The sequence below is a fragment of the Neomonachus schauinslandi genome, chromosome 5, assembly GCF_002201575.2.
Source record: "Neomonachus schauinslandi chromosome 5, ASM220157v2, whole genome shotgun sequence".
Classification (NCBI taxonomy): Eukaryota; Metazoa; Chordata; class Mammalia; order Carnivora; family Phocidae; genus Neomonachus; species Neomonachus schauinslandi.
In genome coordinates, this window is record NC_058407.1 from 94,586,527 (window position 1) to 94,658,615 (window position 72,089).

Sequence of the window (72,089 nt, forward strand, 5' to 3'; positions counted from 1 at the left end):
GCAAGGATGATTTAAAGGATTAGTGCTATTTATGGATTTCTTTAAATAAAATGTCTAAAATCAAAGAAACTTGCAAAAGTATGATTTTGTATCAGGCAAGGTAATCAAAACCACATTGTAATTTGAAGAGGGAAAGTTTAATATAAAGTATTATAGACAAAAACAGGAGATTGGGATGATGAGAGATATTTATTTATTTATTTATTTATTTATTTATTTATTTATTTAAAAATAAATCACAACCTGAGTCGAAGGCAGACGCTTTACCAACTGAGCCACCCAGGCTCCCATGAGAGATTATTTAATACAGAATAAAAAGAACTCTAAAAAATATAAGAATAGCAGGACTATGAAGTAGACACTATCCACCGGCTGAAATAGTGCACCAAGGAAAAGACAGATCTGAAGTACATCCAAAGAAAGAACTCCTCAATGCTGAGTACTGAACTTTGTTGGAGAGGAAGAAACCCTGGCTCACTGGATGATAGAGAAGTTCACTCAGGCTTTGAAATCAGGTGACAAGGGAAGGTGCTGGGCTGGTGGCACTCTTGTTGGGAAGCACCTCAGAAGGTGTTGGGGAAAATCATCCACAAGAAGTTGCCAAGTGCTGCTAGCTATTGGGCACCATAGAAGCCTACCAGTGCAGAAGCACATGCACTGCTGAAGACGGGTGCTTAACAGATCATGCAAACTGCAGAAATCAGGCACCGGAGGAGCCCAGGACTGCGGAAACCACATCTGCTGAAAGAGATTACCTAGAGGAGCACCTTAGAACCAAGAAGAGAAATTTGTTCCTTCTCCAACGTTCCTCCAGAACTCTTTATTAGAAAAGCTTAACATCCTGGCAAAGGATAAAAATTCATAGACACCAGCTCCACAAGGCAAAATAGCCAATGAAGGATAGATTTGGAAGGTATTGAATTGGTAACCAGCACAAACCTCAGTAACTCATTACTCAAAAATATATATATATATATATATATGGGAAGGGGGATAGATGTAGGAGAGGCTAAATGTATATAAGAAATTTCTGAAGTACCTGCCTTATTAGATGGAAGATGTGGGAAGTCTAAGCTATCACAGGAATAAATAAACATGAGTATGTCTTAGGTTAAAGCAACAATCATAAGACAAAACAGAATGTATATATTTTAAATCAGATGAATAAAACTTTCAGAAATTACAATAATTGTAAATGCATTAAACTTAACAAATGAGAGGAACTGTTAAACTAGCTGATAAAAAAGGAAAAAATCTAGCAATGTGTTGTCTACACTTAAAGAAAAAGTTTGAAAAAAGAAAATTTGAAATGAGATATAGCTTGAGATGAGATAAAGCAATAAATATGAACCAAAGAAAAGCTCCCCGCAAGTAGCAATTTTATATCTATCAAAATTAGATTTAAGGAAAAATAAAATCAGAAGGTACTGTGAGGGACATTATATATTTTAAAAGAAATATAAAGCAGGAAGATATGCCCATTGTCAATACATAGTCATTAAAATTATACAAACAAAAGTGGAAATAAATTACAATGCTAAATAAATATTAACTGACAGATGTTGCAGAGGAAAACAAAACAAGAATATCAAACACTTGTACAATGAAATGAGTAAGCTCAAATTACATGTATGCGGCAGGGGGTGGGGGTGTGGAGGGGTCAGGTGTGGAGGGGCCAGGTGGGATACTGGTGCAAGAATGAACAGAAGACACAAACGATGAATCATGGAACACTTCATCTAAAACTAATGATGTAATGTATGGGGATTAACATAAGAATAAAAATAAAATTAAAAAAAAAAGAATGAACAGAAGACCACTGGTAGGAAACAAAGAGTTCAGAGATGGAACAATGTATATATGAGACTTTAACAGACCATATAAGTGGCACCACATATCAAGGGGTTTAAAAAGATTGTTAGTGGAAGGGGCTAAGAAAATTAAAGTTTAAAAAAAACACAAAACTTGAATCTGTAAGGAAAACTACATGCAAAATTAGAATACAGATAGTTTGCTGATACACTTATAAAAGGTCAAACTATAAAATTAACAGAAGAATCAAATTTGGGCTTGGAAGAAATATCTTAAAGCAAACTGCAAAAGCATAAATCACAAGGAAAAGAAGTTGAAGTTTATCAGTGCAACATTAAGAAATAAAGGATACTATGGACAGAGTTATAGATGAGATAATGAAAGAAAATATTTATAATGTCTAAAACTGGTAAGGAACTGTGTCTAGGTTTATACAAAAAAAGTCCAAGAAATCAACAAGACTAGGATAGCAACTATAATTTTAAAAAATGAGAAAGGGGGGTGCCTGGGTGGCACAGTTGTTAAGCGTCTGCCTTCGGCTCAGGTCATGATCCCAGAGTCCTGGGATCGAGCCCCAAATCCGGCTCCCTGCTCTATGGGAAGCCTGCTTCTCCCTCTCCCACTCCCCCTGCTTGTGTTCCCTCTCTCGCTGTCTCTCTCTCTCTGTCAAATAAATAAAATCTTTAAAAAAAAAAAATGAGAAAAGGAAATGAACAAGCAATTTACAAACTAAAGGCATACTAAAAAAACCTTGAAGTCATTGATAGTGAGACAGATACAAATTGAAACAATGATATAATATAACTTCATACCCATTTGTTTGGCAAAATGTAAAGACCCGCTGTCGGCAGAAATTTGAGGATATGCACTATCTGGTGGAATCATAGTGTGTTACAACCATTCTGGGAGAGTAATCTGGCAGTATTTAGTCAGTTAAGTACATGCCTCAGATCCAGCAATCCCACCTCTGTGTATGTGTCTAAGGAAACATGTTAAAAAGATATTTATCAAAGCATTATTTGTGGTATCAGGGAGGCAGAGGCAATCTTGATTCTATCACTGGGAGAGTGGACATACAAAATTTGGTTGATGATGACCAAGAAGTGTGCTACTGTAATAAAATACAACTGATTTAATCTATACATAATAACATGGATGAATCTCTTATACGGAGCTGTTCACCAGGAGCTTTGCTGTCAAAGTAAAAGAAAGTTCATTCTAATTAAAATATGAATTTTAGGGGCGCCTGGGTGGCTCAGTTGGTTGAGCAACTGCCTTCGGCTCAGGTCATGATCCTGGAGTCCCGGGATCGAGTCCCGCATTGGGCTCCCTGCTCGGCGGGGAGTCTGCTTCTCCCTCTGACCCTTCCCCTCTCATGCTCTCTGTCTCCCATTCTCTCTCTCAGATAAATAAATAAAATCTTTAAAAAAAAATAAAAAATAAAAAAATAAAATAAAATAAAATATGAATTTTATCCTCTGGAAATGCCTCAGAGCCTGTCAGAGGTTAGCCTTGAGGGTAATGAGGCAATCACTGAGAGCAATGACCTTTTCAGGGAAGCTCTGCCCAACTCTGAGCTCCCTTTGGAGGCCTTGGGGTGGAGCTTGTTTGCAAATAGCAGCCACATAAAACCTGGTAAATTTAAGACATCTCAGGGACCAGGCTGAAGGCAGGGAGTTGGGCACAATACAGTGGCTGAGATTTGTCCCTCACTATGGAGAAAGGCAGACTTCCCCATTCATGTTTCATGCTACTTCTCCTTGTCCTGCTTTCTACCGATGCTTCAGACCCTGCAGAACGGTCTCTCTTAAAGTCCCCTCCTCAAAGTCTGTGCTTTATCTCCATCTCTTCTTTATATCTTTGCTTTAACTTTCCCATTAAATGCTACCCTTCCTGTTTCTTAAGATACCTTCCAATCTTAAGAGACGAATTATAAGCTATTTTTTCTTTCACTTTTTTCTACATTTTCTCTTTTTTTCATTGCATCATCATAATCATAAATAGAATAAGTAGTCACTAGAAGGTGTGATTTGATTAGACACTGAAACCTCAATCCCACCTTCACGGAATCTTTCTTTAGGATGGAAAGCATTGACTATAAAAATAGTTACAGCGCATAGTGGGGTGCAGTTTAATTCATATTGTAGATCACACATATAGAAGTATATAGCTCCTTTGTTTTTCAATAACTTACTGAGTCTTCAGCAAGAGACCCCAGTAACGGGCCAGTTGGGCAGGGGTGCAGGGAGTAATTGAAAACTATTCAGTTAAAGTTGGTAAAATCCAATAATCGTAAGATTTCTCTTCCACCTCTCCCCAGTTCCTCCCCAAGAGAGGACCTAGAAGGTTGTGATCTCCATTCCTTCCTAGTGGAGAAAAAGGCTCAGAGTCTTTGGTCTGAGAATTCTTCGTCTTCCTTGGCCATTGTTAATCTGGCTTCTTCTCACCTGCCAGCCTTCATCATTTGAATCTTCAGCCATCTGGTTTGTCTCAGCTCGGTCCCTTGATCAACAGTCCCAGAAGCCCTCTCTGGCTGACTCCGATTCACCTCAGCTCTTTTTTATCCTATAGAGCTCCCAACTTGCCACAGCATCCTGCCTCCAATCCTGCGACTATTCTAATACAAACTGTATTGCAGAGTCACCTTTCCCCCTTTGTAGTTCAGACCCCTACCCACTGTGCACTCCTGCCTTGAATGTAGCTACATTCCAGATTGATACAGGCAGCCTCGAGAGTCCTAAATGTGCAGAGGGATTAAAGGATCCTTTTCTCTTTGTGTGAGCTTAATCCACTTAATACAATTGGGCCTCTCCACGACAGAGTGCAGGAAGCAGAAATCAGAACTGTGACCAACTCGCTTTCCTTTCTTCTTCAAATTTCTTCAATGCACAATTTCCCAGTAATCAGTAGGGATACATTTTTCTGCCATCATTCCTCTATCTCATGTACAACTGTGGATGGTAGCACCTCCCATTGCATTCCACCCAAAGAGCATCTGGAAATATGTAGGGGCTGTTCAGATTTCTGAAGGCTGAATGGATGAAGCAAGCAGCATTCATTGGAGTTGGAAATGTTAAGCAGTCTGTGTTTTCAGTTCAACACAACATACGATCATTCTGCCCACTGAAAACATTATTTTACATCGCATCCAACATCTGTTAAAGAACAATAAACTTCATGGCCTAGTTGTCATGAACAGAAGAGGTATCTTCTCACTATGCAGAAAACATCCCCTATCCCTCCAGCATTATCAGCCTTTGATGTGATAAATGAGATATATTGCCCAAAAGACCCAGTAACTGTCCTCCTCTGCCTTCAGAGAGAGGGAGGTGGGAGGGGAACATGAAAAAGAGAAAATTAAGAGTCATCTGTTTAATATTTGCTAACTTTAGTCACTCCTACAAAAGCAAATATTTAAAATGCAAACATCCATGGTTAAGTAATATTTTAATAGTTTAATTGCTCACTTACAGACGAAATCTTGAGCAAATTACTCAACCTTAATGGGTTCCAATTTCAATATCTATTAAATGATACTAACCAAACCTTTATGAAATAACTGTTTGAAACATCTAATATACATGGAATTAATTTTTAAATTATGACATCAATTAAGCTTATAACTAATAAGAATAAAAATAGTATATTGAATAAAATTATAATACACTGATGAAGATCAAAGAACTAGAGGGAAAAAAGTATGGATGGGGAGGTGAAAAATGATAATTTTTATCACTTACCATATTTTTTTTTTAAAGATTTTATTTATTTATTTGAGACAGAGAGAATGAGATACAGAGAGCATGAGAGGGAGGAGGGTCAGAGGGAGAAGCAGACTCCCTGCCGAGCAGGGAGCCTGATGCGGGACTCGATCCCGGGACTCCAGGATCATGACCTGAGCCGAAGGCAGTCGCTTAACCAACTGAGCCACCCAGGCGCCCCTACCATATTTTTGAAAGAGTAGATGATTCAGATAAAAAATATCCAGATGCCAGAAAGGGATTAAATGAGAGGTACTACCTGAATGATTATGGGTAGATTATTTAAATACTCTGAGCTTCTCTGCTTTAGAACAAAACCTTAGCATTTATGCAATTTAAAAATCTGAGATTTTAACTTCTGAAGGGTGGATCTAAAGATTCATGGCATATAGTTTTGCTAAGGAACAACTTAAAACACATACAACATGATGAATGGGCTGCAGCAGACCACTTGGAGAATGAGAGAACCAAACTTGACTTCCAGTTTCCACAACTAAACTGTCTCTGTTACTCTCTTCTCCTAGTCTCATACCTATTAACTTTGAAAAGTAATAAAATAGTTTTTCATGGGTCAAATTGCCTGCTTTTTTTTAAGTGTAAGAGCCCATGTTGGAAGTAGAAGGGAAAGGATAGTAAAACAATATAAGAAAATAATAACTCTCTTTTTCTTAATTGTAAATTAACTCTATAAATAAATGACAAACCTGCAGCTATTGAATCATTAAAGTTTTGAGGAGTCACATTTTATGTGTGATCTACTGATTTAGTGAGTAGGCAGGGATTTTATCTTACTGTTGTATATTCGAATTTGGAGACTGGCGAGGACCTCATGTTTTAGCTGTCATGAACATGAAGAATATGATGTATGTATCATATAGGATTGCTAGGAGGATTAATACAGAGACTGCTTAACACATTTCCTTGCAAGTAGTAAATATGTAGGAAACACACATTCTCTTTCAGCCCATAGGGATTCAGAGTATAGAGAGATTATACTGAGTTGACTGCTTCAGGAAAGTTTTTGTGTCAAAGGGGTCACTTGGGATGGTTCCCAAAGAATGGGTAGAATTCTGTTTGGAAATATGCGGGGGTGGGGAGTAGGATATGCAAGAATATAATAGATAAAGGAAACTTATCAACCAAGTCAAGAAAGTAAACTCACAGGGGCACCTGGCTGGCTCAGCTGGTAGAGCATGCGACTTTTGATCTTGAGGTTGTAAGTTCAAGTCCCACATTGGGTGCAGAGATTACATAAAGCTAAAATCTTTAAAAAAAAGAAAGAAAGAAAACTCACGCAAAAGATTGTCCATACCTCTGAATAATTAAATATATTCAATAATTGGAATAAAAATGACTTTGCAAAATAATATATTTTATGTGAACTTGTTTTTTTAGTAAGTGAAGATAATTTATCCACCCGTATAGGTTTGACACAAGCATATATTTTTGAACATAGAAGTATTAATATTAATATTGATTACCTCAAGAGGGTGAGAATGAAGGAGAATGTTAATCAAATGCACTGTGTACTTGTGTGTGCTTGCAAATTATTGACAGAAATAAAAACTTGTTAAAAAAATTATTGATTTTGGCTAAGGCATATCTGAGAAACCTTAGAGAAAGAGCAAATATATTGTTTTCAGTGTTGCTGTTATAAAGAAAATTATTTTACAATATAGATATGAGTTATTTTATGTAATGGATATATGTTCACTGAAGTTTTTTCAGTTGAATTTATATAAATTCAGTTGTGGTGTCCATGTACCAGTGATGTTTATTTAGACAGATTTTAATGTAAATCTTTTTATAAAGTGAATAGTCACCAGCAATTTATTATATATGTGCACTTTTATGGATATATATTCAGGAAGTCAGATATTAATGCTCTATAACACAAAGAATGCCTATGAAATTGTTAACAGCCTTGAAGCCAACTTCCGGCAGACTGACTGTGTGGGTGAGGCACTACTCAGGAGTAAAAAATATAATTCTTAGGCCGGGCAGTGATAGAACTTCCATCTTAATGTTCTTAGTCCATTGACATTTGCTGTAGAACCAAATGTAGCAAGAAATACATATTGTTATGAAAAGCACATTTATGGTTGAAAATGCTTGCTATCCTCCATTTTTCTCTGATTTAGCCTTCTTCTCTTCCCAGGCAGTATGTGGTGCTTGTCCCCTCCCTGTTGTACACTGGGACCCCTGAGAAGGGCTGCCTCCTTCTGAGCTACCTGAATGAGACAGTGACTGTAAGTGCTTCCTTGGAGTCCCTCAGGGGAAACCAGAGCCTCTTCACTGACCTGGTGGTGCAGAAGGACTTATTCCATTGCGTCTCCTTCACTGTGAGTACTATCTGCCTGTCCTTGTTTGATACATTGTATTGAGTCATGGTGATGGGGAACTGGTGTTGAATCCCAAAGAATGACTTTAATGTTAGTGAGGACTTCATAAAGTACTAAAGAGAGTGGGTTTTCAGCTATGAAGGAACAAAGCATGGATTTTCCACCAACATAGGAGAGAAATATTTTACTATGTGCTAAAATCCAATTTAAGTTCTTTAAAAAAAATCCTATTAGCCATAGAAAACATATGAGCTAGATTTTCTAGCTTTGATATGTAACCATCTCTTTCAGGCCAGAGTAGGACAGTGCCTAGAAAGAGATTATACAAAAATCTCATGGAAGGACAGCATGTAGCAGAATTTTTCTCCTGTGGTGAGACGTTAGGCGTCTTTGTCCTCTGAATGTGTAAATGGTGCAAGATACTCAAAGCAAACATCCAGTACCTCTTTGAGGTTGCCCAGCTTGGGACACTCAGCTATCATGTTCTCCCACGTTTTTACAGATAGACTTCTTTCCATTCCTTCACAATATATATACTCTGTTAAAAGGAGAATGATTTAAGAACTAGAGATCCTGGTAAGCTATATGGAGATTTGGGTCCCACTGACGGTTGCTCTCACTGATATTTTTCTCCTATGTCTTACATTATTATCTTCACTCATATCTAGAGAAATATTTATACTTACCTAGTTCTTTGTGAAGCTGAAAGAGAGATAGGAAACAGTAGTGGATGAAAGATTGGGAGGGAGAAGATTGTGTGGCTCCTCAGCAGTGTTCTTTGTTCCTTAGCTCCCAAGGATCTCGTCCTCTTCAGAGGTGGCATTCCTTACTGTCCAGATAAAGGGACCAACACAAGACTTTAGGAAGAAGAACACAGTGCTGGTAAAGAATGCTCAAAGTCTGGTCTTTGTCCAGACAGACAAACCCATCTATAAACCAGGACAGACAGGTATGTCGGGAAATTCCTCTATTTCCCTCAGTGGGGGCAGTACTGAGAAGGAGAGGGCACCCTTCAGCAGGTTTTGCAGAGTAAACTTGCAAAATCCCCATCTCTTAGCTTCCTGACTTAGCACACACATTCCCTGCTTTATCATGTCTGAGTCTTACCAGGGAATCTCTTTTTCAGTAAAATTCCGTATTGTCTCTGTGGATGAGAATTTTCACCCCTTGAATGAACTGGTAGGTATCTCGAGAGTTATGATTTTGGTGGGGGGTGGTAATACTCACCCTAGTGGGAGCAGGAAAGTCCAGGAAAAGCAAGAAGATGAAAAACATTCCTTTTGGAAACTGGGCTCCAGCAGCACCACAGATCTAGAGTCTTATGTAAGGCATAATTGAAGGGTGAGAGATGAGGAAGCTATTTCTCTTATAATAGTAATTAATCATTCGACAATAGCTAGATTTATTGCTGTGAACACAATACATTAAACATGAAGAGACACAATAAAAAAGTTAGGAGCTATCCATACCCATACTTCCAAGGAGTTTATGATTAATTAAACCACGAAGAGTTTCATTGATTCTGAATATATCTAGCCATCTATCTATATAGTAGAAAAATTGCAATATGGTAATAAATACATATATGTATATTTTATATACATATAATCTATAATATATATTAATATATAACATAGATATAATATAGAATATATATTATATACAAAGATTTTGTTTTTGCTGATTGAGTGTCCCTTCCTCTAACTAGCGTTTAACAAGGCAAAGAAATAAAGCTACTTTAAAAATGCAATTTTTAAATTAGAAAAAATATTCTTGGTTAACTATTAACCAAATCATTCTGACAACTCTATTGCTATTTGGTCTAAATTATAATAACATATCATTCTATTAATATCCATTTTCTGGGGTGGCTGGGTGGCTCAGTCAGTTAAGTGGCTGCCTTCAGCTCAGGTCATGATCCCCGAGTCCTGGGCTCAAGCCCCCCATCGGGCTCCCTGCTCAGTGGGGGGCCTGCTTCTCCCTCTCCCTCTGCTGTTCCCTCTGCTTGTGCTCTCTCTCTCTCTGTCAAATAAATAAATAAATAAATCTTTTTAAAAAATAATCCATTTCCTAATATATGCAAGTAAAGAGTATAGTCATATTCTTTATTAAGAAGACTTCAGTACCTACATATTAGTGGTAAATAATATTAATAAATTAGTAAATATTAATAAAACTTATTCACCAATAATATTTCTCGGGGAAATGGCAACACAATGATTGTTGTGGAAATATTTATGCTTTTCTTAGAACTATTTACCAGTTTCCCTAAGTAATTCTAGTTCTTTAATGTTTCAGGTTAAATTTTGTTATATCTTACTACAGATACTATTTTTCCTGAATAAACTATTGGATCATAAGTCTGAAATCACAGCCTTTGGTGAAATTCTAATCACATCTCTTCTTTCCTTTTTTCATATAGATTCCACTGGTATACCTTGAGGTAAGCAACAGAAAGAGCCTTACAGAAGGAAATCAGCACATTTAAGGTTAGAAGTTCTGATAGTCCTTACAGATGAATTACTATTAAAAAAAAAAAACCTTTCAGATCTAAAATTTCCTACTCCCAGGTATCAGGTTTATTCTGTTTTCTCTCTTCTGCATTTATCTCTTCGGAAGGCAAGAACCAGTTACCAACCCCAAAGTCATTTGTTTGGTTCAAGGACTATCATGGCTACATAATTATTCCCCCATGCTCCTTGTTTACCTCTAGGACCCAAAAAGAAATCGAGTTGGACAATGGCAGAGTCTCAGGTTGGAGAGTGGCCTCCAACAGCTGGCCTTTCCCCTCTCGTCTGAGCCCATTCAGGGTTCTTACAAGGTGGTGGTACAGAAGGAATTGGGCAAAAGGATAGAACACCCCTTCACTGTAGAAGAATTTGGTATGGCTTCTGAAAAATGAAAAGGACATAACTTTTTGTTTCACTCCGTGCACTCACTTAGGCTTTCTGAATCTCCCATTGGTATGTTGAACTTGGATTAGAATCAGTTTGAGCTGTTTGTAAAGTCATCACAATTCTGTGCTCCAGAAGCTCACAAGAGTTTGATTTTCAGTAGCAAGTTACACTTTGCCGAGTATCAAAATTCTTATTTCAGTGGAGCCATCATCCTTTGTTAGTGTCATTGAGATCTGCTGTGATCACAAAGGCAATTAAATTTTGTGTGAATTGTTAAAACTTATCATCTTAAAGCTGGCACTTGAAAAATGGATCTAGCTTTTCAGGGTATTATTTTGGGAAAAGTTATAAACATGAAATATTTGTATTTCCATTAAATGTTCACCAGCCTCCCTATTTCCATTATCTCTATCAACAGTGCTTCCCAAGTTTGAGGTCAAAGTTCAGGTGCCAAAGATAATCAGTATCCTGGATGAAAAAGTGAACGTATCAGTATGTGGGATGTGAGTTAAATTGCTTTTGTCTGAAATTTCATATTTTGCCTCAATTTTGAGTCATTATTTGGCTAGGTACATAATCATAAATTAATTTTCCACAGAATTAAAAAATTACTTCAATGACTTATTTCAATCACTTATTATTAAAATTTTCAAATATACAAAAGAATAGAGGACACCCATAATCATGATTTTAACAATTGACATCTTTCTATATTTGCTACATCATTTTTTTTTTTGCTTTAACATTTCAGGATAAATTACAAAGATCATGACATTTTACCCTAGATGCAGTACTATGTACCTCTAAAAATTACTGACATTTTCCTACGTAGTCATGATGCCATTATGACACTTTACAAAATTAAAAGTAATTTTCCAATACTAATTCTTATTTTACACTCAAATTCCCTCGATTTTTCTAAAAATGCTGTTTACTCATTGCTTTTGATTATTATGACTCACATGTACCCTTTTTTTCCAACTCTCTACAATGGAAATTTTCAATTGAATGCAAAAGTTAACAAAATAGTAAAATGAAAATCCATGTACCCATCAACCATGACAAAAATTTTGAAATTTTGCCAATTTTGTTCCATTTATTCTCCCCCCTTCCAATTTTTTTCTCCAATATTTTTTAACAAGCCATGGGAATCCATAAATACCTTAAAGTTTTAAAAGTCTTTAGCCTCCTTTTCTCCCTGTGATGTTAACTTATTAAAGAGCATAGGTCAGTTGGCCTGCAAATGTCCCATTTGCTGGATTTGCCTGATTACTTCCTAATGGTACATTGAATTGATTAATTTTAATTTCTCCTCTGGCCAATTTTAAGAGGATACCTGGAGTATTTTGCATAGATAGATCATAGATCCTCTTGGTGCAGTGTAAGAACAGATTTTTAAAACCTGAAATAATCTCTATTTTTAATTTTTTGAGAAACCTCCATGCTGTCTTTCATAGTGTCTGCACCATTTTACATTTCCATCAACAACATGCATAATGACCAGTATCATAAAGCTTTCCCCCTATATTTTTGATAGAAATTTTATAATTTCAGGTCTTACATTTAAGTCTTTAATCTATTTTGAGTCGATTTTTGTGTATGGTATAATATAAAGGTTCAATTTCATTCTTTTGCGTATAGATATCCAGTTTTCCCAACATCTTTCCCAAAAACAGTATCTTCTTTGTTGAAGATACTATCCTTTCCTCACAGTGTATTCTTGGCACCCTTGTCAAAGACAATATATAAAAATGAATTTATTTCTGGGCTTTGTTCCATTGATATACATATCCATCTTCATGCCAAGGCCATATTATATAAACCAGGGAGTGTGATGGCTCCAGCTTTTCCTTTTTTCTCAAGATTGTTTTGAGTATTTAGTGTCCTTTGTTGTTCCATATGAATTTTAAGATTATTTTTTCTATTCCTGTAAAGAATGCCATTAGGATTTTGATAGGGATTGCACTGAATCTGGAGATTGCTTTGGGTAGTATGGATATTTTAATATTGTCTTCCAATCCATGAACATAGGGTGTCTTTCCATTTATTTGTGACTACTTTCTTTCATTGACGTTTTGTAGTTTTCAGCGTACAAGTCTTTCACCTCCTTGGCTAAGTGTATTACTAAGTCTTTTATTCTTTTTGTTGTTATTGTACATAGGATTGTTTTCTTCATTTATTTTTCATACAGTTCATTGTTAGTGTACAGAAACACAGCTGGGTTTGTATGTTGATTTTTTGTCCTGCAACTTTATGGGATTGGTTTATTAGTTCTAATAGATTTGTGTGTGTGTGTGAAGTCATTAGAAGGGTTTCTATATATAATATTATGTCCTATGCAAATAGTGATAGTTTTACTTCTTTTCTGACTTGGGTGACTTATTTTTTGGTATGCGTTCCTTTTTTTATTTAAGTATAGGTGACACATAATGTGACATTAGTTTCAGGTGTACAACATAGAGATTCAACAAGTTTATATGTTATGCTGTGCTCAGTCCAAGTGTAGCTACCATCTGTCACCATATAACACAATTACAATGTTTTTGACTATATTCCTTATGCTGTACCTTTTATTCCCATGACTTATTCATTCCATAACTGGAAGCCTGTGTCTCCCATTTCCTTTCACCCATTTTATCCATCCCCTCTGAAAATCATCACTTTGTTCTCTGCATTTATAAGTCTGATTCTGCCTGTTTGTTTATTCATTTTTTGTTTTTCAGATTCCATATATAAGTGAAATTATACAGTATCTGTCTTTCTCTGTCTGATTTATTTCATTTAGCATAATACCCTCTAGGTTCAACCATGTTGTCGCAAATGGCAAGACCTCATCTTTTTTATGGTTCAGTCATATCCCACTGTATATATATATGCCACATCTTCTTTATTCATCTATCGATGGATACTTGGGTTGCTTCCATACCTTGGTTATTGTAAAAAATGCTGCAATAAACATGGTGGTGCATATATCTTTTCAAATTAGTATTATCATTTTCTTTGGATAAATATTCAGTAGTGGAATTATTGGGTCATATGGTAATTCCATTTTTAATTTTTTGAAAAACCTCCATAGTTTTCCACAGTGGCTGTACCAATTTACATTCCCACCAACAGTGCACAAGGATTCCTTTTCCTCCACATCTTTGCTGACACTGGGGTATAATATTCTATATATGCCTCTTAAGTCCATGCAGTCTTTAAGGTTGTTCAGTCTGTTTCCTTATTGAATTTCTGTCTGGATATTCTATCTATTATTGACAGTGGGGTACTGAAATCTCCTGCTATTATTGTGTTGTTGTCTGTTTCTCCTTTCTGTTCCATCAGTGTTTGTTTCATATATTTAGGTGCTTTGATGCTAGGTGCATATGTATTTATAATTGCTATATCTTCTTGGTGAATTGACCCTTTTATCATTATATAATTTCTTCTTTGCCTCTTGTGACAGTTCTTGACTTAAAGTCAATTTTGTGTGATGTTAGTATAACCACCCCTGATCTTTTTTGCTAACCATTTTTATTTTTTCTATCTCTTCACTTTCGGACTATATGTGTCTTTATTTTTTTTTTAATTTTGTTTTATTATATTGTGTTTGTCACCATACAATACATCATTAATTTTTGATGTGGTGATCCATGATTCATTGTTTTCATATAACACCCAGTGGTCCATGCAGGACGTGCCCTCCTTGATACCCATCACCAGGTTAAGCCATCCCCCAACCACCTTCCCCTCTAAAACTCTTAGTTTGCTTCTTTATTTTTTTTTGTTTCTTTATTTATTTAATTATGTTATGTTAATCACCATACATTACATCATTAGTTTTTGATGTGGTGATCCATGATTCATTGTTTGCGTATAACACCCAGTGCTCCATGCAGTACGTGCCCTCTTTAATACCCATCACCAGGCTAACCCATCCTCCCACCCGCCTCCCCTCTGGAACCCTCAGTTTGTTTCTCAGAGTCCATGGTCTCTCATGGTTCGTCTCCCCCTCTGATTTCCCCCCCTTCATTTTTCCCTTCCTGCTATCTTCTTTTTTTTTTTTAACATATAATGTATTATTTGTTTCAGAGGTACCTCTGAAATGCAGCAATTCAGCAGTCTTACACAATTCACAGCACTCACGATAACACATACCCTCCCCAATGTCTATCACCCAGTCACCCCATCCCTCCCACCCCATCTTAGTTTGTTTCTCAGAGTCCATAGTCTCTCATGGTTCATCTCTCCCTCCAATTCCCGCCCTCTTCATTTTGCCCTTCCTTCTCCTAATGTCCTCCATGCTATTCCTCACGTACCACAAATAAGTGAAACCATAATTGACTTTCTCTGCTTGACTTATTTCACTTAGCATAATCTCCTCCAGTCCCATCCATGTTGATGTAAAAGTTGGGTATTCATCTTTTCTGATGGCTGAGTAATACTCCATTGCATATATGGACCACATCGTCTTTATCCATTCATCTGTTGTAGGGCATCTTGGCTCTTTCCACAGTTTGGTTATTGCAGACATTGCTGCTATGAACATTGGGGTGCATATGGCCCTTCTTTTCACTAAATCTGTGTCTTTGGAGTAAATACCCAGGAGTGCAATTGCTGGGTCATAGGGTAGCTCTATTTTTAATTTTTTGAGGCACCTCCACACTGTTTTCCAAAGTGGCTGTACCAACTTCCATTCCCACCAACAGTGTAAGAGGGTTCCCCTTTCTCCACCACCTCTCCAACATTTGTTGTTTCTTGCCCTGTCCATTTTTGCCATTCTAACTGGTGTAAGGTGGTAGGTATATCAATGTGTTTTTGATTTGAATTTCCCTGATGGCTAATGATGATGAACATTTTTTCATGTGTCTATTAGCCATTTCTGTCTTCTTCAGAGAAGTGTCTGTTCATGTCTTCTGCCCATTCTTTGACTTGATTATTTGTTTTTGGGGTGTTGAATTTGAGAAATTCTTTATAGATCTTGGATACCAGCCCTTTATCTGTAGTGTCATTTGCAAATATCTTCTCCCATTCTGTGGGTTGCCTCTTTGTTTTGTTGACTGTTTCCTTTGCTGTGCAGAAACTTTTTATGTTAATAAGAGGAGAGAGAAGAAACATATGGTCCTCTCAATTGATGCAGAAAAAGCATTTGACAAAATACAGCATCCTTTCCTGATTAAAACTCTTCAGCGTATAGGGATAGAAGGAACATTCCTCAAGTTCATAAAATCCATCTATGAAAAACCCACAGCGAATACCATCCTCAATGGGGAAAAGCTGAGTGTCTTTCCCTTAAGATCAGGAACATGTCAAGGATGCCTACTCTCACCACTATTGTTCAACATAGTACTAGAAGTCCTAGCAACAGCAATCAGACAACAAAAAGAAATAAAAGGTCTTCAAATTGGCAAAGAAGAAGTCAAACTCTCTCTTTTCGCAGATGACATGATACTTTATGTGGAAGACCCAAAAGACTCCACCCCCAAATTACTAGAATTCATACAGCAATTCAGCAATGTGGCAGGATACAAAATCAATGCCCAGAAATCAGTTGCTTTCTTATACACTAACAATGCAACAGTAGAAAGAGAAATTAGAGAAACGATTCCATTTACAATAGCACCAAAAACCATAAGATACCTCGGAATAAACCTAACCAAAGAGTAAAGGTTTATACTCTAGGAACTACAGAACACTCATGAAAGAAATTGAAGAAGACACAAAAAGATGGAAAAATATTCCATGCTCATGGATCGGAAGAATAAACATTGTTAAATTGTCTATCCTATCCAGAGCAATCTATACCTTCAATGCCATCCTGATCAAAATTGCAATGACATTTTTCAAAGTGCTGGAACAAACAATCCTAAAATTTGTATGGAATCAGAAAAGACCCTGAATCACCAAGGAGATGTTGAAAAAGAAAAACAAAGCTGGGGGCATCATGTTGCCCGATTTCAAGCTATATTACAAAGCAGTGATCACCAAGACAGCATGGTACTGGCACAAAAACAGACATATAGACCAATGGAGCAGAATAGAGAGCCCAGATATGGACCCTCAACTCTATGGTCAACTAATCTTCGACAAAGCAGGAAAGAATAGCCAATGGAAAAAAGGCAGTCTCTTCAATAAATGGTGCTGGGAAAATTGGACAGCCACATGCAGAAGAATGAAACTCGACCATTCTCTAACACCATACACAAAGATAAACTCAAAGTGGATGAAAGACCTCAGTGTGAGACAGGAATCCATCCAAATCCTAGAGGAGAGCATAGGCAATAACCTCTTTGACATCAGCCACAGCAACTTCTTTCAAGATACATCTCCAAAAGCTAGTGAAACAAAAGCAAAAATGAACTTTTGGGACTTCATCAAGATAAAAAGCTATATGTGTCTTTAAATATAAAGTGTGTCTCTTGTATATAGCATATAGTTGGATCTTGTATTTTTATCCATTTGTCCCCTTTGTTTTTATTGGATAATTTAATCTGTTTACATTTAAAGTAATTATTGATAGTGAAGGACTTACTAATGTTATTTTTGAAATTTTTTTCTGTCTTGTAGGGTTCCTTTCTTCTTTAATCTTTTGCAATTACAAACAACTCTTACAGTTCATTTCAACCTTGAGAATTAAAACTCATTTCCTACAAATCATCAGTAGCAGAGGGAGCATGCATGGTAAAAGGAAAAAACAAACATACTATATACTGGAAGCATCAAAGCATCTGGACCTCTGCCTCAATTCTGTCTTGGAGTCATCACCAAGGAATTATTTGTTTAATTCAACGGCATCTTGGACTGATATCTGTATCTTGAAAAGGGGTTTCAGAATAAGTTGCTCTGATTACATTTTTTATTTGAAGTGATATTTGAGACATTTACAAATAGGAAAGAAAACTAATGCCCAAAGCAAACCGATTACTAATTATTCCATTTTTATTAAGGGAAAACTAATAGAAATATAGAGTGCACACACAAACAATTTTTTTTTATAAGCCTCATGTTGTTAGGTTTTATCAGGGCTCTTTCTCCCTCTCCATCTGTGTGTGTGTGTGTGTGTGTGTGTATGCATGTTATGATGGGTTTATTATTTCCATTATTTATTTATTTATTTGTGTTCTATTAATTACCTAAGTTTTCTCATTTGGTATAAACAACAAGTTTTGATTTTACAATGACAGAATAAAAAGAATGATAAAAAATAAATAGGCTAAAAGGAAGAAATTTTTTAAATCCTGAAGGAAACTTGATTGTACATTGCAGCAAAATTTCAAATGTTTTAATGAGTAGTACCTCTTGATAAAGATGTTTTCCAGGCATATTTCAATTGCTATGAGCCCAAAATGATAAAGAAGTGCAAGGAACTACAGAGAGTAATTGTTTGACCTGTGATGGGTTGGTGGTGGAAAATGTAGAAACCTTTCTTCAGTTCCTGATGTATTTCTTATGTGACAGATACACCTACGGGAAACCTGTCCCAGGACTTGCAACTGTAAGCATGTGCAGAAAATTATTTCATCCCACTTATTGTCAGAAGCCAGAGTTCTGTGAGAAATTCACTCAACAGGTTAGTTTACAGTTTTCTCTCTAGAGGCTATCATTGTTGACAGCCATTGAGCTACCCCATTTTACTCACTGGAAAGAGGACATTGGAGTAAACTTATCCCAAAATATTTACCACCAAAAAGGAAAAATAATTTCTATTCCTGGTCAATAAAATTCTCATTTTGATGTCTAACCCTTAGAGAATATAAAACACATGTGAATATTAAATTCCTGAAGGTCAGTTAACATGTTTAACCCAAAGAAGTTGTGTTGGCATCGGAAGGAAAATAATAGATTTAGTGACTATTGTCTTAGTATGGCATTTATCAATTTTTTTTATTTCTCTCAGCTCAACAGCAATGGCTGCATCACCCAAGAAGTAAAATCAAATGTACTCCAGATTAAAAATATGGGTTATAAAATGCAACTTAAAGTGGAAGCCAAGATCAGAAAAGAGGGAACAGGTTTGCACTCTAAGTTAATACAGGCAGTGAAACAATAAAAATTGGTTTGTTTTCCATAACAAAATAAGGGTCATAGGAAAGTGGAAGGAAATGAATTTTGGTACTAGTAACTTCCAAGAGTACTTACTCTTCTCTACATATTTTTAGACCTAGTATTTACTGGAAATGGGACCAGTGAAATCACAAACATTGTAACCAGACTCAAGTTTGTGAAAGTGGATTCACACTTTAGACGAGGAATCCCCTTCTTTGGACAGGTAGAGTATATTGCAATTCACAAGTAATGAAGTATCCAGTTGTACCTATCTTCAGGGCACAATGATGTAGCCTATAACTAGTTAATGATATCAGTTAATTAACATGACCCAAACCATGAAGCCAAGCAAAACTACTTTCCTTTGAAAATATCACTGATACAATGTGCAATCACATACTATAGTATTTTGAGAATCAGAGGTATTATTTTTAGAACATACAGCTAATGAAGATGCTTAATGTGATATGAGTTAATTATTATGGCAAACCTTTCTACCACCCATTTGACAATAAATATATTTCTACCGATATCCAGCCAGCTTCAGAATTTTAAGAGAATTTCTCACAAATGATTCTCAATTTATGGCTACCAGTATCCTCCTTTATACCTGCTGTTCTATTTAGAAAAAAATAAGTGGTTTTGTTTTTATTTTTTTCTTTTTCAAATTTTTATTTAAATTTTAGTTAATTAACATATAGTGTAATATTGGTTTCAGGAATAGAATTTTGTTCATATAACTCTCAGTGCTCATCAAAGTGCCCTCCGTAACCCATCACCCATCTAGCCCATCCCCCACCCACTATCCTCCATCAACCCTCAGTTTGTTCTCTATCGTTAAGACTTGTCTTATGGTTTGTTTCCCTCTCTCTCTTTTTTCTTTTTCTTCCCATATGTCTAGACTGGATATGTGTAATTTTATTTCTAGACATAGGAACTATAATTGTGTACATTTTATGGCCATTATTATTAAATTATTTTCATACTTGGGCTTGTATTGCATGGAGCACTGGATATTATACGCAAACAATGAATCATGGAACACTACATCAAAAACTAATGATGTACTGTATGGTAACTAACATAACATAATAAAATTTTTTTTAAAGGTATACCTTTTAATTTTAACTAATAATTTTACCCCTTTTATAAGTATTTATAATTATTTATCCATTCCATAATTATTTCTTTAAAATTACTTATAATTTTTCTCAAAAAGAAACACTTTTCGTGGGACAGTTTATGTGGTTTGTTTCAGGAGATGCAAAAGACCTGAGGATCAAAAAAAAAAAAGGAGAAAAGGTGAAAGACATGCGGATACAAATAGGAAAAAAAATAAATTTTGTAGTAAATATAGAAGGGTTGTTTTCTGGATTTGCTTTTGCTTTTCTTTCAGTTATGGTAGCAAAGGAATTTGTTTCCATGAGTTCTGCCTTCTCTGAATATTATCCACATAACTTATCAAATTCTTTTCTTCTTTAGGTGCTTCTGGTGGATGGGAAAGATGTGCCCATCCCCAATAAACTTGTCTTTATCTCTGCAAATGAAGCAAATTATCTTTACAATGCAACTACCAATGACCAGGGTCTTGTTCAGTTTTCAATCAATACTACTAATATTTTGGCTAACAAAATTTCTGTCATGGTAAGTATGAAAGGAAAAAAAAAACTGAGGACAAAGAGAAACCTTAGTATAACAATCATTTATTCAGAAGTGAAGAAGCACACATATTGTATTTGAGAGAGAGAACTAAGAAGCTGTCTAACTTAGGGATAAACTTAGGAATTAAAAATTTAATTAAAAACAACAAAAATGGTAGAAGAGATACTGTCAGAGTGTCTGATCAATTCATTAGCATTATCTTTAAAATTTTATGTATTATGCAAAAAAAAATCTTATAGGATTTGGTTCTGAACCATATCAGTTCTTCAATGGGTAAGTAATTCATGTAATTTGTTTAATGTTGTTTTTTCTTTGTCCACTCAGATAATTTGAAGAGTGATCAGAACCCCCACACACACTTAATATATATTGCCTAATGATGATGATCAAAAGATTTCTACAACCAAAAAGATTTTATGCTTGTAATTTCCAACAAAGAATTGGTGAAAGACAATGATTTATTGATTCCACCTTAGATAAACAGCATTTAAATTATTTCCATTTCCCAAAGTTCAAATGTTAATTCAATTTAAAATATGGAATGATGCTTAATGTTTTCTGTGTAATAGATACCTGCTCTTCCCTAAGATTGAAAAGATAAGTGGAGTGTCCTTATATTTGAAACTCTATAATGATAGAGTTAACAGAGCTGTAAATTATTAGTATTATATACTTAAAAGCAATAATAAAAAAAAAACAGGAACTTTATCATGAGAGCAAATAGAAAGGTCCCCAAAATAAACCTAGTAAATCCAGAAAAAGAAAATAAGTGTATCCATAAAATAGCTAAAGAGCAACCACTGCAGGGGAAATAAATGGAATTATCTGCTAAACAACATCGGTAAGGCTTAAAGGTCCAGAAACTACAAGGCCTTGAAAATCAAGTCATAATAATGATAAGAAGCATAGATGATAATTTGCTGGGATTATTTATAAACAATTTTGAAGCCCTTATAGTTTAAAATATTACATTAATGTATATAACATAATTTTAATTAAACCAACTTACATGGGACTTCTATTATCTAAAGATTTCCTTTTCTGCTTACTATGATTATTTACCACTCTCACTGGGACATCATTGTTCCTCTGGCCTTGAGCCACAGAAGAAAAGATAAATCAGTGATGATTTAGCAGAATCAGGGCAAAGGAGATTAATGGGTAGATTATTTCCCTTTAATCACTGCAATTTGGGAAGGTGATCATTTGTTTCTTTGGTGGTCAACAGGGGTGAGGATGATGCATAGTATATGTTAGAAGGGAAGACACAAAATTTTAACTCTTCATTTTGATGGGAAGCTAAAATGAAGAATTTCAAGATGATATTGATTCTTTGTTTTTCTGTTTTACCAGGCCTACCATACACAACCTGACTTGTGTTTTAACTCTGTATGGCTACGAGAGGAACACCAGGCAGCTCAGCACATTGCAAAGCATGCTTTCTCCTTACATGGGAATTATGTTCACCTGGAACGTGTGGCTGGTACCCTGCCCTGTGGCCAAACTCAGATTATCAAGGCATACTATATACTCAATGGGAAGGCCACTGGGGAGCCAAAGGAGCTCATTTTTTATTACCTGGTAAGAATAAGGACAAGAAATATATTTGGAGTTTATCAGTAGACAAAAGTGGTTAACGGACCAGGAAAAGTGGTTCGCCAGTGCCCCACCATCTTCCTTTCTCATGCATGTTCCCCTTGATTCTTTCATTTTTATGCAGTTCATTCTCTCTAGCAGAGATTCAAGAACCCAAAGCAGGTCATGTGGGGAGTAAGAAGTTGAGAAGTGTGTTAGGCTCAGAAAGGTTGCTTTTTGTTGATTTTTCATTTCAGATCATGACTAAGGGGAACATCGTCAGATCAGGGACACATGCTGTGCCTATACAGCTAAGAGACAGTGAGTATCCTTAAGTTTGCTCCCCCATATCCTTCCCAACACATCTAGCTTCACATGTCAGTGACAGTTCACAAATGGGATGTTATTCCCATTATCCCTTTATAACAAGGACACAAAAGATGCTCTCCTTATGAACTCTAACTTTTTTTATTCAACACAGTCAACAGATAAATTGGATTGCCTCCTAAGGCACACTTTTTTTCACTTCAGTGTGTTTCTTCTATCTGACATTTAAATTAGAAACTTCTGCAAATCTAAGCTTCATTCTGTTTTTTAACCCTAACAATAAATGTGAAGTGGTCGTCTTTAATCTTAGTATTGCAGAGAAGAGAGTTAAGTATCATGGAGACCAGCGAGGAAAAAGATGATGGACTGGTTTTTTTTCCTATGCCGGACTCTGCACTAGGCTTTCTTCCCTCAGGAAAGGCTCTCTCCCTTCGACACTTAACGAGGATGCTTACTGTGTGTGCTGCAGGCATGAAACTGTGAACTCACACATGATTTTGAGCGCACTTCATGAATAAGTTGGGGGAAAGGAAACAGGATTATTTTCTATCTTAATTAAATCATGTCAGGATTTAAATCACTGGAAAAAGAACCCATGAGCATTCTTGTAATTAACTGAAATTAAGGCAAATACTTCACCAAACTCCACCTCGACCCAGAGCTAAACTTAACAATGGTTGGGATTTGCTCCATAACTATGATTTTTTTTAAAGATTTTATATATTTATTTGAGAGAGAGAGAAATTGACAGAATGAGTTGGAGGAGGGGCAGAGGAAGAAGCAGACTCCCTGCAGAGCAAGGAGCCCTAAGCAGAACTTGATCCCAGGACCGTGGGATCATGACCTGAGCCAAAGGCAGACGCTTAACTGAGCCACCCAGGCACCCCATGATTTTTTTTTTAATAGTTCCTTTCTCTATCAGGCTGGAAAAGTAAAACATCAATTATATTTTTGTTTTTCCATATTGAAACTATACTGGAAGAGGTTTAATTAATTTATTTTTTATTAACATATAATGTATTATTTGTTTCAGGGATACAGGTCTTTAATTCATCAGTCTTACACAATTCACAGGGCTCACCATAGCACATACCCTCCCCAATGTCCATCACCCAGCCACCCCATCCCTCCCACCCCCCTCTACTCCAGCAACCCTCAGTTTGTTTCCTGAGATTAAGAGTCTCTTATAGTTTGTCTCCCTCTCTGGTCTTGTCTTGTTTCATTTTTCCCTCCCTTCCCCTATGATCCTCTGTCTTGTTTCTCAAATTCCTCATATCAGTGAGATCATATGATACTTGTCTTTCTCTGATTGACTTATTTCGCTTAGCATAATACCCTCTAGTTTCATCCACGTCATTGCAAATGGCAATATTTCAATTTTTGATGGCTGCATAATATTCCATTGTGTATATATACCACATCTTCTTTATCCATTCATCTGTTGATGGACATCTGGGCTCTTTCCACAGTTTGGCTATTGTGGACATTGCTGCTATAAACATTGGGGTGCATGTGCCCCTTCAGATCACTACATTTGTATGTTTGGGGTAAATACCCAGTAGTGCATTTGCTGGGTCAAAGGGTAACTCTATTTTCAACTTTTTGAGGAACCTCCATACTGATTTATTCATTTGAGAGAGAGAGAGAGCACGAGTAGGGGGGCGAGGCAGAGGGAGAAGCAGACTCCCCGCTGAGCTGGAAGCCAGAAGTGGGGCTTGATCCCAGGACCTGGAGATCATGACCTGAGCCGAAGGCAGACGCTTACCTACCTGCACCAGCTTGCATTCCCACCAACAGTGTAGGAGGGTTCCCCTTTCTGGAGGAGGTTTAATTTGAAAGAAGGTACTAATTAGTACTCTCAACAATTAACTATTGTGGGGGCTCCTGGGTGGCTCATTTGGTTAAGCATCTGCCTTCAGCTCAGGTCATGATCTCCAGGTCCTGGGATCGAGCCCCACTTCTGGCTTCCAGTTCAACAGAGAATCTGCTTCTCCCTCTGCCTCTCCCCCCTGCTTGTGCTCTCTCTTTCTCTCTCTCAAATGAATACATAGAATCTTTATAAAAAAATAACAATTGTTTGAATTAAATGTTAAAGAGTGCTGCCAACTTCAAATATCATTTATCCCAATATTTATATAGGGATAGTTTGATACAGAGAATGGACCGACGTGTGCATTATTTCCCTTCAACACATCATATAGCCTGTTTTTCTATTTTCTTACAATAATGGAACATATAACACCTTTATAGAAATGGATGAGTGTCTTAAAACATTATATGTTTATCTGATTTTTCTTTCCTGATATTTTAATTTGTGCATCATTTGGAAAAGGATCTCTACATAATAATATAAGGAAGACATCACAAAAAAGGTAATGCAAGTAACTCAGCCAATAATTGAAAAGAATTTATTTACTTCATGAAGACATCACAAAAAAGGTAATGCAAGTAACTCAGCCAATAATTGAAAAGAATTTCTTTATATACTCAATGAATTCACAAGTATTTATAATAAAACTATTTTAACCATACATTGTAGTTATGTTATTAATTACCAGTTTGTTCTTCATAAAGATGTATGGAAAATCCTTAACTCTATTAGTTAAAAGAACCAACTCTGTTCACAATTTGTCTAAATTCAACCTTTTTCATAGCTTGCTCATCTTGTTCTTTTCTTATACTATCCTGCAGTTTTAACCTCATGGTGCAAATTACTAATTTCAGAAGTATTTCTGAGTCTGTTTTAAATTCAGAATTCAGATTTTAAATGACAAAGCCTTCACAAATTTCATTACTAAAAGGTTACTTTCCTTCCAATATTCTCTGGGAAAAAAAATCTGCCATGACTTCTCTATTTTTATGATGCTTCAATCTATTCTGAACTACTATTGCTCACGCCCAGACATGGCGATACAAGGATTTAAACTACTCTCCTATTAGAGAGAAGCTTATTTCCTTTCAGGGGCCTAAGTTGAACTTGATCCCTCCAATGGAACAAAAATATGAATGCCCTGACACTGCCTTAGTCATTCCCAAGGGTGGGGGAGGAAGGAGAGTTGTTTTTAAATGAGCATAGTTTCAGATTTGCAACATGAGAAAGTTCTGGAGATCTGTTTCACAACAACGTGAATATACTTAACACTACTGAACTATACACTTTAAAATGGTTAAGATGGTGAATTTTATGTGTTTTTTCACCACAATAAAAAAGACATATATTTGAAAAAAAAAGTGTACTCTATGATTATATCTTATAAATTATAGTTCTGAATTTAAATTGAGGATCACCTCTGGCCTGCAGTCTAAGTGAAATGGTTTTCATTCATCATATAGATATATGAGATATATACTCATTATATATATGACATATATAAGAAGTTCCTTATTCTATAATTTTTTTTAATTTTATTATGTTATGTTAGTCACCATATAATACATCATCGGTTTTTGATGTGGTGATCCACGATCCATTGTTTTCACTGTTTCACAGACACATTTTAAGATGTGGAAACTAAGAGAATGTTTGAGAGATTTGTGCAAGATTACCAGAAGTAAATGACATAGCTGAGCTTCTGAAACTGCCCACAAGCTTTGATCTCTTCCCTGACATAACTTCTTTTTCTCTAGAGAATCAAATCTAAATCTCAGTTACTCATGCTTCACAATGATATTAATGAAAGCTACGTGTTTTAAGATTCACCACTTATGTGATGCTCTTATTTAAAAAAGAATTAAAAATGGGGCACCTGGGGGCTCAGTCAGTTAAGCGTCTGCCTTCGGCTCAGATCATGATCCCAGGTCCTGGGATTGAGCCCGGATCCAGCTCCTTGCTCAGCAAGGAGCCTGCTTCTCCCTCTCCCTTTGGCCTACCCCCTGTTTGGGCTCTCTTTTGCTCTCTCTCTCTCTCAAATAGATAAAGAAAATCCTTTAAAAATAAAGAAAAAAGAAAAAGTTCCCAAAGTATTAGATAATATAGATCATACCTAAAAAAATCATTTTTGGTCAATTGACTAAGTTAGCTTTTTATAAAAATTGATATTTACAAGCATAAGTCATGTACCTCCCAGCAGATCTAACTATTTTTATTTCTAGAGTTCTTGTGGTCTATGAAATTGAAAGTGATTCACAAATTATTTTCAACTTAAAAAAAAAATTACCTACAACATCTCTATCAGCTTTGATGAATCACAGACTAACTAAAATTTTAAGTCTCTTCTTTTTTTTTTCTAGAATTGTATTAATTCATAGTGGTAATATTTGGTGTATCATGTTGATCTTTATTTTCTTCATCATAACTTGCCTATTTGGGAGTTATTATTACTTATCAATATTGGAGGATAAATCAGTAATATGAAGTTCCTTCTGGTTTTGTTCTAGTATCTACTCAAAATTCATTTATATGTATTATATTTTTTTAAAGATTTGTTTATTCATCTTGAGAGAAAGAGAGAGAGAGAGAGAACATGCTCACACACAACTGCGAGGGGCAGAGGGAGAAGGAGAGAGAGAATCTCAAGCAGACTCCCTGCTAAGCATTGAGCCCAACACGGGGCTCTATCTCACAATCCTGAGATCATGACCTGAGCCAAAACCAAGAGAAGGATGTTTAACCAACCGCACCACCCAGGAGCCCGATATGTATTAAATTTTAAAACTGTAAGATAAATATATCAAGAATCACTATCCTCTTTCCAATCATCAAAATTAACATTCTTCAGAATGGAGGGTATAATCAAAATTTTTCTCAAACTTGTCTTTTATGACAGGTCAAAATATCTCCTCTTGGCATAATAATTATTACATAAAAGACATATTTCTCTGACTAGAGTTCTCTATTTGAATTAGAAGATGGCATGAGGAAGTTAACCTGAAAAGTAGGGAATTTTCTCCTGGGTGCTTTCTTTGGATTATTTATTTAAGAGAGGGAGCAGGGGGAGGGGCAGAGGGAGAGAATTTCAAGTAGACTTAGCACTGAGCACAGAGCCCCACACAGGGCCTGATCTCAGGACCCTGAAATCATGACCTGAGATGAAATCAAGAGCCTAACCAACTGAGCCACCCAGGCGCCCTTATTTTTTTCTTATACTCTGTATTTATGGTAGTCTATTCTAAGCTGTTTTTCAGCTTGTGCTGAAGGAATTCAGTCTACTTTTCAATATTTTTATGTCTATCCTATTTTGTGTCATTATATAAATTTAATAGTTGCTTCAGTTGCATTACACAGCTTTGAATATTATAGAGGTAAGAAAGGATTATGAACATAACGAGATTTGGGTTCTTAAAATTTTTTAAATCTTTAAATCACTTGCTTTGACAATAACCTGAAAAATAGTCATTCACCCAATATAGAGGATGCATGCTCATTTATGTGACCATTTGGTTCTCCTACTCAAGAACAAAGTAAATAGATAAAGTTTGAAGGGTGTTTGTGGTTAGTTATCTACTGCTGTATAACAATCTTCCCCAAACTTAGTGGTTTAAAACAATAAACAATTATTATCATATGCACTTTCTGTGGATTAGGAATCCTGAAGTGACTTATCTGGGTGGTACTGGCTTGTGATGTCTCATGTCAGTCCACATGTCAACGTGTTAGCTAGGGCTTCAGTCATCTGAAGACTTGACTGAGGTTGGAAGTCTACTTCTGAGATGTGTTACTCATATAGTTATTGTCAGGAGGCCTTAATTCCTCACCACACTGACTCTTCCATAGGGCTGCCTGGGTGTCCCCACAACATGGCAGGTGATTTCCTCCAGAGCAAGTGATCTGAGAGAGAAGCTAAAGCTGCAGTACATTTTATGACCTGGGCTTGGACTTTATACACTATCACTTCCACAAAATCTTATTAGTTATAGATGTCAACCCTATTCATTATAGGAGAAACTACACAAGAGCATGAATACCAGGAAGTAGAGATTACTGGGGGCAATTTTGGAGGTTGTCTTCACAGCCTGTCCTCTAACTCCCAATGATTTATGACCCTCCCACAGATAAAATACACTCACTTTCCTTCCAAACTCCTAAATGTCTCATTCCCCAATAGCAACAGCTCAAAGGTTGAACTTCATCATTTAAATTAGGTCCAGGGGCAGATGATGTTTCTTGGGTGTAGTTCCTCAAGTACAATTCCTCTAGATATGAAGACCTTGAACTAAAGTGTACTTAAGTTATTTACCTCCACACATCCAGCGTACAATGGTGGAACTAGCATACTAACACTCCTGTTCAAAAGGGGAAACAAAGTCACATGGGAGTTATTGGTCCATGGCAATTCTGAGATCCAGCCAAAGGTTCAAAGTCCTTTAATTAGGACTTGTCTTACTCCAGCTTAGGAAATAAATATCCAGGCCTCTTGGCTCCACTCTATGGATTCTTGGTTCTTTAAGTCATCCTTGTTCAAAAAAAAGTGACCTGTGTTTGCAATCGTGTAGACATTGTTCTATTGAATATAGATGATATATATTCATTTACGTACCTATGTGGTTCTTCTATACAAGAACAAAGCCGGGGCACCTGAGTGGCTCAGTCAGTTAAACGTCTGCCTTCAGCTCAGGTCATGATCCCAGGGCCCTGGGATGGAGCCCTGCATCGGGCTCCCTGCTCAGCGGAGGCCTGCTTCTCCCTCTGCCTGCCACTCTGCCTATCTGTGCTATCTCTCTATCTCTCTGTCAAAGAAAGAAAGAAAGAAAGAAAGAAAGAAAGAAAGAAAGAACAAAGCCATATAGAAATAGAAGGTTAATAGATTGCAATAATCCTACCTAAATTTGTCGGAGTATTAAGTATTCATCAAACACAGAGACAATTTAGATCTCCTTCCTATATTTGGTCTAGTTTTACCTCTAGAGTGAAATTTTCATTAATCCTTGTTAATTTCAGTTTTTATTATTCCTTGGAAACATTTTCCCAGATAGGTTTTATATCATTAGAACAAAAAAAAACACTGTTAAAAATAAACAAACAACAATTTTAACTTTTCTCTAAGGTACCAACTACTTGAAGGTACTCAAGAAAGGATTGGTGATGGGGGCACCCGGGTGGCACAGTCAGTTAAGCATCCAGCTCTTGGTTTTGGCTCAGGTCATGTTCTCAGGATCGTAAGATCCAGCCCCACATTGGGCTCTGCACTTAACATGGAGTCTGCTTGGGATTCTCTCTCCCTCTCCCTCTGCCTTTCCCGCTCCTATGTGCACTCTCTCTCTCTCAGATAAATAAATCTTAAAAAAAAAGAAAAGAAAAGAAAGGATTGATGATTATCATATTTCTCTCAGTTCCCTGGATATTTCAAAAGAAAAACAGGTTAAAGTTCTGTCTTTAATCTCTCCACTGTTACAGGTATATAATCTGCTAACTATGAAGGATTTTACTGATTTCCCTGAAAATATGGACCAGCAGGAAGAAGAACAAGCAAGTTGTAGCCATCCTTATGTCATTCATAAAGGAGCCATCTATATACCCTTACCAACTTATGATGAAGACGATATGTATCACTTCCTAAAGGTAAAGTCCTTATTACTTATTAATGTACCAGCTTATGAATGTTTTAATGTTAGTAAAAAAAAAAAAAAAATATATATATATATATATACATATAGTTTAGAATTGTTTAGCCTAACAGTTGATAAGTCAGAGCCAGGGCTAGACCTAACCTCTGCCATTTCATTGAAATAATTTTGTTATATTTGGTTTATTTGCAAAAGGCCATAAGTAATAAAATCTTAATAAGCCATAACGTTTATTATTTTACCACTCTATTTATATTTATTGAGTTTGGGTATCTCCATGAAACTAATATAACATTAAGGCTATTGGGGTTACTTAGGGACATTACTAAGGAAAATATATTTTATATAGTCTATTCAAGTTTACAAACCTATTGAGTCACCATTTTTACAGGGTATGGGATTAAAGGTGCTCACCAACTCTAAAATTCGAAAACCACAGTCATGTTCAATGATCCACCCACCTGTAGGAAGAGAAGGGCAACCATTGATGGCAGGTAAAATAACAAGTTATTTTTAATTTTCTATTACATCCAACAATATCACTTTGCAAAAAAAAAGGTAAAATGAGATAGATAGTGTAACCATTTTATACATAGAGAAACCAAGATTCAGATAAGATGTTTCTTGCTGAGATCATTTAGCTGGTAAATGGCGTAACCAGAACTGACCAGAGTGTTTTAAATTTGAGTTGGATACTTTAAGTTACAAAGGAAGAAGTTCAAGTTTAAACTATGAAAATTGGGGGGAGAAGGAAATTTTCTGGAATTTAATAAGGATAGAATTGTAGGCATATGATATAACTCAAAAAAAACTTATAAAAATGTATAGATATAAATAGCTGAAAATTGAAATAAATAGATATAATGAATAATAAATGGGTAGATATAACTGAATCAAGTATATGATACAATGGAAGAGCTACAAAAACTAGAATGTTTTGTGAAAGTTCTTGAAAGTAATTTAAATAACATAAAACCCATTCCCATGTCTGTTTGGGAAGCCATCATACAACCTCAGACGGTTTGATGACATAGAACAATATACATGGAGAATAAAACTTTAATAATGTCCCTCGCACGAGAGAGAGAGAGAGAGAATGGTTCATCTAAAAAAGGGATTAAAATCATGTTAGACAATGATAGAAATGATTAGGGCCTGAAACTGCAAAAATCAAGAAGTCATAAAAATTGGAGTTATTATTCATGCATGTGTTCCATGAATATTCACTGAACACTTACTTACCTATTTTCTGGACATAACAAATATTGAGAACAAAAATCTTCACCTTAGGTTATGTCCTAATGGACACAGAAAGAATGTAAACAAAATAAGCAAGTATATTAAATAGTCTATTAAAAGATGACAAAAGCTATGGGAAAAATTAAAAGAGAGAATGGAATATCGAGACTAAAGGAGTTGCAAGTTTCAATAAGGTGTTCAGTGAATATCCTACCAAGAGAGTGAAATTTGAGCAAAGACTTGAAGGAAGAGAACAAAATAAGAGACTATCTGGAAGGAGAGTATTTCATTCATAGAAAGCAACACCAATAATAGAAAATACCTGTAGAGTGCTTACTCTGTTTTAGAAGACCAATGAGAGGGAGATAGAATATAGATGGCTTTATTGAGATGTAACTGACATATAATATTATATATAAGTTTAAGGTGTACAGTGTGCTTATCTGATGCTCTTATTTTTTAGAGGGGCAGGGCAGAGGGAGAGGGAGAGAGAGAATCTCAAGTAGGCTCCCTGCTGAGCGCTGAGCGCTGAGCCCCAAGCAGGGCTCAATCTCATGACCCTGAGGTCATGGCCTGAGCCAAAACCAAGAGTCAGACACTTAACCACTGAGCCACCTAGGCACCCCTTGATGAACTTATATATTGCAAAATGATTATCACCACAGCATCAACTAAAATTTCCATGACCTCATAATTTCCATTTCTTTCTTTTAAGTTTTTATTTTAATTCGTTAGTTAACATACAGTGTTATATTAGTTTCAGGTGTAGAATTTATTGATTTCCTCACTTCCATACATCATCTGGTGCTAATCATAACAAGTGCCTTCCTTACTCCCCATCACTTATTTCACTCATCTCCCCAACCACCTCCCCTCTGGTAACCATCAGTTTGTTCTCTATAGTTAAGAGTCTGTTTCTTGGTTTGTCTGTCTCTCTCTTATTTTTTTCCCTTTGCTTGTTTGTTTTGTTTCTTAAATTCCACATATGAGTGAAATCATATAGTATTTGTCTTTCTCTGACTGCCTTAGGAATATTATTCATCCATTTTAAAAAATGAAATCTTGGGATGCCTGGGTGGCTCAGTCGTTAAGCATCTGCCTTCCACTCAGGTCATGATCCCAGGGTCCTGGGATCGAGTCCCACATTGGGCTCCCTGCTCAGCAGGAGGCCTGCTTCTCCCTCTGCCTGCAGCTTCCCCCTGCTGGTACTCTCACACTCTCTCACTTTCTCTCTCTCTCTCTCTCTCTGACAAATAAATAAAAAAATATTTTTAAAAAATGAAATCTTGCCATTTGCAACAACATGGATGGAGCTAGAGAGTATAGTGCTAAGTGAAATAAGTCGGTCCATTTCTTTTTTATGGTTTTCACCAATTTTTAAATGGAAAAGCTGAACCTGGAAAGACTAAGTAACTCAACCCATTAAGATGCCACAGCCAGTTTAGATATGGAATGGGGATGGATTCAAATCTGGCTGTTTGACTCCAGATCCATGTTTTTTAACCTCTACACTATTCTGTCTATCAAAGGCTCTAAGGTGAGAGCTTGTCTGGAACATTCTAAAAGTAAGGAAACCATTGTGGTCAGAACAGAGTGAGTCAAGGGAGAGTGAGATCAGTGGAATAATTGAGGCCAAATTGTATAGGGCCTTGTAGGTCATTGTAAGAATTTGACAGTTTACTCTGCATGAGATGGAAAGATTTTCAGAAGGGGTGGGTAAAGTGATCTAATATGTTTCTTATATAGATCACCTAAATACTACATTTAGGAGAAAATTAAGTTTTGAGTTTTTATACCTTTTTGCTTGAAAGTAGCAAAGGTCAAAAATGAATACAAGTATTACTTAGCTAGATTGAGTGGCCCTTTAACAGCTATGAACAGAATGTCCAGGAGAAAGTATTTTGTGATCAGCAGTGAAATAAAATATAAGTGGGTGTGTCCAGGGATCAACACATTTTGATGAAATCAGATGGGAAAAAGAAGCAAAATAATAATAATAATATTTTGTCTTGGGAAATTAAAGGCATTTCAGTAGAGTTTATGAGTTGTGACATAAGGAAGAATAGAATTTTAATGTAAACACTGTGAAAGAATCAGTAGAGAGTCAAGCTGACGTTGAGAATGAGATGATAAGGAAAATATCGTCATCATCCAGTAAATAGAGTTAAAATAACACATTAAGCCATTGTTCGTTAACTGCAACAGCTGGAGAAGTTGAGGGGTCTTTGACATCTGGAGCAGGAAAGGGAAGATAGTTTATTTAGATGCATCATCCATTTAGATAAACTTGAATACTAATAATCCGTTTACATATTCGATGTAAGAGTAAAGATAAAGACAACAGAGCAACATCAGTGAGAAACCGAAGGCAGAGATAGAGATGGCTACCACTTGGAAGGACATGAGGGAAAGAAGATGTATGATATTTATTTAAAGAAATTACTATTGATGCTTTTTACAGTTGAGAGAAATATTGAGGGGAAATGTCTGGACAATGTTTTTCCTCATAAATATTCTTTCACAAAGGCAATTCTGAAATATCAGATGGAGTACTTGAATGGAGAGCCTCACTCAAATTCAATTAAGCATGATTTCAGGTACAACATAGAACCAGAAAGCCTTCATGTTTAGTTCTCTACCCCCCCTCACTTTTGTAAATAATTTCTGTCTCCATTATAGCGCTATACCAAATGGAACTGTCTCTCTTTGGCATCTTGAATTTTTCATTTCTCCTTCCCAAGAGATAAAGAGAATAAAATCTAATGCTCTAGCCTTGTTATCAAGAGAACAATGAGTTTACAAGCTTCAATATAGTATAAAGAGTTGATATTATTAAATTCTGTTCACCCCACTGGTAATTCAAACAATTGAACACATTTTGTCTAAAGAGAGTTTGGCATATTCCGCTCAACCCTTCTTATGGAGGAAACAATACTCTGTGACCTTGAGAACTCACTATTTCTCCCACAAACCATAAATGCATCTCCAAGTTATCTTGTCCTACAAGCCTCCACTCAATATAGAATTATGCTATCTCTAAGATACATGGAATTTCTACCTTTAATGAAGACTCCTGTATGCTCAAAGAATAAGGGCTCAACAAGTTATTTCCAAAGTTCTACAACTCTTAGGAGACAATCTGAGCAGGAATATTAAGACTTTGCTCTTCTAAGTCTCACACTTGTACCATGAAATGAATGGATGCTTTTTCTTTAACTAGATTGTAATTTTCCCTTATTTTTGATAGCAGGTATAAGAGCAAGTTCATATAGTCCTCAATTTCACTCATATAATATCATGTCCGCAAATAATATGCAAAGTCCAGAGCCAATCTCTGAAACAGTACGGACTTATTTCCCTGAGACCTGGATCTGGGATTTGGTAGTGGTGGAGTAAGTACCTTCATTCTCCTCCATTTGCTGTGGGTGAGGGAACATGGGTCCTCCAGCATTTTCAACTCTAAGATAATCTTTCTGAGAAGTTCTAAATAATCATATTAACCTCTCATCCGTTCAGGATGGGCCTAAGAAAATGCTTTTATTATTTGGATTCATTAGTAAAATTGTCTCAGAGATGAGCAATTCTAAAAGAATTATTCCTGAGACTGCCAGAAAACAGACATGGGTACTAAAAGTATCCAAATGCTAGATTGCCTAATGCCATTGGGGGAGCCTTCCATAAACAAGATTTGAACATGCACATAAACACATCAAGCTATGTAAATGTAATGGTTTGCTTTTTGGATCATGATTCTTAAGTATGCTGATTTATGAGATCACACAACAGTGAGGGGAATTTAAGGACCAAACTGAATTACATTCAAATATTTTTCTTTAAGGTACAGACATGCTGATAAGGGAAAGAGGCAGCATTTAGTACCTTTTGTTTTCCCAACTCAGTTTCCCAATACATAACCTAGTGTACACATGTGCACATATTGATTCTCACTTAAGAAGAGATGTTTCACCTGCTCACTTTCTGTTCTTCACATCTCTATCTTCCCCAGCTCCTCAGGAGTGGCTGAAGTGGGAGTAACAGTTCCTGATACCATCACGGAGTGGAAGGCAGGGGCCCTCTGCCTGTCCAATGACACTGGACTTGGTCTCTCTCTTTCCGCCTCCCTCCGAGCCTTCCAGCCCTTCTTTGTGGAGCTCACAATGCCCTACCGAGGAGAGGCCTTCACACTCAAGGCCACCGTCCTCAACTACCTTCCCAAATGTATCCGGGTAAGGAAAATGAAGGTAGATTGAAAGGGTGGATAGAATCAAAGACTTCTTCGGTCCCTCAGCTCCTGATTCTGTTCCCAAGACTGTGGATAATTCTGGGAATTATGCAGTAGCATTGTTTGTGCTAAGCAAGCAGGACATGATCAGAAAGGTAACACAACAACATTTGAGCTACAGGTACTGAAATCATGGATCTCCAAATCACATGCATTTTTAAATTTTTTATTGGTATGTTAATCACCATACATTACATTAGTTTTTGATGTAGTGTTCCATGATTCAATGTTTGCGTATAACACCCAGTGCTCCATGCAGAACGTGCCCTCTTTAATACCCATCACCAGGGTAACCCATCCTCCCATCCCCCTCCCCTCTAGAACCCTCAGTTTGTTTTTCAGAGTCCATCATCTCTCATGGTTCGTCTCCCCCTCCGATTTCCCCCCCCTTCATTCTTCCCTTCCTGCTATCTTCTTCTTCTTTTTTTTAACATATATTGTATTATTTGGGTGGCTCAGTGGGTTAAGTGTCTCCCTTCGGCTCAGGTCATGATCCCAGGGCCCTGGGATTGAGCCCCATGTGGGGCTCTCTGCTCAGGGGAGAACCTGCTTCTCCCTCTCTCTCTGCCGCTCCCCCTGCTTGTGCTCTCTCTCTCTCTCTGTCAAATGAATAAATAAAATCACATGCATTTTTTAAAAATTTCCTGAATCTTACAGCATCCTCTACCAGGGGATAGGCTTTTTGCCAAGAAAATTCTTGATGCTGACACAAAACTCAGTTTTATTAATCCCATGAGTGTCATTCTTTAAAGACTCCCAACTCTAAACTCCCACAATATGCTTGTAACTTCTCTGACAGCACATATTTCTTTGTAAACTTTGTCACAGTTGTGCATATAGATTATCCCCTTCATAACACAGTATCTTCGAGGCCAGGAACTTCTTACATACTCTTCATAATTTGCTATGCCTTGTACATAGTAGACATGTGATGAATGTTGCAGGAAGTGGGAAAAGGTAAGAAAGAAGGGAGTCAGGGAAAAAATCTACATGAGAGGTAGGAACCAACAAGCAGAAACCAGTAGGTAGTGCTCCCATGGGCAATATACCACTGCTGCTTTTCCCTCCTACCCACTGCTTCCACATCTGTAGATTTCTCCAATTTACCCTAATGCAAAGGCCAGATCCTCCTAGTAAGTAATCATCCTTAAGTTATATAATTGCCATTCTCATACTTCTCAAAGCATGAATGAGCTTACATGACATCATTTTTTCCAAGTTACAATTTAGAGCAACATCTCATATGTGGCCCCAATTCTGTGCATTCATTGTCTCTCCATATTCTGATAATTTCTCTCCCTCTGCCTCCCTTGCAAATGATAGGTCAGTGTGGAACTGAAAGCTTCTCCAGCCTTCCTACAATCCCAAAATGAGAAGGGAAAAGAATCCTATTGCATCTGTGCAAATGAGCGGCAAACCCTGTCTTGGACAATAACTCCTAAAACTCTGGGTGAGTGACATTCCCCCAAAAGGTTCTCCAATCAACAGGGGTGGTGGGTATCTGAACACCGCTTACATCACATTCGCTTTTTTGTTTCACACAAATATAATTCCATAGGGTTAGTTTTTTTTCTTCTTTTGATTTCTAGCCACAATGGTCTCCTCCCAGTACTCCCAGAGCACTTGGGCCCCACAGTCACTGTACTTGGGCACTGATCGCTCAGTGTCTAGCTTTGAGTTTTTTCCAGCTTTATTTCCTATTCCAGCCAGTAGTAAGTTTAAAGTGCAGCCCTTCAAGGTGATCACAGAGCACAAAGTCATTTTCAGCTATTAGGGATGGCTTGGACTGCTATCAAGATGGATGCACATTTTTTTTTCTACATTCTTTGTTTCAGGGAATGTGAACTTCTCAGTCTGTGCAGAGGCGGTGCAGTCCCCAGAGCTGTGTGGAAATGAGGTTGCTGAGGTCCCTGAGATTGGGAGAAAAGAAACAGTCGTCAAAATCCTGTTGGTGGAGGTAAGTCGGTCTGGACCACTTCAGTATTTTTCTGAGACCCTAACAATAGTAACAGTGAGAAACAGTATGGCCATATTCTTGAGCTAACAAAGAATAATTAATACCGTACCCACACAATCCACCTGATAAGACTAATGGAATTTCCTGTCCTAAAAGTATTATAGTAAAATTTTTAGCTAACCTTGTTAGCTTATCATAAATACTTTTTCTCATGAATGATTTCAGAGCTAGTCCCTTTTCCTGACTTCTTCATCTCTTCTAAGATTCATTTATTTCTCACACTTTGTACCTTTGATTCTCTTTCCTTATTATCTCTCATTTTCTCCTCTGCTGGTCTCCATGGTTCTTCAGAGTTTTATGGATTTATAGTAATTTGATAATAAGTAGGATGTTAAGATTGTTTAGTGTAAACCCCACCCTTCAAAGCAATGAATCTGCGGTTGTCCTTCAAAAACCTGGACGTTTATCCCTTTTCTTTTTTTTTTTTCACTTGAGCCTGAAGGTATTGAACAAGAAAAGACTTTCAACTCTATGACTTGCACTTCTGGAAAGAGTCCATCTTCATAATCATAGTGAGAATAATGCCCCACAAGGATATGTATGTCAAGTTACAATGCATGTCCCTACATTTTATCTCCCTTTATCTTTAGAATGTTCCCTTAAATTTGGCATAGCAATAAGTATTTCTTTATATGCATTTTACACAAGAGGACACTGAGCCCAAGAGTGTGGGTAAATGTGGCTTAGGGGTGCAGACAAGACTAATACTTGCTCAGTTCACATTTAGCCTTTACCTCCATAGCCCAGGAGCTGCTCATGAACCAATAAGGATATAGTAGCTTAGAGTGTCATAATCTAGGTAGAAAGACAGCAAAGTCATAATAAGATTGAATGACAGTGATATTCTCTAAAACAGTTGATGATGAAATGGGGGTCACTTTGTATTCATCTTACTGAAAAAAATGTTTCATGCCAAAAAAAAACACTTTACATTAGGGCTTTATCATATCATTAAGAAACAACTGTAGCTTTTAAGTTACTTTGCCACATTAGTATTAGTTCTACATTTGTAGTGTATATGACACTGTTCTTGTCTTTCAAGAAGGACCATTTTAAAGTATAAAATCAGAGAACAATAAAATCAGAGAATTAGACAATCAGATCAAAGAACTATATGCCCCACCAGTTCCCAAGCTTCTTTTAGAGAGAGCCACCATGCACAGCTACCCAGAACATAGTAAAGTGAGAGGGGAAAGGACTCTGGAAGTCATTCTGTGCCAAGAAGAGCTGGACAATTAAAGGTGATCTCATCATAAGCCAGAGTCCTTATTCCTCGGACCCAGGGTTCCTGAAGGAGACATAATAATACCGCTAAATATAATAATAACCATAATAATAACTGCTCACATGTATGCAGACTTCACATGTTGCAGAGGCTATTCTAATGCACACATGTTTTACATGCATTCTTCCACTGAATCAGCACATGAGCAAGTTAGACTATGAGGAGGTTAAGTAATGTGTCCAAGGTACAGAGCTAGTAAGTGTGGCTCTGAAGCCCCCTCCCAACCACTACATTGTATTGCTATAAGAGATGTCATACTTTGATATGGGTTGTCTGTTTCCAAAGGTACTGAAATATCTGAGCAGTTATCCCTGAAGCTCCCACCAAATGTGGTCAAAGAATCTGCCAGAGCCTCTTTCTCAGTTTTGGGTGAGTCATCTTGCACCCGGGAAACTCGGGACAAAAGAGCAGCCATCATACATCTGAATCTATATACATATATCTATGTATTTGTGGGGTTTTTTTAAGATTTATTTATTTATTTGAGAGAGAGAGTAGGGGGAGGGGCAGAGGGAGAGAATCTTCAAGCAGACTCCCCGCTGAGCATGGAGTCTGATGCGCGGCTTACAACCCTGAGATCATGACCTGAGCTGAAACCAAGAGTCAGATGCTCAACTCACTGAGCCACCCAGGTGCCCCAATATTTGTGTTTTAAATCTCAATTTATTAATAGCATCTATTTCTATTAGAATTCTGGAAGTCTCACTCTCTAAATATAAATTTCTTCTTGCCTAAATGATGGTATCCATGACTCTAAATATGAAAATAATTTGTCTTTAATAATGTTGGTCTACTTAGGGGCTGAAATTACTCTGACATTTAATCTTTCACATCCCCTAGGTGACATACTAGGTTCTGCTGTGCACAATATACAGAATCTCCTCCAGATGCCCTATGGCTGTGGAGAACAAAACATGGTCCTGTTTGCTCCTAACATCTATGTCTTGAACTATCTGAATGAAACCCAAAGGTTGACTCCAGAGATCAAGTCCAAGGCCCTTGGCTATATTACCAGTGGTGAGTCAAAGAAAAGTTTACTTTGTTACTCTGAGACTTTTCCCGATTAAACCTGAATTATATTACCAGATATTAAGCTAATGATGGTGATTTTTGTGAAAATGACAATTTTCCCACCATTTAATAGGATGTTGTGTTGTGACATATCCATAGTGTTCCTAAAACTATGTCAGATAAGAGACCATACGATGTCTGTGGCTTCTGGATGCATCAGCCTGCACCTATGGGTGGCCTGCCTTTTTCTAACACTTCTTGAACTACTTGAACCTTTCATTCCAGGTTACCAGAGACAGCTCAACTACAAACACCAAGATGGTTCCTATAGCACCTTTGGGGAACAACATGGAAGGAACCAAGGTAACAGTTGGTAAGAAAAGAAAATCTATTCTGAGTTTCAACTATGAATTCACAGCACGTACATATATTAGCCTATTTAATTCTTAAAACAACCCTGTCAAGTGAGAGCTATTCACTTCTTTTTACAAAGGAGGAAATGACATTCAGCATGGATAAATAAATGTCTCTGGTATAAACAACTAATAAATGGCAGAACTGAGAACACTTGGAAGTTGAATCTTTTTACATCTAATACACCAAGCATCTTTTCTTTCTCATGTTCCTAAGGGACCATTGTGAGTTAGTGATTTTCCCTCTTAAGTTTTTTCTCAGCACTGAGAGATGCTAGAAATGGGCTAGAAAAACTAAGTGTACTTTACTACCTTATACTAGATGACTCTGTGTGTGTGTGTGTCTCTCTCTCTCTCTGTTTATCCATCCATCTGTCTGTCTTCTGTCTCTCCATCCATCCGTCTATCCATCCATCCACCCCATCTATCTACCTGTCTGTCCATCTGCTCATCTATCTCTCTATGTATCTATCTGTCTTGAATAAGTCTGACCACACAGGAAAACAAGTGTAAATCAATGACCCAGAAAGTGGTGGAGGGGCTGGGTGATGTGGAGGGAAATATTTACTGAAGCAAGACATTCAAAGTAGTTAGTTCATTAGAGTATTAGCTGCAGAAGAGAAGATAAGAAATCTGTGAAAAAGAAATAAATACAGAAAGCCCAGAATGTGAGAGCAAATATCATAACAACCCAAGAACACTAGGAGAGGGCGCCTGGGTGGCTCAGTTGGTTAAGCGACTGCCTTCGGCTCAGGTCATGATCCTGGAGTCCCGGGATCGAGTCCCGCATCGGGCTCCCTGCTCGGCGGGGAGTCTGCTTCTTCCTCTCCCGCTCCCCCCTCCTGTGCTCTTTCTCTCTCTCACTCTCTCTCTCAAATAAATAAATAAAATCTTTAAAAAAAAAAAGAGCACTAGGAGACACCTGAATCTCTAAAGTGACACAGAAATGCTTTAGGAAGCAGGGACCGACTGGTAATGTATTTAACAACATGTTGTAGCTAAGCAAAAAGAATATGGAAGCTGCCAGGTTAACAGAAATAGTCTCCAAACTCTTAGTGATAGCTCACTGACTCTCATGAGGGTGCACTGGGGGCAAAAGGAGTCTATGTGTGCGAAACAGTGTTAGGGTGCTGTATGGAAAACAGCACCCCACTCTTCCTCACCCTTCAGGCCCACGGCCTTTGTACTGAAGACTTTTTCCCAGGCTCGAACCTACATCTTTATCGATGAAGCACACATCACCCAAGCCCTCATGTGGCTCTCCCAAAGGCAGAAGGACAATGGCTGTTTCAGGAGCTCTGGGTCACTCCTCAACAATGCCATTAAGGCGAGGTGTTCTGAGTACTTATCCTGAACCTCATGATACACCAATACTAACATTCCTCCAAAGGTGAGGGGAGAAGGAAGGCACAGAGAAATTGCAAAGATGAAGTCCAGCAGTGGGAGAGGGCATCAGGGAAGGAATATAATATTAAACCTGAAAATTATAGAGGAGAAAGAAACGGTGCTTTGCATGAGGATGTTATTTTGCTTAATAGAGACAGATCCTGAGAAGGGTCCCCATGAAACAGCAGTAGAGAATATACTAAAATTTGAGAGTAGAATTAATAAAAATTTCCTCTCTCTCTCTCCCTCTCTCCCCCACCCCACAGGGAGGAGTAGAAGATGAAATGACCCTCTCAGCCTACATTACTATTGCTCTTCTGGAGATTCCTCTTCCAGTCACTGTAAGGTTCACCTCAATCCCATTTCCTACCATGGAACCTACAGGCCTGATGTCTGGAACACCACCTACTACAAGCCAAGTCTCAACTTTCCTTTTGCTCAATGCTGAGGCATTTCTCAGCTAGATAAGCTCTTCAGTTAATCCACTAAAGGGAACTTATACTTGCTTAGCCATGCCCTTGGACTATGTACCAAAACTAATCCAAAAACCACAGGCTCACTAGCCTTATTCTTTTAAGACTTAACGATAAAGCTAAGAGATTTAAAACATTTTTTTCAATTTCAATATCGTGGCTATCTGGCTGTCTACCTGGCTGGCTGACAACCACGAATGACTTCTGTCGAACAATATCCAACTCAGGGTTTCCTCCATCCTCTACTTACCCTAATCTGGCATCATTACCTCTTTGTCCTTGCAGCACCCTGTTATTCACAATGCCCTGTTCTGCCTGGAGACTGCCTGGAACACAGCAAAGGAGGGGACACGTGGGAGCCATAGCTACACCAAGGCATTGTGGGCCTATGCTTTTGCTCTAGTGGGAAACCAGGATAAGAAGAGAGAAATACTGAACTCTCTTGATGAGGAAGCTGTGAAAGAAGGTGAGAGAAAATGGTAAAAAATTTCCCCTTTCATTTACACTGATACTACAAAAAGAGGAGGGTTATATTTCCAACAAAAGTAACAAGCTTCATCTGGAATTCCTTAGCCAACTCGTATATTGTGAAATCAGAGCACCTCTTATAAAAATGTTTTCTTGAGTGTCTGAGTGGCTCAGTCAGTTAAGCTTCTGACTCTTGATTTCGGCTCAGGTTTGTGGGATCGAGCCCCATATCAGGCACCCCACTCAGCAGGGAGTCGGCTTGAGATTCTCCCTCTCCCTCTGCCCCTCCCCTCATGCTCTCTCTAATTTAATTTATATATACTTCACATGGTATCTGTGTCCCTACTTGGATGAAAAGAGGCACAACCAAAAACCATACTAAAGGAAGTGAAATAACATTTCCAAGTGTTTTTATCTCTATTTGCCAGACATTATCACAAAAGCCCTCTGAGATCAATAGGTAAGTTTTATATTCCAATTTATTCTTCAGTTTCCAGGAAATATCTCTCCAGAGAACTCTCTCTGTCACTTTTCCCTTCCCCTGACTCAATTAAAATAATATTTGAGAAACTGATAAAGATGCTCTATGCTTCCTCCTTCAACAACATTCTTCAACTTATCCCCACAGGACTAAGCCAACTTTAGCATGGAAATGTGAGTTAGTGAATTTGCAGGGCTTATGACAGAGAGGACATTACTTCTCTGCACTATCTTCAGCTCCATATGATACAAATGTGTATTCACGTATCATCTACTGGTAATTAGGATTCTCTCCTTTTTCTCACCCGTAAGATAACTCAGTCCACTGGGAGCGACCTCAGAAACCCAGGGCACCAGTGGGGCATTTTTACCAACCCCCGGCTCCCTCAGCTGAGGTGGAAATGACATCCTATGTGCTCCTGGCTTACCTCATGGCCCAGCCTGCCCCGACCTCAGAGGAGCTGACTTCCGCCTCGCGCACGGTGGAGTGGATCACAAAGCAACAGAATTCCCAGGGGGGCTTCTCCTGACTCAGGTCTGTGTTTCCCAAATAGTCTTCTCAAGACTCTAGATTCACATGGCACATGGGAAAGCTTGAAAAACACAACAGTTAACAAGGAAAAGAGAAGAGACCATTACATCTTGGGAGAGTTATTTAGGGATATTTGAAGACAGTGGGAATATGAAGTAAAGAGATCTAAGACATTCCCCAAAAACACTTTTCCCTAAGACCTATGTTAACATCCTATCAATTTGGCTACTTACCATAAACATCATTCCTCTCCAAAGCTTATACACATTGGTCATTGGCCACACTCTAGGGTTTTTGAATATCACTGCTCTTGACATTTTGGGTCAGATAATTATTGTTGTGAGGGGCTGTCCTGGATCCTTAAGATGTTTAGCAGCACCCCTGTTCTCTCTCCACTAGATGCCAATAACACCCTGCTCCCAGTTGAGACAAGGTAAAATCGTTCTTGGTTAAGAATCAGTGTTCTAGGGGCACCTGGGTGGCCTAGTCACCTGAGCCTCCGACACTTGATTTCAGCTCAGGTCATGATCTCAGGGTCATAAGATCGAGCCCCATATCGGGCTCCGCACTTAGCCAGAAGTCTGCTTAGGATTATCTCTCCCTCTCCCTATGCCCCTCCCCCACCTCAAATAAATAAAATAAATCTTAAAAAAAAAAAAAAGAATCAGTGTTCTAGGCTCCAGACTACATCTGTAGGATTCTTCCAACAAGAAATCCTCTAAGGTGAGCCAGAAAATTGTACGATTAAAAGGAAAGTGGACCAAGTAGAGTTCACGTTGATCTTCATAGAATGATTGAGAAGTCCTGTTCAGGCTCTCCAATCCTTTCTACCTGCCCGGTGAACTCCCTTCTGACTTCTCCTTTAAACTGATTTTTTTTTCAAAGCTGAAGTTCTTGGAATTTTCCTTTTGTGCTAAACATCCAGAGAGTCTGGGTTTTTGCTCCTACAATCCTCTTTCAATATTTAGGATGGACATAGTAAAACTTCTCTTTTTCAGAGAAATTAGGTGCAGGGAATGAAAATGAGCTGTATAAAAAAGGAAAAGAGAGTTGGGAAAGTTCAACTGTCTCATATCACCACTCATCACCAATTTCTCTCACTCTTCTATCTACATTAACACCAGTCACTCTTTTTCCTAACTTGCTAATTTTCAACCCAATTTTTTTTTTTTAGATTTTATTTATTTGACAGAGAGAGACAGCTAGAGCAGGAACACAAGCAGGGGGAGAGGGAGAGGGAGAAGCAGCCTTCCCCAGAGCAGGGAGCCCAATGCGGGGCTCGATCCCAGGACCTTGGGATCATGACCTGAGCCGAAGGCAGACGCTTAACAACTGAGCCGCCCAGGCGCCCCTCAACCCAATTTTTAAAAGATACAGCCAAGAGGACTCTTGATAAGAAAGAGCAGCCTGCAACTTCCAGATAGAGAGAATAATCCCTTAGGACAAAATCAATATAAGGGAAAATAAATGGCAAGGCTAATTGGCATCAATAATCTTGTATTTCATTTGCAGAAACAATAGCATAACTTTGATGATGCCTGAAGGTAGAGAAGAGGGAAAAACAATGAGTAGGTGTATACTTCACGGGGAAAAAGCCAGCCTCCCCTTGTGGTAACCAACACAGACTTTGGGGGAAAATCCCTGCTACCAAAAACTTACTCTGTGGGGGTGGGTTCTCCACTTGTCTTTTCCAGCACACAGTGGTGGCTCTCCAGGCTTTAACCAGATATGGAACAGCCACCTTCACCAGGACTGAGAAAGCTGCCCAGGTGACCATCCAGAATTCACAGGCATTTGTCACAAATCTCCAAGTGGACGACAGCAACCTCCTGTTGCTGTATCAGGTCTCATTGCCAGAGCTGCCTGGGGAATATTCCATAACAGTGACAGATGTGTGTATCTTCAGGTGAGACTCTTGAAATTTTAACCTTATCAAATGAAAAGGGAGCTCTGATCTCTCTTTCTTGGACAAATGAAGGGCAAATCGGGAGAAGTTGAATGATGGAAAAGTGAGGAGCCCCAGGTAAGGAGAGAGACTGATGCTGTGCTTGCTGTTCCACAGACATCCATGAAATACAATATTCTTCCAGAGAAGGAGGACTCCCCATTTGCCTTGAAGGTACAGACTGTACCCCATACTTGTGATGCACCCAAAGTTCACACCAGCTTCCAGATCTCACTGAATGTCAGGTAAGACTTCCGACTGAACCACCTAATGCTGAGTCTAAAAGCTACCTGGAACCTTCAGTAATTAAGAATATATTTGGAACGTTTGCTGTTAGGTGAATGTAATTTAAAATTGATATATCTACTAATGAAGTTAGCCTTGTATCATTACAGAGTGATCCTTTTCTCTAGCAATTTTTTTGTCTTAAAGTTTCAGTAATACTTTATTTTTTTAAGATTTTTTTATTTATTTTTTGACAGAGAGGGAGACAGCAAGAGAGGGAACACAAGCAGGGGGAGTAGGAGAAGCAGGCTTCCTGCGGAGCAGGGAGCTCGATGCCCGGCTTGATCCCAGGATCCTGGGATCATGACCTGAGCCGAAGGCTGATGCTTAACGACTGAGCCATCCAGGCACCCCTCAGTAATACTTTAAAAGTATTTAAAAGCAAAGTTTGGTCTTAAACTTTCAAATAAAAAAATGTAGACTCTTCAAATGTTCTAATAAATTCCTACTTTTACACTAATTTTTGTTCAACTCAATGCTGAAGAATAAATTACTTTCCACAAAGATTTTTATTTTAGGTTGAATTGTCTTCCTTACCTTTTCTGAATAATTACATTCTATTTTATTATTTTTCTAATCAAATATATAAATAGCAAATGCTAATATTAAATAGAGGTATAAATTAAATATAAAATATAGAAATTACCCTATAATAACCCATCAAAAACTTATAGGAATTTGGGGCACCTGGGTGGCTCAGTCAGATGAGCATCTGACTCTTGGTTCAGGTCATTATCTTGAGGTTGTGAGATCTAGCCTTGTGTCAGGCTCCATGCTCGGCACAGAGTCTGCTTCAGATTCTCTCTCCCTCTACACCCCTGCCCCCTGCTCGTGCATGCTCTCTCCCTAAAATAAATAAATAAATTTTCATAAAAAAAAGACAACTTATAGGAATCCTAAGAAAACATAGCAGCATATAATACTATGTATCTACAACTAATGATATTGATATTGTAAAACAAATCATGTTTCAGACAGCCAACCTAATTAGTAAACATCAATTTATTCAAAGTATAAAGTATAAGTCTATCTGATCTCACAACACTTTGGAGCCTCTCTGGAAACATGCTGCATTCAAGTTAACCAAAAATAGAAAAGTAGGGCGCCTGGCCTGGGTGGCTCAGTCGTTAAGCGTCTGCCTTCGGCTCAGGTCATGATCCCAGGGTCCTGGGATCGAGCCCCCAATCAAGCTCCCTGCTCAGCGGGAAGCCTGCTTCTCCCTCTCCCACTCCCCCTGCTTGTGTTCCCTCTCTCGCTGTGTAGCTCTCTGTCAAATAAACAAATAAAATCTTTAAAAAAAAAAAAAAGAAAGAAAGAAAAGTAGGGCGCCTGGGTGGCTCAGTTAGTTAAGTGACTGCCTTCGGCTCAGGTCATGATCCTGGAGTCCCGGGATCGAGTCCCGCATCGGGCTCCCTGCTCAGCGAGGAGCCTGCTTCTCCCTCTAACCCTCCCCCCTCTCATGTACTCTCTCTCTCTCTCTCATTCTCGCTCTCTCAAATAAATAAATAAATCTTTTAAAAAAATAAAAAAGTAATACCTACTAAATAACAAATGTATAGTATAAATGGAGTGTCCAAAAATTGGCAATGTGTTAATGAATGCAGATTACCAAGCTCCATTCTCAGAGACTCTGATTTGATAGTTTTGGATTGGGACCTAAACATCTATGATTTTAGTAAGCCATAGATCTGATGTACATTCAGGGTTCCAAACATCAATGTCATACATGTCCAAGGAACAGAGATTTCTAGGAGTTATAATGTTATAGAAAACTTCATGATGATAGGCACATTTATGGTAGGTCTTAAAAGACGGACTCTGGCTTTCTTTCACATACAAAGCCCTTACTCCTTTTTCCTTTGACACTACAGTTACACAGGGAGCCGTTCTGTCTCCAATATGGTGATTATTGATGTGAAGATGGTGTCTGGTTTTATCCCCTTGAAACCAACAGTAAAAATGGTAGGTGTATTTTAAGCCTAATAGATCTCATACAAAAGGACGCTCTGTATCTTCAAACTAAGACCATACCAATATCAAAGCCTTATCAATAGCAACCTGCCTCACGAAATATTTTTCCCAAACCCAGAAAATTCAATTCAATAATTGCTTATTTGTCTCTAAGCTGAGGGACTTGTATGATACTAGAGAAACACGAGAGGAGTCCCTGTCCTTGAGCCATCCACAGTCTAGTTAGGGATTTAAAGCACATAGGCATGAAACGTTATTTTACCATCACAATGCTAGAAAGACAGACTATGATTAAGTACCACATTGGCTGATATGCTCTAAAAAATTTGGCAATGATAAAGTCAATATGAACTAGAATCATCACAGATGTCAGAGGGTCTAATGTGTTACCTGGATACTGAAGCATGGTGGAAAGCCTGATCTGAAAATACCTGGCTACCATCTCTTCATAGAAAGCCAGAAGATTTTTTCACAGTCAAGACATGATAATGTTGACGCCTGTATCCAAATCTGATTCTTCCCCCTCACCCATCTTTTATATCTTTAATGTACCCTGGCTATTTAACCATGAAAATGATTTATAGGAATCCTACTCCTGACATCATTTGGACATTTGTCCCTTACTACAATCTGCTCTCATTTTCTAACTTTTTAAATTTTCTAATTTTCCTCAGCTTGAAAAATCCAGCCATGTGAGCAGGAGAGAAGTAAGCAATAACCATGTCCTCATTTATGTGGAACAGGTAAGAGCTCTGACATTTTGGCTGACACTATACATACTGGTGATCTTTTTAAATGAATCTCTTCACTAGAAAATAAGTAGTATGAGGAAAGCGGTAATTAATAGCCCTCTTCCAGAAAGTTCCTTTATTCTAAGAGAATAAAAATCTCCTTTTAGACCCATGGAGTCTTTTGTTCTCTTTTATTATGTTAAAATTGGAAAATGAGAATTTCTATGAACTAGAACAAAAGGTTTATTGTGTCTGTTATTTTAAAGACCTCCCGCAAAAGAATAAATATACCACATCGTGGTTGATCAATGATACTGTAAACATTCTAATATATCACTATATAAGAGAATATAAAATGTAGACCTCATGAATATCTTCAAATCTGACTATAAAGCAAAGGGAGTGATTTATCTAAGCACACAAAAAGACTAGTTTAATAATTACAAATGGTACAAAGCCAAGTCTCTGCATCTTAGAAACCATTCCCATGGGCCCAGAGAGTTAATCTCATACAGAAGACTACAAGAGAATATGGATTGTCTCAGTTGTTTAAGAGAAAATCAGGGGAATTTTGTTCATGGTAAAGTGTTTCCAAAGTTTTGTTTAAAGCAGATCTTGGGAGCACCTGGGTGGCTCAGGTCGTGATCTCAGGGTCATGAGATCCAGCCCCTCACTGCGCTTCAGGCTCAGTGGGGAGTCTGGTTGGGACTCTCCCTCTCCCTCTGCCCCTCCCCCTGCTCACACGCACTCTCTCTTTCTCTCTCTCTCTCTAAAATAACTGAATAAATATTTTTAAAAATAAAAAAATAAAACCCATCTTGTCATCCATAAATGTTTGCTCACCTAAAAGACACTAGTGCATAAGAATCTGAGAACCATAAAGAATATAATTTACTCAAGGAAGAGGGAAGGAGGTTTTCTAGCCTGTTCATTACTCCCACTTTTCCTCTTAGGTAACAAATCAGACACTCAGCTTTTCCTTCATGGTTCTGCAAGACATCCCAGTAAGAGACCTCAAGCCAGTGACTATTAAAGTCTATGATTACTATGAGACAGGTAAGTCAAAGGAAACTGAAGCAACTAAAGAATCTCAACCCAGAGCCAAGAAATGGATTCTGTTGTTACAGTAGATCCTAGTTTTAGTCCATTCAGTCAGTAGTACATCTATTTGTCTCTTTGCTCTGAGATACATAGTGTAGAAACTATGAACGGAACAAATTTATCAGTATCTATGGAGTCAGAAACTTAGAAATTTAAAAAGAAAGATAACATTTGGTCCCTGCTCTCAAATAGTTTAGAGACATAGAGAATGTAATACACATAAAAAGATAATGTAACAAGAAAAAGCAGTTTATGACAAATGAGTGTTAGAATATAGATATTTTAACTATCCTGTTCAACACTTGTGTATTTATGCAGTTCTGACAATCCTGATATGATGTACTTTTCTTCAAAAGTAAAGTGAACAAACTTAATATGGGCTCCAGTTTATAGATATCTTTTTTTTTCTCTCCTTTCATCCAACAATTCTTTCAGATGAGTCGGCCATTGCTGAGTACATCGCCCCCTGCAGCGTAGTTAAGAGGTCACACGCCAGGACCACCATCATTCCACATTAACTACACTCCCTAAACTTTCTTCTAAATTTAAAATTCTCTACAAGTCTCCTTCTAGACCCAAGACAGTCCATAGGGCACATTCTCACACAAAGAGAAAACTGTGGAGAAGAGCACTTACTCTGTAGGTAGACTCCAATAGCAGATATTCACACCATTATCAGTAAAGTCAGTAAGTGTTGTTTGCTTGTTTGTTAGTAGGATAGCTATCGTTAAGAGGCAACATTTTACATCACAGCTAATTTGTTTCCTTCAGACAGTCTAGCCCAACATCTATTTTTGTAAATGAAGTTTTTATTGGAACAGAGCCATGCTCATTACGTTATTTTCAATAGCTGCTTTCAAAAGTTGAGTAGCTATGATGTAAGCCACATGGCCTGCAATGTCCAAAATATTTACCATGTGGCCTCACAGCAAAAGTGTGCCAACCTCTGTTCTAGCCCACTCTGCTGTCCAGGCTCAACTGAGGGAATATTCCTGAGGAAACCCTACAACCTTCCTATGTTTCTCTTTTCTCCATAGATGCAGAGCACAGCAATGTTTGAGGACCATATTTAAGCTACAGATTTTGCCGGATTCCCTGTCTTGTACTTCTATTTAAAAGAAATGGAGTTGTTTGTCTCTGTGAAACAGACTTCAAAAAAGCTTGTTGAATAAACATGTGTTTCTGGTCAAGCTATCACTTGTTTAATCATTTACTTATCAAATATTAATTACATGTTCACATAAAGAGTTATATTATTTTAAATAATGTGAATACTACAGATGTGTAACAAATCTACTTATAGTTCAGCTGTGGATATTAGATATAAAGTCAAACGGAAAAACTTACAATAGTTTTGAGAGACCTCAAGAAAAAACTCATCCATTGGTCTAGGAAACCTTTGCTTAGAGAGAGATAAGTAAGTTGTATTGATTAGTAACTAGGAAGGCATAAATATTTTTTGAGAGGAAACCGGAAATATTAGTCTTTGTCCCTAAGCTAAGACATCAAAAATGGACTTCACAAGAGACTAAAATGATTGGAGTAAAAGAATGCGTTGGAGACAGGCAGTATTGTGCAGTGATTAAAGTCTAGACGCAGGGGCCAGATTGCCTAGAGACAAACTCAGACTCTATCCATGCCTCACCAACTGAGTAAGGAGGGCAGTTACTTAACCTCTCTGCTTCAGATTCCTCACAATGAAATGGGAATAACAGACCCTCCCTCAAAGTATTGTATGAGGATAAACTATTCTCATGGGAGAGGGGAAAGAGAAATAGCTGAATCAAGCAAGGGCTCTTAAAGCTTTGGCTAAAATAAAAAGTACATAACTTCCATTTGTATTCTATTGGCTAAAGCAAATCACATGACCAAACCAAACTTTAATGGGGCACTCATTCAGTATGTTCTCACTTCCCTTCATGGGAAAAATCACAGGCCATGGGGGTCTCTCCTGGCACCAAACTGTGCCACCTTGGGGGAAGGTGATGAAGGCAAAGTAAAAATATTCCTCTTACCCTCTTCAATGCATCTATTCTTGGAAATCCCCCCCACACACACAGTGTGTTGGGACTTCCCCACTGGACTCTCCAACTCCCCCAGGGTACTCTCATCCATAACTGCTAAAATCAATGTTCTGTGGGGGGTGATGGTGCAGAACTCTTATCTGATGATGTCCCCTCTCATTTTCAGCCCTACCGTGGGTTTCTTCCTGTCTTCAACATTCTTTAAATGGGTGATTGGGAAGAGAAAAGGAGGGAAATGGACCTACATTTGATTCAGAAGCCAAATTATCTTTCAGTTGCTGTCCCCTTAAAGAAAGAATTCTCAACTCACAAATATTTTTGAGGAGGAATTTTGTCTATTTACTTTTTATTTTTAACTTATGTGGGTCTTCTCCTCTCCCTCCTCCTCCTTCTCCCCCACCTCCACTTCCCCTTGCTCCTCCTTCTCCCCCTTCTTCTCTTCTCCGTTCCCCTTCTCTACCCCTTCCCCTCCTCCTCCCCTTCCTCTTCCTCCACCTTCTCCTCCTTCTTCTTCTTCAGAAAATCAAATATTGATGTAATTTTATATTAGCATAGTATTTTAAACATCTCAGAGACTTTTCTAAATATCTCATTTTATCTAAACCATTTTACAACTCATAATGAAATAATGTATCTAGGTCTTGAACACCAGCAATTGCTAACATCACAAAGAGAAATAATTAGACATTCTGTGCATCCTGGTGGATGAATATAATATTTCCTATGAAGTAGCATTGCAAAAAAATTAAATCTAATTCTCTGTTCCTGAGAAAAAGCTAAGAAACAGTATGAAACCATTCTGCTTGGCCTTCCTCAGAATCAAAGGCACAGTGTTTCAAAAGGGAAAATTTAGAAGTCTTTAAAGATGACCCAAAAGATCTGAGCCCAAATGAATGTGAGAATTTTGTGAGAAACAAGAGGTTTCTCAATCACAAGGATTAGATGGGACAACGAGAGGGAGGACAGAAGGGCAGGTCAGCCAGGAATCTAAGAAATCCTCTCCTAATCCAGACCACTTTTTGATTTCACCTTAGGTTTTCCAAAGAGAAATGAGTAAACTGTGCACTAATCCCTTCATTCAAATGATTCAGGTAGTGCTATTTTATCACTATGAATTTTGATCCCTTTCTTATGAGGCCAAGTATTGCTGATCCATTTTCACATAAGGAATGGGAGAAGTAATAAATAGAGATTAACACATTTTTCCAACATTTCACTACTCCCAGAAAAAGAGGTAAGTCTCTTAATGCTAGTGCTCTTTATTAAATCCTGGGATTAAAATTCCATATTTCTAGGATCATAATTTTGCTTGCAGAAGCAGGAAGAATATATGTGTGGGCAGTAATGGCATTATCAAATAGAGACCAAAGAAGAAATTGAGGGGGAGGGTAATTTTATCCACTCCTGTATAAGAAAATCATAACATGGGAGCCTAGCACCAAAAGTCTTTGCATGTTTTTATCCAATATGTGAGGTATGGAGATGTATATGTAAAAATGGAAATTACCAAAATTATAAATAGACTGTTTTCCCTTCCTTTATCTTTTCCTTTCTCTTTTTTCAAAAAGAATATATATATATATATGCACATACCTGAATTGAAACTATACATGCTCATTTTTCTTTCAAAATATGTGAAATATTTCTCAGTTTCCCAGCTTCCTTCCCTGAATAACATGGAAGGATAACTTATTGAAACATCAACTGGTGTTTTGTTTTCACTTCTAAAAAAGGGATTTGGGAAGAATGTGGTCTGTGCTGATCCTAATCCCTTGTTTTTCCCTTCCCTATTTCAAAAGTGTAGCCAAGCCTTAGGAATTTTCAAGGTTAGAAGCAGAGGTTACTTAAAGATCTTTGTGAAAGCCCTGACTACTGAGCAAATTACTTACTCTAGGTGCTCCTGAAGAAAAGGAGAAAGAAATTTTTTGCAGGGAGGGAAGAGTAGAAACCCAGTTGGCAGGGAGAATCCAAAACCAGGAGTTGGGTGGAGGTTTGTGTGACCCAAGATAGTGGACATCTGCGGTCCCCTCCCTCATTGCACTCAAGAGAAAAGACAAGGCCTCTGAGTTAAATGGCTATATGAGGCCCACTCTGAGCCACAGAGCTCTCAGTGTCAGCAAACATTCTCACGCCCAAATCTAGCATAGAAGCAGCCAAGCAGTCAGCCTTCCAAGGTGGCTAAGGGGTTGGACAATGACATGGTCATATCAGGAGTTGCCATTTCAAGCAAACACTAAAGCAATCTTCCCATTTTGCTTTACAAATCCCAGTGTGAGAAAAGCTCTTATAAAAACTAAGATTAATTCTCACCCAGGAATTTGGAAGAATGGAAGTAAAATTGGATTTAATTCAACATAAAAAAAAGAATGTTATATTTCTTGAATGCCACAGTTTGTGGTTCCTAATTCATATCTGCTACAGCAATAAGTATTCTTAAAACTATGCCAACACTTCTCTTTTCTCACCCCTGAAAGTTGAAAATTCTTATTCTTATTTACCATTATTGTGAAACCACTGTGACTAATTCAGGGTATAGCAAAAAGTAGTCAATTCCCTTCCTTCCTTCCTTTCTTCCTTCCTTCCTTCCTTCCTTCCTTCCTTCCTTCCTTCCCTCCCTCCCTCCTTCCTTCCTTCCTTCCCTTTATTTCTAAGTAGTTATTTTTCTTGAGGTATGACTGACATACAAAAAAGCCACACTTATTTCATGTCTACATCTTGATGAGTTTGAAGATAAGTATATACTTACGAAACCATCACCATACACAATGCCATAAATGTAACCATCATCAGTTTCTTCCCTCTTTTTTGATAAGAACATTTAACATAAGATGTACTCTTTTAAGAAACTTTTTATGGACAGCCACATGTAGAAGAATGAAACTGGACCATTTTCTTACACCCAACACAAAGATAAACTCAAAATGGATGAAAGACCTAAATGTGAGACAGAATCCATCAAAATCCTAGAGGAAAACACAGGCAGCAATCCCTTTGACCTCAGCCACAGCAACTTCTTGCTAAACACATCTCCAAAGGCAAGGGAAACAAAGGCAAAAATGAACTATTGGGACTTCATCAAGATAAAAAGCTTTTGCACAGCAAAAGAAATAGTCGGCAAAACCAAAGACAACCGACAGAATGGGAGAAGATTTCTGCAAATAACATATCAGATAAAGGGTTAGTATCCAAAATTTATAAAGAACTTATGAAACTCAACACCCAAAGAACAAATAATCCCTCAAGAAATGGGCAGAAGACATGAACAGACATTTCTGCAAAGAAGACATCCAAATGGCCAGCAGACACATGAAAAAGTGCTCAACATCACTCGGCATCAGGGAAATACAAATCAATAACACAATGAGATACCACCTCACACCAGTCAGAATGGCTAAAATTAACAAGTCAGAAAACGACAGATGTTGGTGAGGATTCAGAGAAAGGGAAACCCTCTTGCACTGTTGGTAGGAATGCAAGTTGGTGCAGTTACTCTGGAAAACAGCATGGAGGTTCCTCAAAAAATTAAAAGCAGAGCTACTATTACACTACTAGGAATTTACCTCAAAGATACAAATGGAGTGATCCGAAGGGGCACCTGCACCCCAATGTTTATAGCAGCAATGTCCACAACAGCCAAACTATGGAAAGAGCCCAGATGTCCATCAACAGAACAGATGAATGGATAAAGAAGATGTGATATATATATATGTATATATACACAATGGAATATTACTCAGCCATCAAAAAAATGACATCTTACTATTTGCAATCATGTGGATGGAACTAGAGGGTATTATGCTAAGAGAGATAACTCAATCAGAGAAAGGCAATTATCTTATGATCTCACTGATATGTGGAATTTAAGAAACAAAACAGGATCATAGGGGAAGGGAGGGAAAAATAAAATAAGATGAAATCAGAGAGAGAGATAAAACAATAAGAGACTCTTAATTATAGGAAACAAACTGAGAGTTGCTGAAGGGGAGGTTGGTGGGGGGATGGGGTAACTGGGTGATGGGCATTAAGGAGGGCAGGTGATGTAATGATCACTGGGTGTTATATGCAACTGATGAAGCACCGAACTCTACCTCAGAAACTAATAATGCACTATATGTTAATTTATTGAATTTAAATAAAATAAAATAAAAAGAAACTTTTAAGCATAGAATACAATATTGTTAACTATATGCGCTATGCAGATTTCTAAAGCTTATTCACCATGCGTAAGTAAAACTATATACCTTTTAACCAACATCTCCCTGATTCTTCTTGACCCCAGGCCTTGGTAACCACCATTCTACCCTCTGCCTCTATGAGTTTCACTGTTTTTAATTTCTGAAATAAGACAATAGATTATTTGTTCTGTGTCTGGTTTATTTCCTTTAGCATAATGTCTTTAAAATTCGTCCATGTAGAGCAAATGGGAGAATTTCCTTCTTTTTTAAAGCTGAGTATATTCCACTACATGTATATACCACATTTTCTTTATCTATTCTGTTGTCCATAGACATTTAAGTTGTTTCCATGTCTTTGTTATTATAAATAATGCTTCAATAAACATGAAAAGGCAAATACGTCTTTGAGATCCTGATTCCAATTCTTTTGGGTAAACACCCAGAAGTGGGACTGCTGTATCCTAACGCAGTTCTTTTTTTTTTTTTTTAAAGATTTTATTTATTTATTTGACAGAGAGAGAGAGAGTGAGAGCAGGAACACAGCAGGAGGAGTGGGAGAGGGAGAAGCAGGCTTCCCGCAGAGCAGAGAGCCCGATGCGGGGCTCGATCCCAGGACCCTGGGATCATGACCTGAGCTGAAGGCAGACACTTAACGACTGAGCCACCCAGGCGCCCCACTGTATCCTAACGTAGTTCTATTTTGAATTGCTTGAGGAGCCTCCATACTGTTTTCCATAATGGCTTTACCAGTTTACTTTTCCACTGACACTGACAGTGTACAAGGAGTCCCTTTACTCCACACCCTTCTAAAAACACTTGTTATCTTTTGACTTTTTGATAATGGCTATCCTAACACTTGTGAGGTACTATCTCATTATGGTTTTATTTGCATTCCCTGATGATTACTGATGTTGAACACCTTTTCATATACCGATAGGCCATTTGTATGTCTTCTCTGGAGAAATGTCTATTTGGAGAAATGGCTTTTTTGCCCTTTTTAAATCTTTTTTTTTTTTTTTTTGGTGTTGTTTTAGGGGTTTGGGTGGGGGAGGGGTTTTTTGTTATTGTGCTATTGAGTCATGTGAGTTCCTTATATATTTTGGATACTAACCTTTTATCAGATACATGATTTGCAAATTATTCTCTCCCATTCTGTAGGTTACCTTTTCACTTTGCTAATGATTTCCTTTGCTGTGCAGAAGCAATTTAGTTTGATAGAGTCCATTTGTCTATTTTTGCTTTTGTTGCCTATGCTTTCAGTGTCATATCCAAGGAAACATTGCCAAGCCATTTGTTCTCTATGTTTTCTCCTAGGAGTTTTACAGGTTTATGCTTAAGTCTTAATCCATTTTGAGTTGATTTTTGTGTATGGTGTAAGATAAGGGCACAATTTCTTTTGTATGTAGGTATCCAATTTTCCCAAAAACATTCACTGAAGAGACTGTTCTTTCCCCATTGTGATTCTTGTCCCCCTTGTCAAAGATCAATTTACTATAAATGTGTGGGTTTATTTCTGGAACTTCTCTTTTGTTCCGTTGGCCTGTGTCTGCTTTTATGTCTGTACTGTACTTCTTTGATTGCTACAGCTTTGTAATACAGTTTGAAATCAGGAAGTGTGATGCCTCCTGCTTTGTTCTGTTTGCTCCAGATTGCTTTGGCTATTCAGGCTCTACAGTAGTTGGAGACGTTAACAACCCTCTATCAGAAATGGAGTTACAACAGGCAGAAAATCAGTAAGGATGTAGTTGAACTCAACAGCACCATCAGTCAACTGGATATAATTGACATCAGTAGACTACTTGATCCAAAATCAGCAGAATACACATTCTTCTCAAGCTCACATGAAATATTCATCAAAACAGCCCACATTCTGGGCCATAAAATAACACCTTAACAAATTTAAAAGAATAGAAGTCATACAATGTTTGCTCATAGACATCAATAGAATTAAACGAAAAATCAGTAATAGAAGGATACGTTGGAAATAAAATACTTGGAGATTTAAGAACATATTTCTAAATATTACATGAGTCAAAGAAGAAATCTCAAGAAAATTTTAAAATATTATGAACTGATATTATGAAATGATAATAAAAATACAACTTATCAAAATTTCTGGGACATAGTGAAAACAGTGCTTAGAGGGAAATTCATTGTATTGAATGCATATATTAGAAAAAAATAAACACTTAACATCAATAGCCTAAGCTTCCATCTCAAGAAATTAGAAAAAGAAAAGCAAATTAAATCCAAAGTAATTATAAGAAAAATTCAACAATTAGAGCAGAAATCAATGAAACTAAAAAGGGAAAATCAATAGAGAAAATCAATGAAACCAAAAGCTGCTTCTTTTTTTTTATTTAAAGACTTTATTTACTTATTTGAGAGAGAGAGAATGAGAAAGAGAAAGAGAGCACGTGGGGGGGGGAGGGTCAGAGGGAGAAGCAGACTCCCTGCTGAGCAGGGAGCCCGATGCGGGACTCGATCCCAGGACTCCAGGATCATGACCTGAGCCGAAGGCAGTCGCTTAACCAACTGAGCCACCCAGGTGCTCCCAAAAGCTGCTTCTTTGAAAAGATCAATAAAATTAATAATCCTCCTTAGGCTAACTAAGAAACAAAGAAAGATGACCCAAATTACTAATATCAGAAATCAGGCCCAGACAGGTTGACTGGTGAATTCTACCAAATATTTAAGGAAGGAATCATACTAATTCTCTATAATTTCTTCCAGAAGATAGAAGCTGGAGAACTACTTCCTAATTCATTCTATGAGCCCAGTATTAATTTAACCAAAATAAGACAAAGACATTATAGGAACAATATGACCAATATGTCTATAAGCATAGGTCCAAAAATCCTCAACAAAATATTAGTAAATCAAGTCCAACAATGTATAAAAGAATTATACACGATGACCAAATGGGTTTAATCCCAGGTATGCAAGGCCAGTTCAATATTTGAAAATCAGCTAATCATCACATGAACAGGCTAAAGAAGAAAATGCCTATGATCATATCAATAGATGCAGAGAAACCATTTGAAAAAATCCAACACCCATTCATGATAAAAACTCAACAAATTAAGGGGCGCCTGGGTGGCTCAGTCGTTGGGTGTCTGCCTTCGGCTCAGGTCATGATTCCAGGTCCTGGGATCGAGCCCCTCATCGGGCTCCCTGCTCCACGGGAGGCCTGCTTCTCCCTCTCCCACTCCCCCTGCTTGTGTTCCCTCTCTCGCTGTGTCTCTCTCTCTGTCAAATAAATAAATAAAATCTTTAAAAAAAAAAAAAAACTCAACAAATTAAGAATAGAGGGGAACTTCCTCAACTTGATAAAGAATATTTACTAAAAACTTAGAGCTAACATTACACTTACTGGTGAGAAACTAGAACTTTCCCACCAAGATCAGAAGAAAGGGAAAGATATCCCTCTCACCACTCCTTCCCAATATCATCCTGGAAGTCCTAGCTAATACAATAGGGGGAAAAAGGAAATAAAATTTATATGGAGTGGGAAAGAAGAAAATAAAACTGTCTTTGTTCAAAGAGAACATAATTGCTTGTGTAGATGTCTGAAAGAATCAACAACAAAAAAACCCTCCTAGAACTAATAAATGGTTACAGCAAGGTCACAGTATACAAGGTTAATATAAAAAAGTCAATTGCTTTCTTATATACCCAGCAATGAAGAAGTGGAATTTGAAATTAAAAACACAATACCATTTATATTAGCACCCACACAAAAGTGAAATACCTAGGTATAAATCTAACAAAATATATATATAATCCATATGAGGAAAACTATAAAACTCTGATGAAAGAAATCAAAGTACTAAATAAATGGAGAGATATTCCATATTCATGAATAGAAAGACTCAATATTGTCAAGTTGTCAGTCTTTCCAACTTGATCTACACACTTAATGCAATCCCAATCAGTTCCAGCAAGTTATTTTGTGCATACCAACAAATTAGTTCTAAAGTTTATATAAGGTGGTAAAAGACCCAACACAATATTCAAGGAAAAGAACAAATTTGGAGGATGCCTGCTACCCAACTTTGAGCCTTAGTAATTAAGATGGTATGGTATTGGTGAAAGAAAAGACAAACAGATCAATGGAACAGAATACAGAGCCCAGAAACTGACCCACATGATCTTTGATAAAGGAGCAAAGACAATATAATAGAGTGGACAAACTTTTCAACTAATGGTGAAGAAAGAAAAAAGAGAAGAAAAAGAAAGAAAGAAAGAAGAAAGAAAAAAGAAAGAGGGAGGGGGAAGGAAGGAAAGAGGAAGGAAGGAAAGAAGAAAGGAAGGAAGGGAGGGAGGGAGGGTGAGGGGAAGGAAGGGGGGGTCTGGGTCTGAGCGGGGGAGGGAGGGAAAGAAAGAGTGAGGGTAGAAAGGAAAGGATCTAGACACAGACTTATACTCTTCACAAAAATTAACTGAAAGTGTATCATAGACCTAAATGTAAAACACAAAACTATAAAAACCTAGAAGATAACATAGGAGAAAATCTGGGTGACCTTGGGCATGGCGATGACTTTAGATACACAACAAAGACACAATCTATGAAAGAAACAATTCATAAGCTGGACTTAATTAAAATTAAAAATTTGCTCTGTAAAAGATGCTGTCAGTAGAATGAGAAGACAAGCCAAAGACTGGGAAAAAATATGTATAAAAGACATATCTGATAAAGCACTGTTACCCAAAAACAAACAACTTCATTAAAAAATGGTCAAAAACCTGAACATATATCTCACCAAACAAGATATATAGATAGCAAATAAACATATGAAAACATGTTCCACATCATATGTCATTAGAGAAATGTAAATTAAAACAATAAGATACCACTACACACCTATTAGAATGACAAAAATTTAAAACACTGAAAAACATCAAGTGCTGGTGAAACTATGTAACAAGAATTCTCATTCACTGCTGGTGGGCATGCAAAATGATACATGGAAGACAGTTTGACAGAGACTTACAAAACTAAATTTACTCTTGCCATACAATCCAGGTGGTATTTACCCAAATGAGATGGAAAATTATGTCTACACGAAAACCTGAACACAGATGTTTCTAGAAGCTTTATTCATCATTGCCAAACTTGGAAGCAACCAAGATGTCCTTCGGTAGGTGAATAGATCAATAAACTGTGATACATCCAAACAACAGAATATTATCTAGTACGAAAAAGAAAAGAGCTATCAAGCCATGAAAAGACATAGAGGAACCTTAAACATATACTACCAAGTGAAAGAAACTAATGTGAAAAGGCTACGTATTGTATGACTCCAACTACATGACATTCTGGAGAAGGCAAAAACTGGAGAGAGAGCAAAAGATCCGTGACTACTAGTGGTTAAGGGAGAGGGCTGGATGTGTAGGCAGAGCACAGAGAATTTCTATGGCAGCAGAACTATTCTGTATGATACTATAATGGTGGGTACCTGTCATTATACATTAGTCAAAACCCCTAGAATGCATGACACGAAGAATAAGCCCTAATGTAAACTATGGACTTTGGGTGATAATGATGTGTCATCAGAGGTTCATAATTTGCATTCATTATTTGCGTACCACTCTGGGGCAGGATGTTCTTTGTGGGGGATGCTGAATGGGTGGGGGCAGGGGTAAATAGAAACTTTTTGTGCTTTTGATTTTGCTGTGAATCTAAAACCACTCTTAAAAAGTCTATTTTATTTTTTAAAAGAAAAACTATATATAGCTTTCAACTCCATGTAGATCTTAAAGGCCTCCATGTTCTTAGGTACATCTCTTTCTTTGGACCTCAGCAAATAGTCCAAACACCCATTCCAACTTCCAAACCCTTTTAGCCACTATTCCTTTCTTACTCTCAATATATGACCTTGCCCTATATTTTACTAAAAACAGATAGAGTCTATCAGCTGAGAGTCCCAGAACTTTCCTTTCTACCATCCCAAGCAGATCAGAACCTATACTAATCAGGTCTTCCGTCCTTTCTGGGTCAGAGAAGATGTGTCCTACTCCTCTCTGAAGATAATCCCACCCATTGTGTTTGGGACACCAGGCTTTTTTAAATTTATTAAGTAAATATTTTAATTTATTAAATAAATTTATTTAACTTCTCTCTTTATCGGATCTCTTACCTCAACTAATAAATATGTTGAAATTGACCCCATTTTATGGGGAAAAAAGAGCAAATTTTAAAAAATAAACTTTCCTGTCTCTCAATTCACCATACCTACCATCCTGTTTCTCTCTTTTCTTTTGCAACTATTTTTTTTTCTATTTTAACTAGATACTAATTAAGCAATCCCTGAAGAAACTAACCTTACATTCTTGCCCCTACAGAATAAGTAACATTTTACCAAGATAATCCCATATATATATCTGTCTAGGCCTATGTCTGTTTGGCAGTTTATTTATTCCTTTTTTTATTTTGTAAGCAGTACACATCTACTAAAGTAAATTTGGAAAATGCAGTAAGTGACAAAAGAAGTAAAAATTAGCTACCTCTTCCCTTCATTTCCTGAACAATTCAGTCTAGTGCCACTAGATGGAGCCAGGCAAGTTGGCTACCACACTGAATTGAAAAGAAGTAAGATAGAGTGGGGTGTACAACCCTGACAAGGGTGAGAATGTTCACCAAGGAGGGTGGTCTGGTTCAAGCCATCAGAGCCAGAATAAGATGAGGAAGGTGTTCCTATAGATGGGGTAGTCTATCTGTGGGATATAGAAGGTATCAGGGTATGAAGCCAATCAGAGTATGTATGTATGTATGTCTAAACATACATACTTGCCCTAGCTCTGTTTGCTGAGAGAGCCTGGCATACCTACAGCCCAGTTTTTTAATTTTAATATTATTCTCTAAAAACAGCAAGAAAGTGTAAGTCCTTAGCGAAATAATGATTCCAGTTTTGGAGAAGGGAAATTATAAGATGAGCCTGAAATATTCTAGACCTGAAAATAAAGAATTGTTCAAAGAATGATGAGGACATGTCAAAAGGACTCAGGAGCCAGCTTAAAAATCGGCCAAGTGGGAAACAATTTAGCATCCAAATAATGATAATAAGAGATTAAAACCCATTAAATAAAACAGGAAGCCATGACTCCATATTGGCATAAACAAATAAAAGAATGCATGAAATTTTGATGAAAAGCAAGAAATTTACATAGTCTGATAGCACATAAAATATTTACTAATTATAAAGGAAAAAAATAACTTTATAGGCCAGAAGCCTGGCACATACCATCTTAATCAAGTGATCAAATTTACTATTGCTAAAAATGGGAGAAATAGAAACATATGCCACCTACAGTAAGAACAGAGTCTGGGATATTCCTACTAAGGATGTAAATGTCTTCTACACATTTCTACTTGAATGTCTTACATACTCATCAACTCTTGCCCCTTTCTCCTCAAGTTTCCTCTCCTCCTATGTGAATTGTCTTGATAATGACAGGATCATGACTTAATCAGCTAAATTTACTCTCTCTACCTCCGTTCTAGATTCTAACCTGAAACACCACCATCTCTTACCCTGTAAGAACCTCCTTTCTGCTCTCTTTACTCATCTTCTTACTCTCTTAAAGCCATTCTCTACATAGCAATCATGGTTTTTTTAATGTCTATAAGAGTACGCCACTCTTTTGCTTAAATGCTTTTAGGGGCTACTCATTACAATTGGAGTAACAGCCAATGCCCTTGCATGATCCAGACCTTTCTCTTCAAACTCATGTCACTATCCTCCTTACCCACTGTGCTCCATTCACTCTGGCTTTCTTCAGTGTCTTAAATGCTCCAAGGCCTTTTGTCATTCAGAGGTACTAACGCATTTGCCTGGACACCTCCTTTTCTCTAATCTTTTCCTGGCTAGTTCTTACTCAGGGATCAGCCAAATGTCCCTTCTTTTTCTGGATACCCGCCAATCTGTGTTCCACATGGTTACCAGGATGATAGTTCTGGAGCACAAAATTGATCGTGTCACTTCTCTGTTTTAGAATCTTTTGGTGAAGACCTTTAGCTTAGCCCCAGATCCCTACGTTCTGGCCCCCCTGCCTCCTTCTCTGCTCCCAGTTCCCCCACTTGTGCTCCTCACATGTGGCCTTGACTGTGTGCAGGGCATCAAGGAGACCATGCCCTTCACACCCCCATGTGTTGTCTCCTCTTCTTACTCTATCATCTGAAGAACTTCTGCTCTTCCTTCTAAATTCAGATCCATGAGTATTATCCCCAGGAGCTTTTTCTCTGTGAGATTCAGGTGTCCCCCTACCACTTCCCCAACACGCTAGATTTAAGTCTTTCAAGGCACTTGCTGCACAATGGTGTCATCATTTATTTATTCATCTGTCAATCAATAGGCGAAGTTCTCTCAGAGCTTTTCGGCTTCAGGAATCAAAGAGCTCTCCATAGAGAGTAAGTGGGCAACAAATGATGGTGAAATGAGGTGGGAGGATGGGTTAGCCTGGTGATGGGTATTAAAGAGGGCACGTTCTGCATGGAGCACTGGGTGTTATACGCAAACAATGAATCATGGAACACTACATCAAAAACTAATGATGTAATGTATGGTGATTAACATAACAATAAAGAAATTTTTTTAAAAATGATGGTGAAATGAGTGACTTGTTTACACAAAGTGCCATCGTGAATTAGTTTTTGTTGTAGGTCTATGAATTGTGCAGCTGAAGATATTTTTCAGATAATCTGAATGAAAATTTTCAAGTTTCAGCCAACTTTTCAAAAGTCACTTTGTTTTCTTAAAATGTTTACTGTATGGTTTGTTTTTTTTTAAATGGGTAGCAGTCACATGGCTCAAACACTAGAACACATAAAAAGCTATACAGAGGAGGCGCCTGAATGGCTCAGCTCGTTGAGCTTCCGACTCTTGATTTCAGCTCAGGTCATGATCTCAGGGTTGTGGGATCCCATGTTGTGGGATGGAGCCCTGCATCAGGCTGCATGCTCAGCAGGGAACATGCTTGAGATTCTCTCTCTCCCTCTCCCTCTGCCCCTCCTCCCACTTGTGCATACTCTCTTTCTAAAATAAAGAAATAAATCTTAAAAAAAAAAAATGCTATACAATGAAAAGCTGGCTTCTCGCCCTTGCTCCAGATTTGCCTACATTTCACTCACTCCCCACTTCAGGCAACCCTTTTTCTTAGTGTTTTATGTAACTTTCCAAAATGTCAATACCCAAACAAATATGATTATTCACTCCTATTTCCTCCTTGTTAACATAAAAGGTAACATAAACTCACTTTTTATTTTCACATATTATATCTTAAACATGTTTCCATATCAGTGGAGATGTTTTTCACAGCTTCACAACATTACATTGTATGCATGTCCTATATCTTATTAACCTGCTGCTTACTCATGTAAATTTGGGCTGTTTCCAGTCTTTTCCTACCACAAACAATACAGCAATGAATAATCCTGAACGTACATCATTTTGCAAGAGTGCTAATAAAACAACAGACTGATTTCTTAGAAATACAACCGCTGAGTCAAGTAATTTGTGCAATTATAGGGTTTTTTGTGATTTAGTTTTGATTGATGTTTTCTATATTGACAAATATTGCTGCATATTAATTTTATGTCCAGCTAACTTACTGATTCTCCTATTGTTTGATGTAGTTTCTTAGTTGGTTCTCTTATATTTTCCAGGTATAAATTATCTCATATTCAGATAATCATCATTTCATCTTTTCCTTTTATACTTAATACCTCTATTTTACTTTATTTGTATTTGCTGAAATGTGTAGAACAAACTTAGAATAGTAAAGATAGCCTTTTTGTCGTCTTTCTTCTGTATTGTAAATACTTTAATGTTTTCATATTAAGCATGATCCTGGCTTTGAGGAAAAGATAATATATATGTATAATTATGGAATTAACCATTCATTACTCTTTTACTGAGTTTTTATAAAGAGTGGCTATTTTTCAAATCTCTTCCTACATCTACAGAAATGAAATCAACTTGGTCGTGATGTAGAATCAGTACTTCTTTGATGTGTTGCTGGATCATGTTCACTAACTTTTCACTTAAGACATGTTATCAATATTCCTGAGTGAGATTAGTTTGTATGTCATCTTTGCCAGGTCTGTGCATCAATGTTATACCCAGTTCATAAAAAGAAGTTTGAGTTTCTTGTCTTTCCATACTCAGAAACAATTCACAAATTTTTTAGCACATTAAGTGAAATAATTAAAGCAAGATGCTCAACACAATGCCTGGCACGAGTATTTTCAAATATTAGCTATTACCAACTTTCAGTAATTCTAAGATATGCATCTTTCCACATCTCTGAAATCAGAATGTGTTTTACAAACAGTAGTGTATCATAATTTAATTAGATGATGTTCTTTTCTTTAAACAGCACCTTAGATAATGGTGTCCTTTATATTAATGGTGTCTTAGAAGTGATAAAATGCAGTAATATAGCTTTTCTCCACCATGCCCGTTGATATTAAGCTAGTAATTAAGTCATGTTCAGTATACTTCAAATCCATATTTTTCCCCCTCTCCCCACTGTCTCAACCTTACTTTAGGATCTTATTTTCTCTCACTGCAGCACTGAAATAGCCTCCTAATTGGTCTTTCTGTATCCTACATGGCTCAACTCCAACGTGTGTGCCACCTTCCTATCAGAGTGATCATGCTTCTCCTACGTCTCATTGATTTCTACACAGTTGCCTACAGAATGAAATCCAAATTCTTCCCTATGGCACAAAAGGCTCTCTCTCTCTGGTCTATCCCTAAGTCCCAGCCAAGCTGAACTCCTTTCTGTACTTGCAGATTACCTAATACCCCGTGTTGTTTCAAAACCCATGTTTTTCATCACACTGACCTATCTACTTAGAATATATTTTGCATTTGTCTCTGTTTCAGCTAGGAATCCCTCTGGCAATAAATAACAGAAAAGCAACTAGTAGTTGTTTAAACAAATAAGAAAGAAGTCCATAGGTTGACATTTCAAGGTTGATACAATTGCCCAATAATGCTGGCAGAGACCAAGGCCCTTTCTGTCTTTTGAACTTAGCAGGCAGACCTTCATCCTCCTGCTGTTGCTTCATCATCTCAAGATGGTCACTGAATTTTCAAGCATCACATCCATTTTCCATACAGGAAGAATGAGGAAAGACATTCATTGTGTGACTACTGAAACTTTCTCTTTTTATTAAGAAAGCAAAAGTTTTCCATAAGCCCACCCTCCAGCAGTTTTCCACTTTTATGTCATTGGTCAGACTAGATCAAGCTAGACCCATAGCTTGAACATGGCTAGGGAGAAGGATATTGCATGAGTAGTTAAGCCAATGAGCTGTGTCTGCAATGGTCTGCTTGGCAAATATCTTCTCAATTTTTGAGACTGAGCTCAAGAATTACATCTTAGGTGGGGTGCCTGGGTGGCTCAGTCCTTAAGCGTCTGCCTTCAGCTCAGGTCATGAACCCAGGGTCCTGGGATTGAGCCCCACATTGGGCTCCCTGCTCAGCAAGAGGCCTGCTTCTCCTTCTCCCCCTCCCCCTGCTTGTGTTCCCTCTCTCGCTGTCTCTCTCCATCAAATAAATAAAATCTTTAAAAAAAAATAATTATATCTTAGGAATTTAGGATATATGTAATCATTAAATGAATATTTATTACATACCTAGTACATACCAGGTACTGTTCTGTTCTAGGAACTGGGGATATAGCAATGAACAAAATCCTTCCCCTTGTGAAACTTCTATTCTAGCTTAACTCTTTGATCCAATATGTCTACTTTTAGTAATTTACCTTTCAGACTACTCTTCGAAAACATAGATGCTCCAAAAACAGACACATAGATCAACGGGACAGAATAGAGAACCCAGAAATAGACACTCAACTCTATGGTCAATCTTCGACAAAGCAGGAAAGAATGTCCAGTGGAAAAAAAGACAGTCTCTTCAACAAAGGGTGTTGGGGAAATTGGACAGCCACATGCAGAAGAATGAAACTGGACCACTTCCCTACACTATACACCAAAAAATAGACTCAAAATGGATGGAAGACCTAAATGTGAGACAAGAATCCATCAGATTCCTTGAGGACCACACAGGCAGCAACCTCTTCAACCTCGGCCACAGCAAATTCTTCCTGACACATCGTCAAAGTCAAGGGAAACAAAGGCAAAAATGAACTACTGGGACTTCATCAAGATAAAAAGCTTTTGCACAGCAAAGGAAACAGTCAACAAAACCAAAAGACAACTGATAAAATGGGAGAAGATATTTGCAAATGACATATCAGATAAAGGGCTAGTATCCAAAATCTATAAAGAACTTATCAAACTCAACACCTAAAGAACAAATAATCCAATCAAGAAATGGGCAGAAGACATGAACAGACATTTCTGCAAAGAAGACATCCAAATGGCCAGCAGACACATGAAAAAGTGCTCGACATCACTTGGCATCAGGGAAATACAAATCAGTAGCATAATGAGATACCACCTCACACCAGTCGAGAATGGCTAAAATTAACATGTCAGGAAATGACAAATGTTGGCGAGGATGCAGAGAAAGGGGAGCCCTCTTACACTGTTGGTGGGAATGCAAGCTGGTGCAGCCACTCTGGAAAACAGTATGGAGGTTCCTCAAAAAGGTGAAAATAGAGCTACTCTACGACCCAGCAATTGCACTACTGGGTATTTACCCTAAAGATACAAATGTAGTGATCCGAAGGGGTACCTGCACCCCAGTGTTTATAGCAGCAATGTCCACAATAGCCAAACTATGGAAAGAGCCCAGATGTCCATCAACAGATGAATGGACAAAGACAATGTGGTGTATACAATGTGGTATATATATATACAATAAAATATTACACAGCCATCAAAAAAATGATATCTTGCCATTTGCAATGACATGGATGGAACTAGAGAGTATCATGCTAAGTGAAATAAGTCAATCAGAGAAAGACAATCATCACATGATCTCACTGATATGTGGAATTTAAGAAACAAGACAGAGGATCATAGGGGAAGGGAAGGAAAAATGAAACAAGACGGAACCAGAGAGGGAGATAAACCATAAGAGACTCTTAATCATAGGAAACAAACTGAGGGTTGCAGGAGGGGAGGGGTGGGGGGAGGATGGGGTAACTGGGTGATGGACATTGGGGAGGGTATATTGGGGTTAATGTAGAGCACGAAATCACCCATAATACCTGGCTTGCTAAAATGTAACACAGAGGCTGCTGAGGGCAATGGAAGATTTTGGAGAAGGCCGTGGGCCTTTGGAATGCCGAGGCCTGCATGACCACTCTGCATAGGAATGTCACGGGGAGTTGCCTTCCCTGAAGCTTTCTTAGCCCAAACAGCTGCCCTGTGATCTAAGAGATGTATGCATTATCCCTTAGGCTATGTTTAGTAGAGTATGCAGATTAGCATATCGTATCTTTCCCATAAACAGATCCTCTTAGTTTCAGTAAGACCCCTTGTCACATATCATGTCCTTGAGAAACAGTGATAAGGATTTGTGATGATCCTGAAGGACCAATAAAAGCGGGAGCAAAGGAGAGCAAAGGGTCTTCATCTCTGAGCGTTGACCCCCTTGCCTTCTCCTCTCTTTCACAGCAGTTTGGAGTAATCTTTCATCCGCCGGTACAGGGATTGCTGGCCATTCCCGGCAAGGGTTTGTGTTATAATGAGCACTGGGTATTATATAAGACATGAATCACAGACCTGTACTCCTGAAACAAATAATATATTATATGTTAAGTAATTGAATTTAAATTAAAAAAAACAAAAACAAGGGGTGCCTGGGTGGCTCAGTCGTTAAGCGTCTGCCTTCGGCTCAGGTCATGATCCCAGGGTCCTGGGATCAAGCCCCGCATCGGGCTTCCTGCTCCGCAGGAAGCCTGCTTCTCCCTCTCCCACTCCCCCTGCTGTGTTCCTGCTCTCGCTATCTCTCTCTCTGTCAAATAAATAAATAAAATCTTTAAAAAAACAAAAACAAAAACAAAAACACAGATGCTCATTAATGCAATAACTAGAATAACAAAAAAACGTTGAATATCGATATGGCATTGATTAATTACAATATAAATGTAATAAATCAAATATCTCAAATGAATATATCTCTCTTAATATCGACATTTATGCTGACATGGATAGTTATCTTCAATATATATTTTAATGGAAAAAATGTAAAGCAAAATGTGTAGTATAGTAAAACCACACTTTTAGAAGAAAATCCATAACAAAATTCATGTGGAATCTCAAAAGACCCTGAATAGCCAAAACGGTTTTGAAAAGAAGAATAAATTTGGAGGATTCACACTTCTTGATTTCAAAATATTACAAAACTACAGTAATCAAAAACAGTGTGGTATTGGCATAAAGATAGATAAAGAGATCAATGAGAGAGAATAGAGAGCCCAAAAACAAATCCTCACATAGATGATCAAATGGTCTTCAACAACAGCGCCAAGACCACTCAAGAGGGAAAATACAGTCTCTTCAACAAATGATGTTGGGAAAACTGGATATCCACATGCAAAAGAATAAAGTTGGACCCTTATCTTATATAATATACAAAAATTGGGTTAAAGAAATAAATGTAGGACCTAAAGCTATAAAATTCCTAGAAAAAAACAGACGGGAAAAGCTTTATGACATTGGACATGGCAATGATTTTTTTTTGGCTACGACACCAAAAGCACAGGCAACAAAAGCAAAAATAGGTAATTGGGACTACATCAAACTGAAAAACTTTTGTACATCAAAGGAGTGAAAACACAATCTATGGAATGACAAAAAATACTTGCAAATCATATATTTGAATAAGGGTTAATATCTATAATATATAAAGAAGTCCTACAACTCAACAATAAAAAATCAAATAACCAGATTTGTTAAACGAGCAAAAAGCTTGCAAAACATTTCTCCAAAGATGATATACAAATGGTTAATAAACACACAAAAAGATGTCAGCATCACTAATCATCAGAGAAATGCAAATCAAAACCATAGTGATATATTTATTATCTCGCACCCATTAGGATGGCTACTATCAAAAACAAATAAACAAACAAAAATGAGGATGTGGAGAAACTGGAACTCTGACCACCGTTGGTGGCACTGTAAAACAGTGCAACTGCTATGGTGAAGAGCATGGCGGTTCCTCAAACAACTAAACATAGAACTACCATATGATCCAGCAATCTCACTTTTGAGTATATATCCAAAACAAAAACAAAAACAAAAAAGAAAAGAAAACAAAATTGCAAAATAAACAATTACCAAAAAATTAAAATGTTAGCAGTCTACACCTTACTTTTTAATTATGTGGGAAAATGACATCATTATGTCTAACTAATTAGTAGAGTTATTTGTTATTATTGCTCTTTTTGGGCTCCTGGACCCAATTTTAATGGGGACGGGGTGATCTCTGGCCCGCCCCACCCCCCGCCCACATACAAGCAAGTCTCCAGGTACCTGCTGGGTGTTGTACAATTCAACACAATTCTGACACTATCTACCTGGAAATAGCATCAGGTTCCACAGGTTAAGGTTTCAGTCCTACAAGACTGCTCCATCACCACCACCTCAAACACCAGTTGTAAGCGCAGGCTGTTACCTATGCTTCTGACTACAGTTTGGAGGTTCCAAAGGCCCCCTTATTGGGTTAGATTAATTTGCTAGAGCAGCTCACAGAATTCAGGGAAACATTTTACTTACTAGATTGCCAGTTTATTATAAAAGGATGTAACTCAGGAACAGCCAAATGGAAAAGATGCCTGGGGCAAGGTATGCGGAAAGGGGCGTGGAGCTTCCATGCCTTCTCTGAGCACAGTATCCTCTTGGCTCTTCCAGCCCAGCCAAGAAGCTCTCCAAATCCAATCCTCCTGGGTTTTTATGGAGACTTCATTACATAGTCATGATTGATTAAAGCATTGGCCACGGGTGATTGATTCAACCTTCAGCCCCTCTCCCCTCCCCAAGCATCAGGGTATAGGAGTAGAGGACTGAAAGTTCCAATGTTCTAATCACATGATTAGTTCTCCTGGCAATCAGCCCTCCACCCTTAGATGGGGTTTAAAAGTCATCTCATAAACATAAAAAGAAACATATTTGTCACTCTCAACATTAGGAAATTCCAAGGGTTGGGAGTTGTGAGTCAGGAACCATAGACAAAGACCAAATATAAATGGGAAATATATATTTGGTCATCTGGATGACCAAATACATATTTTTCTTATAAATCACAATATTGCAGTTACCAAAACCTGAAAACCAGAATTTTATACACACACATTTATTAAAAGAACACCATTTTTTCATACTCTTTGCTTTATAAATAACATGATTTTACCTCCAAATTATACTGTATTATTTCAAATTA

The 72,089-nt window shown here is 37.6% G+C and overlaps 1 protein-coding gene across 1 annotated transcript; it reads left to right on the forward strand.

Annotated features, from left to right (window-relative positions):
• Positions 1-3,526: 3,526 nt before the first annotated feature.
• LOC110580768 (PZP alpha-2-macroglobulin like) lies at positions 3,527-50,044 on the forward strand. Its single transcript, XM_044915222.1, is given in 35 exon segments — positions 3,527-3,612; positions 7,732-7,915; positions 8,705-8,864; positions 9,042-9,094; positions 10,338-10,358; positions 10,629-10,797; positions 11,231-11,315; positions 18,253-18,364; positions 18,692-18,806; positions 18,954-19,063; positions 20,323-20,484; positions 21,856-22,083; positions 22,335-22,398; positions 27,629-27,645; positions 29,738-29,902; positions 30,299-30,401; positions 34,394-34,538; positions 35,153-35,372; positions 36,752-36,878; positions 37,264-37,385; positions 37,881-37,938; positions 39,016-39,099; positions 39,571-39,747; positions 40,027-40,114; positions 41,325-41,481; positions 41,807-41,881; positions 42,299-42,479; positions 43,274-43,500; positions 45,188-45,377; positions 45,380-45,399; positions 45,556-45,683; positions 47,595-47,685; positions 48,369-48,437; positions 49,379-49,481; positions 49,962-50,044. Coding segments are annotated over 35 exon segments (4,179 nt in total).
• The last annotated feature ends 22,045 nt before the right edge of the window (positions 50,045-72,089 follow it).